The 62,005-nt window shown below is 43.0% G+C and overlaps 7 protein-coding genes across 8 annotated transcripts; 1 reads left to right on the plus strand and 6 right to left on the minus strand.

The window, feature by feature from the left end:
* Positions 1-6,386: 6,386 nt before the first annotated feature.
* exoc3l2a (exocyst complex component 3-like 2a) lies at positions 6,387-15,756 on the minus strand (the record flags this gene model as incomplete). The annotated part of the gene is made up of 12 exons (XM_083689356.1): positions 6,387-7,485; positions 8,472-8,593; positions 10,467-10,622; positions 10,852-10,974; positions 11,275-11,410; positions 11,611-11,721; positions 11,880-11,980; positions 12,198-12,308; positions 12,745-12,859; positions 13,056-13,776; positions 14,445-14,662; positions 15,284-15,756. 12 exons carry the CDS (start codon positions 15,754-15,756, stop codon positions 7,188-7,190), a joined length of 2,685 nt encoding a protein of 894 aa, XP_083545482.1. The 3' UTR covers positions 6,387-7,187.
* A 4,151-nt stretch (positions 15,757-19,907) lies between these two features.
* On the minus strand, positions 19,908-24,377 carry ppp1r14aa (protein phosphatase 1, regulatory (inhibitor) subunit 14Aa). The gene is made up of 4 exons (XM_083689055.1): positions 23,823-24,377; positions 21,918-21,998; positions 21,483-21,515; positions 19,908-20,588 (listed from the first exon to the last, which is right to left on the minus strand). Exons 1-4 carry the CDS (start codon positions 24,018-24,020, stop codon positions 20,421-20,423), a joined length of 480 nt encoding a protein of 159 aa, XP_083545181.1. The 5' UTR covers positions 24,021-24,377; the 3' UTR covers positions 19,908-20,420.
* Positions 24,378-25,684: 1,307 nt separating this feature from the next.
* dlb (deltaB) lies at positions 25,685-29,475 on the minus strand (the record flags this gene model as incomplete). Its single annotated transcript, XM_083693399.1, has 7 exons — positions 25,685-26,549; positions 26,947-27,163; positions 27,498-27,859; positions 28,586-28,843; positions 28,933-28,990; positions 29,097-29,336; positions 29,425-29,475. 7 exons carry the CDS (start codon positions 29,473-29,475, stop codon positions 25,810-25,812), a joined length of 1,926 nt encoding a protein of 641 aa, XP_083549525.1. The 3' UTR covers positions 25,685-25,809.
* An 8,989-nt stretch (positions 29,476-38,464) lies between these two features.
* Positions 38,465-43,605, plus strand: adad2 (adenosine deaminase domain containing 2). The gene is made up of 7 exons (XM_083664849.1): positions 38,465-38,589; positions 38,965-39,115; positions 39,256-39,423; positions 39,641-39,855; positions 42,312-42,546; positions 42,998-43,130; positions 43,323-43,605. The coding sequence occupies exons 1-7, from the start codon at positions 38,490-38,492 to the stop codon at positions 43,431-43,433; spliced, it is 1,113 nt and encodes a 370-aa protein (XP_083520975.1). The 5' UTR covers positions 38,465-38,489; the 3' UTR covers positions 43,434-43,605.
* A 100-nt stretch (positions 43,606-43,705) lies between these two features.
* Positions 43,706-47,734, minus strand: LOC310800950 (uncharacterized protein). Of its 2 annotated transcripts, XM_083664846.1 has the most exons (5): positions 47,650-47,734; positions 46,544-46,732; positions 45,349-45,891; positions 45,177-45,230; positions 43,706-45,079 (listed from the first exon to the last, which is right to left on the minus strand). In XM_083664846.1, exons 2-5 carry the CDS (start codon positions 46,668-46,670, stop codon positions 44,634-44,636), a joined length of 1,170 nt encoding a protein of 389 aa, XP_083520972.1. In that variant the 5' UTR covers positions 46,671-46,732; positions 47,650-47,734; the 3' UTR covers positions 43,706-44,633. The 2 variants fall into 2 exon arrangements, with proteins under 2 accessions (XP_083520972.1, XP_083520971.1); XM_083664845.1 differs by lacking the exon at positions 47,650-47,734 and having other exon boundaries at positions 46,544-47,238.
* Positions 47,735-48,185: 451 nt separating this feature from the next.
* capns1a (calpain, small subunit 1 a) lies at positions 48,186-51,939 on the minus strand. Its single transcript, XM_083687882.1, has 11 exons — positions 51,863-51,939; positions 51,024-51,099; positions 50,812-50,848; positions 50,539-50,631; positions 50,330-50,387; positions 50,153-50,217; positions 49,899-49,967; positions 49,709-49,787; positions 49,392-49,508; positions 49,028-49,086; positions 48,186-48,862 (listed from the first exon to the last, which is right to left on the minus strand). The coding sequence occupies exons 2-11, from the start codon at positions 51,068-51,070 to the stop codon at positions 48,836-48,838; spliced, it is 651 nt and encodes a 216-aa protein (XP_083544008.1). The 5' UTR covers positions 51,071-51,099; positions 51,863-51,939; the 3' UTR covers positions 48,186-48,835.
* A 569-nt stretch (positions 51,940-52,508) lies between these two features.
* On the minus strand, positions 52,509-54,990 carry alkbh6 (alkB homolog 6). The gene is made up of 6 exons (XM_083665418.1): positions 54,765-54,990; positions 54,415-54,483; positions 54,030-54,090; positions 53,789-53,940; positions 53,463-53,561; positions 52,509-53,209 (listed from the first exon to the last, which is right to left on the minus strand). The coding sequence occupies exons 1-6, from the start codon at positions 54,816-54,818 to the stop codon at positions 52,940-52,942; spliced, it is 705 nt and encodes a 234-aa protein (XP_083521544.1). The 5' UTR covers positions 54,819-54,990; the 3' UTR covers positions 52,509-52,939.
* Positions 54,991-62,005: the final 7,015 nt, after the last annotated feature.

Raw genomic sequence — 62,005 nt, forward strand, 5'->3', positions numbered from 1 at the left:
AAAAAAGAAACACACACATATACAAAAAACATAACAGTGTTTTCAATGGAATGGAGTGAGATGCCCAATGAGACAAGAGCGGACACTTTCTGGCCCATCATGATTTGTGTGTGAAGCCATGACTTGGTTTCAGAATCAGTTAACTGCATGATCATTATTGACAGGAAACGACAGTGTTGGATCCTCATAGACATTCTTGGGCCATTGCCTCTCCTGTTAAGAAAGAGAGGTGTGGAGTTGTCCTGTGTGATGAGTGTGGACAGTGCCCTGTATGGCAGCCAGGTCTCTGAAGCCAGCGGATGTGGTCACGTAAATAAAGACAGGCCTCTACGCACGCACAACCAATGAAGCATCCCCTGGTTTTTTCTCACTATTATTCAAACGTCAAAACAATTTACACAAAGGAAAACAAATATCCCCACAGGTCTGGATGTTTATAGTGTCAGTGCATCGCCCAAGCGCCGTCTGCACCAAATATTTACACTGACACATACTTTTAATTCAGACTTGTGTTTAAGGGCATTTTAGGAATGGGGCAATATTACACACTTCATTGGAATTATGAAGTGCCCTCAAGCCAGAATTAATATTCTGTGGGAAAAAGGTTTATCACTTTATCTAAGGAAGCAAAGTAGTCATTGCTAAGCATTGAACTAATTTTGAGTGGAAATGTGATATAATATTGCTTTGTTGTGTACTATCCCATCCCATGTATTTTTGTGCATGAAATGACACATGACAGCCACAGAACCACATCATGAAGAATCCAACAGGGCAGCTTCTTACAACGTACATTTACATTTATGACATTTAGACACCTTTATGCAAAGCGACTTACAACAAATACATTGTGACATTGGTACAGTATATAGGCTTAAGTTTCAGAGAGAAAACCTGCATAAAACATGCGCATCTAGATCAGATTTTAGCAAGTTTATTTTATGTTGTCCCTGAAGAAAGGACCACCACTCCTCCCTATAGTTAAGGCTAATGATTTAATGTGGACATTGACACTAACACAAACATGGGGGGTGGCCCATCTGGGGAAAACAGCAGTCTTAATCTCAGTTCCGAGGGCCTTATGTATCCCACATGCTAAATAAAGAGTCACCTGATGGATACACTCTGATAACATAAATCAGGATATCCCATCAGGTTTGACAAAGTGCACCATTGTTTTGGTTCAAGTGGGCAGCCATCCTGACAGACATACTGTAGAGCATACGTGGTCTGTATACAGTATTGGAGAGGACATGGGGTTCTGTTGAGCCTTCCTCTGTTGGGCTGTGTGGCGTAGCGGACTGCGTGGTGATGGGAGTCTACAGGGACATTGTTATTGAACCTATAGGCAGAGAAGGCCACACCTCTGCTCTGCTTGGCCCACAGGAGAGAGAGAGGGGCGAGGGGTCTCCTATTTAAAACAAATGTAAATAGAGGGATCTACTCTAGGCTAGGCCGAGCCGGATCGAACCAGCCCTGAGAGCAACCCCTCCCCCCTGTCCCTCCCCCGTCCCTCCCCCATCCCCCTTGATACAGCCAGGGCCCCCCAGAGCAAACAAGCAAACAAAAAAATAGAAGAACCATGAAAAATTGAATCGATCGAGCGAACAAAGACAGGGTTCGGCGAGCCTTGCTTCCGAAAACAAACAGTGGATTGTTGATGATTAACGTCAGATGTGTTTTCCAGTACCGGGTCCGTGTTAATTAGAGGAAGCTGGGTAGTGCTTCCCAGGGACTTCATTGTGATGTTCTGTACTGTTCCGCCATTAAAGGCCTGATCAGGGGAACCTCCGTGAGTGTTTGGCTCCTGCCCATACCTGCCTGCCTCTGCCAGAAAGGTTGGTCCCTGCCTGGAATACCTGGAATACGTCTGTCTGGCATCCGTGTTCAGTCCTCTCTATGAAAGGATGTCTGATAATACCGTTAGATATGAATATCCATATGAATGACAGTCACACAGCCAAACTCAACATTCAACTCAATGCCAAATATCACATGATGTTCTTCCTGTCCTCTACTATGGGTTCGTGGTAATTGAGAAAAAGGTGTACCCTTCTATGTCAAAGATAGTTTGTGAATTTAATTTGAATACAGGTTAAACATCCCAAAATGATGATTACAGAATATAACTACTGATCACAGGAAGAGGCAAGATGCAAGAAACATTAGCTAAAGATGCAGTATGACAAGTCCTAATAGTTTCCCTGTATAACAACGCATAAAAGGGTGAGTCAGAGAGAGGGAACGACAAAGGGGAGATTTTTGAGTGATGACAACCCAACAGAGAGAGTGACTGAGAGGAGATATGGCAGACCTGACAGACAAAGGGAGCTGACTGAGGAGAGAGGAACTTGCTTTAGAACAGGATAGCCGTCCTGTCTAGGACTCCAGCAGTAATGTTAAGGGGGGACTCTGGCATCAGGGACCACCAGGGACAGCCAAGGCCCATCCTGACAACAGTTGGCTGCTATGACCTCTGACCTGACTATTGTTTCTTGACTCTATTGCTCTGCTGCACCAGTCTACAGTTGGCTGTCTGGTGTGGGTGTGTCATGAGGACTCACTGTAGGAAGTCTTGTGTTATCATTGAAAACTCATCAGGTAACAGAAGTCAACCCCCTGCTCAGCATACTCACAAGGACCTTTTGACTAGTTGGCTACTACTGTACAGTGCATTCGGAAAGTGTTCAGACCCCTTCACTTTTTCCACATTTTGTTATGTTACAGCCTTATTCTAAAATGGATTAAATAAAAAAAATTCCTCATCAATCTAAACACAATACCCCATAATGACAAAGCGAAAACATGTCTTTAGAAATGTTTGCTAATTTATCAAAAATAAAATAAAATATCACATTTACATAAGTTTACAGACCCTTTGCTATGACACCCGAAATTGAGCTCAGGTGCATCCTGTTTCCATTGATCATCCTTGATATGTTTCTATGACTTGATTGGAGTCCACCTGTGGTAAATTCAATTGATTGGACATGATTTGGAACAGCACACACCTGTCTATATAAGGTCCCACTGTTGACACAGTGCATGTCAGAGCCAAAGCCAGGCCATGAGGTCGAAGGAATTGTCCGTAGACCTCCGAGACAGGATTGTGTCAAGGCACAGATCTGGGGAAGGTACAAAAAACCTTCTGCAGTATTGAAGGTCCCCAAGAACACAGTAGCCTCCATCATTCTTAAATGGAAGAATTTTGGAACCACCAAGACTATTCCTAGAGCTGGCCGCCCGGCCAAATTGAGCAATAGGGGGAGAAAGACCATTGTCAGGGAGGTGACCAAGAACCCAATGGTCACTCTGACAGAGCTCCAGAGTTCCTCTGTGGAGATGAGAGAAACTTCCAGAAGGACAACCATCTCTGCAGCACTCCACCAATCAGGCCTTTATGGTAGAGTGGCCAGACGGCAGCCACTCCTCAGGAAAAAGCACATGACAGCCCGCTTGGAGTTTGCCAAAAGGCACCTAAAGGACTCTCAGACCATGAAAAACAAGATTCTCTGGTCTGATGAAACCAAGATTGAACTCTTTGGCCTGAATGCCAAGTGTCACGTCTGGAGGAAACCAGGCACCGCTCATCACCTGGCCAATACCATCCCTACGGTGAAGCATGGTGGTGGCAGCATCATGCTGTGGGGAAGTTTTTCAGCGGCAGGGACTGGGAGACTAGTCAGGATTGAGGGAAAGATGAACGGAGCAAAGTACAGAGAGATCCTTGATGAAAACCTGCTCCAGAGCGCTCAGGACCTCAGACTGGGGCGAAGGTTTACCTTCCAACAGGACAACAACCCTAAGCACATAGCCAAGACAACGCAGGAGTGGCTTCGGGACAAGTCTCTGAATGTCCTTGTGTGGCCCAGCCAGAGCCCGGTCTTGAACCCTGAAAATAACTATGCACTGACACAGAGAAGAATGGGAGAAACTCCCCAAATACAGGTGTGCCAAGCTTGTAGTGTCATACCCAAGAAGACTTGAGGCTGTAATCACTGCCAAGGGTGCTTCAACAAAGTACTTAGTAAAGAGTCTGAATACTTATGTAAATGTGATATTTCAGTTTTTTATTTTTAATAAATTAGCAAACATGTCTAAAAACCTGTCTTGGCACTGTCATTATGGGGTATTGTGTGTAGATTGATTTGAATTTAATCCATTTTAGAATAAGGCTGTAACATAACAAAATGTGGAAAAAGTGAAGGGGTCTGAATACTTTCCGAATGCACTGTATGTGATGTTATTTCCACATTGGAAATGATCAGAACGCAACTGGGTTGAGGTGGCAAACACACAGTTGAAATACTCCCACCCAGGCCATCGAATTGCTAGCTTTTTGGTGGTGTAGCTGGTTAATATCGGATATTTTGGTGACGGTAACATTCGTTGACATTACAGAGGACGCTGGCTTGAGTCTGTTAGGGTAATATTTTCACTGTATTTTCACTTATAGTTCTCTTTAAAATAACTAAACTCAGTCATGTTTAAGAGTATTTTCACACCACATTTTTGTTAATTTTGTGAGCAGTTCGCCAACCTTGTTATAAATACTTTATGTGAATGCTACAAATGCTATTTTCACATTTTGCTTTCACAGTGCCATTTTCCATTGGAACTCAGACCAATAACATACTGTGCATCTTGGGTAATTGCACACTGACCAGCACCGCAAATCTATAGTGAACCGAACACAGACCACCTCCTGAGATGAGGGTCTGAGTTCAATTGGAGTTCACAAAACTTGGCTCAAAGGGACGAAAGTCTGAAAATACTCCCTGAAATTTCCCTGAAATGGACAGCAAGAGAGTCCTCATTCAAGGGCAGCATGAATACAAAAATGTGTTAATTTAATTTTTTCACCTCTGAGTTTGGTTCTTTTAGAAGACTATATATGAAATTTCCCTTAGACCCAAGATAGTCTCAGTTAGGTTCGCTTCAAAGGGTGGTTTGGATCATTCACATATGCATAAAAATTCTATCCAACCGCTCTGAGTCCACCAAATTGGCTGGAAGGGACCGAGTGTGAAAATATTCTTGGTTCATTCAAAGAGGACTGAGTTCAGTTCTTTTAAAGTGAAAATACTCTGAATCACATGTGGGATGTGAGGGTTTTAGAGATAAAGGCCATAGACTGACAGTATGGAGTGTGTGAACACACAGAGCCCTGCTGGGGTGGGTCAGCTGACTTTGTTCTTAACAGCGTTTATCAAACATGAAAAAGATCCGCCGTGGCTGAACCCTCGCCCGAAAAAAGCAATGTGGAAGTTCCCTCCTAGTGCGTGGCGTAAACTTGGCTCCAATAAAAGCATCCGTTTGCCACCTTGATGGACAACAGGAAGCCTTTGTTTACAGAAAAACATCCCCTTGGTCGAGGCTGGGGCGGGGTGCGACCCCGCTGTTTCCACGGCAGCCAGGCCCCATACAGCAGCCACGGTGGGGCCCCGTCCTTCAACATCTCGGCACAGTGAACAAAGCTGCCAAAGCACAAAGCCGGGCAGAGACAAACAACAGAGACGTAAAGACCCTTAAATATGTTCTGCGTCAGATCCTACAGTATATCAGCTTGACTGACTGGTATGTATTGTTTAAAGCTGCTGTTTACTGGGTGCCTGACATTAGTCTCATGGTCAGGGAACCACCTCTACTTCAAAAGAGAAGTGCAGCACAGTCGGGACGGAAACCAACAAATTATAGACAACATATACTGGGTGAAATGAGGGACAAGGAGACATAAAATATTTTGGATATTTGAGTTTTACCTTATCTTGTAACAACTAGTCAACTGCTTGCAGCTAAGCATGACAACAAATTAGCTCCAGAAGAAATGCCTTGGTAACGGTCCAGCTGTGTGACTGGATGATAGCATTCCATTACAGTTAACCCTGACCCCGTTTCACACTGGCTAGTTTTGGTACCCTGTTTGGGATATTTCTTGGGGAAACCCCCAAAAGTCGGTGCTAACCCTGCTCCAGAGCAGGGCCAGCTGGCCCTGAGCTAAAGTCGATGCTAGCCCACTTAAGAAAGTACAAGTCTAAACAGTTGCTTAGCCTCATGCTAGAAGCTGTCTTAGCCTGGGGCTAAGTGAGCTCTTAGCCCTAGGCTAAGCGTAGTGTGAAAAGGCCTTGTATATACTTCATCAAAAATATGTGCGTCCCCCTGCCCCAATAAATGAGAAGTTGAACAGGTGCAATACACCCAGTCAATGGGTTTTTATTTACTCTGTCACAACGGATCAGATTCACAGTGAAAACATTTACAATTCATGTCAAATACGGTATATTCTCATCCATATCAAGATAGCAAAACATTACAAAATTTGCAAAGAAAGACTGTGCAGTATCCACAACACCCAATAAGAAATGACCAGGTTACATGACCTACAGAATAAAGAGGTATTAAACAGCATGTCTAGCTATAGATCATACTTTGCATTGAAATCTACAGAACAGTGAATTGCACAATAATTTGTTATATTATATGATGACAACAGCTTGAGAAGTTTAATTTTTTGTCAACATTAACATCAAGGTATCAATTTCAACTGAAAGGTTTAATAAATTCATATTTATGTAGGCTATAGCTTATTACAGTATGTTTATTTATCAATATACAAGAAAATCTATATTTCAACATACATTTTATGTATAAAGATATTAATCAATCAAGTATGGTCTTACTGTTGATATCTGTATCACAGCTAACACTTGAAAACTGCTTGAAAAAAAAGCCTTTGATACCTTCATAGATAATCAAATATGATTCACATAAAACCAATCAGAGAAATGCATCTGCATACTGGTACATACAGGTACAATGAAACATGAAGAGTTATTTGAGCTTTACGTTTCTGAGCATGTACAGTATATGCAGTACCTGAGGTCAAGTGTTGTCATTGCATTCTCTTGAAAAGTATTTCTTATCTTTATTTGTGTAGCATAAACTGCATTTGTATTAATTCTCAGTCATTACACAGTATTTCTGTGATTATGCCCCATTGTAGAAAAAACTCCTCAGCTGAAATTCAGGCTTTTTTAAAGATTTAGAGTACTCGTTAAATTGTCTGCAACAACAAACTTCTGCCTCTCTGTTTTACAGCAGAAAGTTAAGCAATTTGGTCATCCAAGCTCCATCAATAATAATAAGTCTAGACATAAAACAGAACACACAGATTTGATTCCTTTAAGTTATTCATCCTCTTTAGTTTGGGGTTCTGATGGTGGTTGTGTGGCAATTCTCCTGCGGTGCCGCTGGGGCCTGGTCTCTGCGAACCAGTTCGAGAGGGTCATGGTAAGGCGCAGGATGCCCAGGTTGAGGCAGTGCACCTCCGATGTGACGGGGATGTCCGAGAAGAGGGCGTGGTCCCGGCACATCAGGGCGGAGCTGTCGCTGCTCTCAAAGTCTCTGACGATGTTGAGGATCTCCTGCCGCTCCGCCTGCCGCATCATCCCCCGCACATTGAGCAGGGTGGAGACGTGCCTCCTCCTGTTGGGGGAGGGGGGGGGGGGGGGACAAGTGAGAGACAAGTGTCAGAACATTTCTGTGATTCTGAGACAGTTTGAATGAGTTTCTCCCAGATGATGGTTCAGCCAGGACCGACTGGTAGATCCCAGCTGAGTCCTTTTGGGCCGCTGCTTTCAGACTATTTTTTTACTTATCGTGTCACAAGAAAACTCCAAAAGTTTTGGAACCACAGGCTTAAATCGTCATAGGAGCAAGGGTTTGTCAGCAGAAAGTAGTTTGAAGGTGTGGTTTGGCAAAGCCGGGAAACAATGGTGACAAACAGTCACTGGGTGGACCAGGAGGCTGACGCAGACAGGAGAGTGACACAGAATGCTCAGCACAGGCCGACAGTCTTTGATCTCTTAAAATACCAGCAGCGAGGGCTAAGCAGTAAACAATAAGACACGCAGCTCCTCGTGCCTGAGTGAGTTAACATGTGTCCAGGTCTGATCGACCGTGCTGCTCCACTGCCCCTTTGATTCTGCGTGTGGCACCAGACTGTCTCCCGCAGGGTGGCAGGAATAGGAAGTACTCCGCAGCAGTTTCCTGTCTGCCCCGCCACGGGTCATGCGTCACACACTGTGGTATGCTGTCAGCCAGCGCCTGACCCCATGAAGCACACAAATAGAGAGGGGCCCCTTGAGACCCCCAGGTACTGCTACTCTCAAAACAGCCACTCTGCCCTCTCCAAAAATAACTGGGTTAATGTAGATTTGTTTCGGTAATTCTTTTCCTTGTTTTGACCCATTGTGTAAAAAAATAAAAAAAAGTCTATACGCTTACGTAAATGTTCCTACCTATCTCAAAAACAGCACTTTGAGAATGTGCAGTAAAGACAATGTAGGCCTTTTGGGGGCACTGTGGCATGGCGTAGAACATGTTAACCCCTAGAACGATACAGTACTTGCCAGAGTTGTACTCAGATACAATACAGTATTACTGTATATACTGTATACTATAAGCCTTACCGTATATCTGGAAACTCCTTCACCAGAACTGCAACCTCCATCTGAATAGATGGGGTGTCCTCCAGGAGAATGATGTCAGCCAGGTGAGAGATCACACTGTCCAGCCAAGATGATCCTGACTCCTAAGATGGAGAGAGACACTAGAGATCAGCCTTAACAACATTAACATGGATCAGAAACTCTAAAATCAACGATTGCATTGATTGAATAGATCAGCACTCCTACTACTGAGATAAACATTGTTAAAGGTAGACCTCGATATGATGTAGCCACGAAATAGCGGGGCGACTACTGGCAGAGATAGTTTGTGTAAAGAAAGACAATTCACTCAGCAGCCTTTCTGTCACGGAGTTATTGTGGTGTTATTGTGGTGTTATTGTGGTGTTATTGTGGTGTTATTGTGGTGCACGCAGTGCTTTTACGCTGACAGAACCGCTAGCCGGTGAAACGTCTTGCTTGGGTGAACCTGAAACATCTCTAAAATCATCCAACATTTATGGTGACTTCATATCGTGTCTACCTTTAACATACAGTAAATGCAGATATTATGATACATACAGTAAATCATCACCACTATAATCAACACAGATTAGCATCATGTACTTAAGTACGGACAAATAAAGTCATCACTGACACTCATATACCGTTATCACTGACATAGACATAACTGCAAACATAATGCTTTTCACAGCCAAAATCATTTTCAGATTGATCTATTTTTTCCCAAGCTGTGAACTACTTTCTCAGGGAAAACAGACCGCAGCACGGAAAGTGAAACTTAACGTCTGCATTCACTAAAAATACCCTCTTCTTTTTTAGACAGCAATTAAAAACTCATTTTCCCCCAGCTTCCACAGACACCTTGTACAGATTCTCCATGAAAAGGCCATCAAGGCCGTTTCCAAACACATCAAAGCCAGCCAGCTGACAGGAACAGGAAGTTCCTCAGAACACAGAGACTTCCTGTTGTCAGCCGAGGTGACGGACGGTTGTTTGAACTGGCACAAGGAGAGGGGCAAATGCCACGCTGGCAGACCTAGTTCCTCGGACCCTCTTCCCCTCTAGTGTATGCTAACACTCATCCATCTCCATCTCGCTGACGGCGGCCATTATTCCAGCCTTCTGCCCCGTATCAACATTGTCTGAGTTATTCCTGACCTGGCGACCCCCGGGGTCATGGCACCATCCATAACAGACAGGTCCTGCATTCCTCACTTTTAACCCCTTTGTTTCCTTTTTTATGAATCAGCTTCTGAGCCTCTGCTGGTTTAAGTGCCTTTTCAGTGCAAGGTCACTGAAGCTATGGGAGAAATCTGTTATAGGTTTGTTTTTTGATAACGGTTTCCATAGTGTGACGTTATAGAACGTCATGCAGCTTTTATAAGAATGTCTACATGAAAGCCAATAGAATTGTCTATAGTGATTATAAGGAATGTTGTGTTCTGGGGAGTTAGGATCAGGGTAATTTTGCGTAGCCATACCTCCAAATCATGTTGTCCTCATGCCTCCTTTGGGGGTCTGGAGAAATTGTTTTATATTCGATTCGGTTTGAATGGAGCGCTGGCTGCGAGAGGTCACATTTTGATTGGCTTTGAAAAGAAGTGATGTTTCGAAAACAACAGCCCCTCCCCTCGTTACTCTAGAAAAGAGTAAATAACTCAGTCATAGCTGACATTGCTAGCAAGCTATATTTTTGATACCACTGAAGTGGTTTTATTTTTCTTGGAATTATAATTCGGTTGTTGGGGCACTACACACGTGGGGATCAATGAACATTATTGGCTGTTCCATTTTGAGCTGCCTATTGACTGGTTGGCAGTGTGGCAACCACATTACAGGTCTACACCCCTCGCTAACCCTCTTGAGGTGAGAAGAAAGACTGGGAGCCTAGGTTAGGGTCAGGGCTAAAGACTGGGAGCCTAGGTTAGGGTCAGGGCTAAAGACTGGGAGCCTAGGTTAGGGTCAGGGCTAAAAGATAGTTTTCGGTGGACTTACCAGGTCTTTGAAGAGTCCTTTGAGCTGCTTGGCTTCATCCTGCAGACGGAAAGCCATCCTCTTCCTCATTTTCAGAGATGTGCAGATGACCCGCCCTCGCATGATGGCACGAACATACTCCACCAGGACACGCCTGTGCACCTCTCCCACCAGTATCTGTCAATCAATCAATCAATCAATCAACTAATCTATAATCCACCAATCAATCAAGTGCAATACAACTCTATATACAAACTCAAAATAATAGGGTCACAATATAATAATAATAATAATAATAATAATAATAATAATAATAATAATAATATCACAAGTCCAAATATAGCTTTTGTATAAAGTGCAGTGTCATAGTATAATGTGTGTCAATGGTAATGTGTGTCAATGATACCTGATAAGGTGGGCAGTCCATCCTTCTGAACTTCTTGAAGTGTTGCTTGATGCTGGCTTCAATGGCCTCAAAGGCCTCGGTGTTGTTCAGCCATTTCCTCTTCACCAACTTGTCAAAGAAAGGCTGGAACAGGAAGAAAAGCTTTAACTTGATGGCAAAATGATGAGCAATATTTCAGATTAAATGTGAGCATATGAGTTTGTGATGGATTAATTACATAGAGACTGTATATGTGTTGATTAAATATAGATATATACATATACAGTAAATTGACAGACATTTTGGGAATCATTTTTGAAGGCCGATGGGAATATGATATACCACATCGGCAATGGCGCATGTGTCTAATTGTGTTTTTTTTATATTGAGTGGATGGGTCAGTCAGTGTAATAGATGTAATGTTTGTGTATAACATTCTCTCACCCTGATGTGCTCAAACAGTCTGTCAGTTAGGACCCTCACTGACTGGTTGATGATCCTATCCAGGGAGGAATTTGCTCTCTGAGTGGACTCCTCACTGCCCTGTGGGTCACACTGCCTGCAGCGCTGCACAAAGGATCTGCACACGCGCACACACACACACACACACACACACACACACACACACACACACACACACACACACACACACACACACACACACACACACACACACAAATACGTCCATAAATAAATAAATTATTACACTTAGCCTACACTAGAAAATACACACTGACACTCTGAATATTGTCCCAGAAGATCCTCCCTGTAGACACACACCTGAGGGGAGGGCAGCAGTTGACCAGAGCGATGGTCCTGGAGACATATCCATCCCCTCGGTCCCCAAACTCAGCCTGGGTCTCATGGAACATCTCCACCTTTCTCTGGAAACTGGACACACAGCACCGTATATATAAAAATAGATATCAATACAGCACAAATACAGTGCACCCTGCTATGCCTCTCTGAAAGTTGACATTCAGTAAAGCATACAGGTATTATGCATTATAACTGATTATATGAATTATGTATGATGCCTCTCTCTTTACCTGTACAGGAAATCAGCCAGTCCATTCAGGCTGCAGCGAGCGACTCTAGCCCCCAAAAACTGGCTCACAGCTGTGGATCTATCCAGGTCCATCTTCAGTCTCTGGAACATCCAGACACACACACACATAAACAGAGATCAGGATAGGACATTCAAAACACAGCTAACCAAAATAAAAGATATACTCACACTAAATATGTTTTAGGAAATGTAGAAATGCCTAATACTGTACAATTTTGGTGACATTCCTGGTATAGGATATGGGAACAAACAGACAAACAGATTTTGGGGACTGGTAATGTTCAAGAGTGTGACAGACCTGGATGACGGAGCGGGCCAGAGAGGACTGGTACTCCTCTATGTGCAGCGTCTGAGCCCAGCGCCTCTCCTCCTCATCCAGAACCTGAGTCAGCTCTGTTGTCACTTTCTCCTGAGAACACAACACAATATTACCATCCGTCGCTCCTCTGAGAGAAAATCGGGGCAGTCGGTGTAACAACAACCTCTGTATGTGAGCAGTTTGTACAAATAAGACAATGGGAGTGATAGGGGTTCAAAACTAAGTTTGAAAGTTGTGGCCAAATCACCTCAAATGGTTGGAAGATACTTTGAGGTGATTTGGTAACACTTTTTTTTCAACCCGTATGACTCCATAGTTTTTTGTTAGCGGTGGCTAAAGTTAGCTGAAGTTGGTAGTGGCTATTTACACAAATCGGGACCATGGATTACAGTTTCTCCTGTCCCATAGGCTACTTTCAAAGTAAGGAACTATCTGACTATGAGTTGGAAAATAGCAAACCATCTCTTTAATAGACTCTATTTCAACACAAGCAAACATGATTTAGGTTCAAGCAGTGTATTTTTACCCCGACAGTGTTGAGGCAGTCCTGCTCCAGTCGGTCCACTGTGTCTTGGGGCAGTAGGGGCTCCAGTGGGGAGTAGTTAATGGGTGTGGTCGTGCTAATGGTGCCCAGCACATCCCTTAGAGATTGAATGAGAGGGAGGGTGAGGTAGAGTGTAGTTGTTGTGCATGGCTTTTCATCTAACCCTGACATCTCCGGTCTGTTTGAATTGCTGTAAGTTCATATTCACACTTTTCCTTGATGTGATAATGTTGTCAGACTGATGGGTTTTTGACATCATATATGTGTTTATATCATTCAGTTCTGTGACTGACCTGTTGTATATGTTGTAGAACCAGTCCAGTAGGGAGTAGACATCAGTGATCTGAAGTGGCGAACCAGTGATGGTGTGCAGTCGTCGGGACACCGCCCGGTGGTAGCTCTGCACATACACCTGGAAGGCAGCAAACTCCTCCGGGTAGATGGACACCGCATTCCTCCGTGCCGCGTCCAGATCATCCACCATGCGGCCCCTCAGGCGCTCCAGGTAGGAGGCTAGCTGCCCTGCCGGGGTGTCTACCTGCTGGGGCAAGCTCCAGTCTGCAGCCTGCCCCACCGCCTGCCTCCACTTCAGCTTCAGCTTGCGGGGCCTCTGGCTGGGCTTTGGCTGGGGCTGGGAGCTCTCTCTCTGGGGTTGGGTCTCCTCTCTCTGGGCCCAGCAGGCGGCATCAGCCTGCTCCTCCTGCTGGATGACCAGCACCACCAGGCCCAGGTTGGGCCCGGCGCTGGGCTGGCGAAGGGACTCCCTCACTACGTCCCACATCTCCTTCTGCAGGGCCTCGTACAGCAGCTCCACATCCTTGGCCTTCCGCCGGGCTGCGTCCCGAGATGCGTTGGGGCTGGAGAGATCGTCCAGGGGTGTAGGGGTCACTCCAGGAATGGTGGCGGGCGTGGGGGGCAGCAGGGACAGCAGCTCACACTCACGCTCCAGCTCCTGGATGTGTGTGTCGGCTAGGAGAAGGTCCCTGTGGTTCACTAGCTGTAGGATCTCCAACACTGAGGGGACATAGAGAGAGAGAGGGAGAGGAAGAGAGAGGGAGAGAGAGAGAGAGAGAGAGAAAGAGAGGGAGAGGGAGAGAGAGAGAGTTAGGTCTCATATAAAGAAAGAGGGCTATGGATGCTATAACATAGAGAAAGAGAAAGACATGGAGAAGTGGAAGAAAGGAGAGGAGCATGAGGGTAAGACGAAAGGGTTAGGATAACATTTTTCCTTAGGGTTTTTCAGTGTGTATTGCACACTGAAATCCTTGTGGAGCTCTGTGAAGAGTAGCCTGGTTGAAGTTCTACAGTATCTGATGGATTCTGCAGCAAGAGGAAATGTGGTAATTTCCCTGCTTTCACAGTCTGGTGCTGATTGAACTCAATGACTCAGGGAGTCTGGGGACCTTCCACAGCTCATCAGAGACCAGAGTGGGATTGGGAGGAAGTACTGCCGGAGGTGACCAGGAAGTGCCTAAGGTCTTGGAGTTGATAGACTTCAGTGACCACTGAGCAGAACTCAGATGTGAACACTGGAAGTTGTTGCAGGTATTCACTGTTGTAACTCTTAGCCTTGGAGGTCAACTGCAGTTAAGGTCTTTGATTGGCTGGTTTAGTAGAAAGCGTATCTTTTACCTCATCTTATCCCACTCTGATTGGCTTGTTGTTTGGAGTGACACTCTTACCTGAGAGAGGCTCTCTTGGTTTGACTACTGGCTCCTCCTCCACCTTCTCCTCCTCGGCCTCCTGGGAAATGCGGTCCGACAGCGATTCCATTTTCAGCTTGCCCAGACTGACCATCCTGAGGAAGGAGGGGCGTCTGCGTGACTCTGCCTCTGTGTCTGTGCTCAGGTCCCCACAGGGCAGGCTCTCTCTGCGGAACTCCTTATGTCGCCCTGCCAGTCTACAACCAGAGTAAAACCATCAGAAGACAAACTACTAACACTTTTTAAGGATTCAACAAAAAGATCTGAGCTATCTCTCCTTGATCCAAGAACAACTCCTTCCACTACAACCAGTTTTACTGCTTTTACTGTCACCACATAACGGCAATGAAGAGAGACGGGTTCTGTGCGGAGATATTGCTACAGTAAAATGTTACAGGTGACTACCAAGTCTAGACCAAACGCTGTTAATATTTAGAACAAGAGGGAAGCACCCTGGATTGTAATGTTTGATACCCTCAGGTGTTAAACCTGGCTGTCGTGGTCACAGTGAAAACAATGTCCAAGTTATAAATAGTCCCATTCACTCAGTGTTTAAGTATACAAAATAGCATTGGCAAACAAAAGGGGTTCCGTACATAAACAGGTTGCTATACTGTATTACATAAGCCATTAGGAAATAATTACACTTTGTGTATGACAATGTATTGAGCATTTCCACCATATTGTTGTAGCTTGGTGGTAGGTCTGTCTACCACAATACTGTAGCTACAGGGGAACTGTGACCTATTATGGGCATGACTGTGCTGCTATCTCTAGCTGATGTAACTGTAACATAATTAAAGGTCTCAACCCCTCACCGGAGCAGGGTCATGAGCTCCTCTGAGCTCCTGCGGAGCCCCTTCCTCTTCTCCTTCTCTGGCGGTGGTGAGTGGGGGTCCGTGGGGCTGCGCAGGGAAGGGCTGGTCCCCCACACGCTGCGTCCAGACATACGAAGGCCCTTCCCCAGCTTCCCCAGGGTCTTCAGAGGTGATGAGCCGCAGATCCGCTCCAGGGTTCCCCTCAGTGGCCTTCCTCCTTTAGGGTTCCCGGCCCCATGCCTCTCTGCGTTCACCTCATTCTCCTCGTCCTCCCCGTCGCGAGAGGTCCTGCATTGGGGCTTTCCCCCACCGCCCCCTAGAACATGATCACTGTCCCCCTCATTGTGCTCCTCCTCTTCCAGGTCCACCTCCTCAAAGGGGTTCAAGTCCAAGTCCAACCTGGGCAGGATCAGCTCCCCGTTCCCAGTGACCTCTCTCTTGGACATCCCTGGGAGTTTCTTAAGGATGGGCATGCTTGCACTCAGGGATCAAATACTGAAATATAGAAGACAGCTCAGTTAGAACAGAAACCGATTAGTGACTGTTTAAAGAATACCAAGACAGTAGGAGTGCAGGCTGAAAAAGGTTGAATGAATCAGAATAAAAATTAATAAAAATTAATGAAAGGGAGAAAAAAAGAGTTACCCATGGGGACCTACAGACTAATAAGCCCACTGAATAACCACTCGGTCAACTTTACTCAAGGTTAAAATACAGACACAAATTACATTACATTATCTAACCGCTCTTTGAAGCTACCTACAACATGTGTTATAATGATGTTCAGTAGAATACATAATCTGTTGCATATTGACTTATTCAATAGAAGAAAATGAAACATCTGTTAATTAATGGCCACCTGTTTAACACATTAATGTTATTAGGTTGGAGCAAATGCTCTGAATTCTGAGGTTCTATTGTTTTAGCTTTGTGTAGGGTTAGGGTTAGGGTTAGGGTTAGGGTTAGGGTTTGTGTACTGTATGCCTACAGTATACATCCATAGCATTTTCATTGTGTTTCCCATACAGGTCAATCATCGCAATCAAAGTGGCTGAACTCACATACCCTCCACCTATACACATGAGCACAGGGCATGCTGTAGCATCATAAGCCTTGTATATTGTTGAGATAGGCTTCATGCAGCTATTCATAGTTTTCTTGAATATTACTAATATTAATTGTATCTTAGGCAACATGGTATAGAGATTGATATCAATCTTTATAGGGTTGTTGTCAGCTCATTTGGTCAATTGGTCACAATTTCAATGAGAATCATGACAGTTTCTGGGCATTGGTAGCAAATAGCCTGAAACAGCTCAGTGGATTGAGTGAGTATGAGAGGGTTTGAGTTTGGTTGATAGTAGAGTGGATATATAACACTTATTTCACAATTACAAAAGCTAATGGACGTGTTTATATGAATGATTCCTTTTTGTTCCATAACACTTAACTCAAATCGAAACGAAAATGACTGTGGTAAAAATATTGATGTGTCTAGTGGAACGCTGTGTGTATATTTGTTTTACAATATTTGTGTATTAAACAGCTAAACGACTACAAATATCTCCCTTCAGGAACGCATGCACATTTATGTATGTTGAATTGTGTTCAGGTCAGCTGGTGTAGACACATTGGGATGCCAACACTAGCACTAGCAGGAGGTTCGTACATAAACAAAAGCTGAACGCTTACGTCCTGGCAGGCTTTTAGGAAATATCCAGTGTCTGTCTGCATTCTTTTGTTTCACTACAACACTTAACATCAACTTAATACATTCCTTTGGTTTCCACTCAGACACTAAAGAGTTTGATATAACATCCAGCAATTGATTAAATCACTTAAAATTTCACATTAAGTTCTCAGCAAAACAATGAGTTGGGTGAAGTGGCTCAGCACCTGGCTGGAACACAAGCCTGCGTCTGCAGCTCTCGAAGGATTAAGGCTAATGCCTGGTCTCACTTGTCATTGTTCTTCCTGCATCTCCCTTTCTTGAAGATAGACAAGTGAATGTGACCTAACCCCTTAGACATCACATCATATTTAAGTTGATATTAGCTAGTATAAATGTCAAATTATGTAAATAAATGTCTAATGTCACTGTCAAATTATGATTTTTCCAACATGGGTCTCGCTGAAGAAATTCTATCCCAGATTATTCCGATTCAAGATTAGCCTACCTTCCTTTTATCCTTCTCTAAAAAAGAAAATTCCATCATCAATGTTTGTCCTTCAATGATGATTCAGTCTTGAGAGATGGTTACATGAAAGGTAATGTCGGATAATGATTCTGGTTTCTTGGAAATTAATGTGCATATTCAGATGAAGAAGCACATCAAGTACTGAGTGCTGTAATGGTGCCGAACTAAACTTAAAAAAAAAAATGTTTGTAAAAGAACTGGAAAACAATCACAACACAACATATTGTTGTAGTCAACCAGGTATCGAAGTAATGCTGAAAATAGAGAAGGTCCTTGCCTTGTATTGAACTCAGAGAAGGAGAAGCCTTGTATTGAACTCAGAGAAGGAGAAGGTCCTTGCCTTGTATTGAACTCATGCATGGTTATTTTCATGATGACCTGATTGCATTGACTCCAAGGTTAATGAGATAGTGCTACAGTATATTGTATGAAGGTTCCATGCAACGTGAAAAGATCATGACCAAAAAGAATCTAACAATCCAGCGGATTTACACCATTGTTTTAAATGAGAACTGTGTGTTCTGCGAACCTTTAAGGAGTAGTGCATGGGGATGTTATTATTTCCTTTCCAACAAAAGAGACTATGGGGACTGAAATGTCAAAAACTTCCTGAAGATACAAGGTCAGATACAAAATCAGACTATGACTTGGTCAGACTAAAGTAATATCCTTATCAACTGAAAAAGGTATATTGTGAACTCAAGAACTGCCTACAAAAATGACAAACACAGTATCCAGTCATAAGATCATTTGGTAACACTTTACAATGGATATATTCATGTTAAGTATTATCAGATATTCTGCTCATACACTACTATAGCAGGTATTGCTGAAAAGTAATGGACAAAAACCTCTGTTAACCTCAAATTCCATCGGCTGATGTCCAACAACTGCATTTCAGGGCAAACCTGAACCAAAACATCACAGACCAAACATAGGCTAAAAAAGGCTTTATAGAAGATAGACAGAAGAAAAGGGGGAGCAGAAGAGGGAGAAGAGGGAGCAGAATGAGGAAGATTACCGACAGCTACAGGAATCCAGGTACAGTAAGATAAAACCACAACACTGTAACACAATAAGTGTAGATATTCTAGATTCTTCTTACCTTGTGTGGATAGAGTGCAGTGTTTCAGTGCTGTTTCATCCCGGTGTGTGTTGTATGTATGTGTGGCAGAGTTTATGTGTGTGTGTGTGTGTGTGTGTGTGTGTGTGTGTGTGTATCTCCTCTGTGGCTCAGGAGAACACTGTGGTCTGCCTGCTTCCTGACTCGGCTGTATTGTAGCAGAAGATGATGTGTCTTCCTGAGGAAACGTCCGTCCCCTCTCCGCTCCTTCACTCCTCCACAGGGATAGTCAATTATACTAATTGCATGAGTGGAGGTGGACATGGTTTTACTGCGCATTCTTCTCCATATGGCTATACACGTGTGTGTGTGTGTGTGTGTGTGTGTGTGTGTGTGTGTGTGTGTGTGTGTGTGTGTGTGTGTGTGTGTGGACTGATTGGATTAAAGTCTGGTCTGAAGAGTCAGTTGCTTTGTGTGTGTATTATGATTCAGCATTCTGAGTTGACCTGACTAACAAAGAATAACATGGCACTAGTCTCTGATTGCTTCCAGTCAAATTTGAACTATGAAGCAATGAATTAAACAATGGTTTTGCCTGCACTACTTTAACAAACATTTAATAAAAAAAAATCATTATCAGATGCCTGTGAGTTTGATATTCTACATGACTTGACTAAATCAAACATCATCAACAAATCAATTAAATAAATGTACTTTGAGACCAGCAGCATTGTTAAGAATCAGACAGTTGGAGAAATTATATGGTCTTTGTTGTTTGTTCACACTAAAACGTGCTGGTCAATCAATAAGATTCTTGTTTTGCTTAAACTAAAAAGGGTGAAAAGAAGGTTACTCTTAAACATCTTCTCTGACTGAATTTACCATGACAACATATAACAGATTCCATGCCAACCTGAATACAACACTTCTAGTTTAAGGATCTCCTGTGGTTTTGTGGTCCTGTGGTCCTATGCCCTCTAGTGTAGAATGCTGTGAAAGACAAAATATTCCATTTTGCACTGTGACTCCTCCCACAACACAGCTCTTTCTCAGCTCTGTATGGCAGTCCTACAATGTTTGAAGTGCTTGTTTGACTGGGAAATGCTGATGACAAAAATGCCATTCCTCCCACCCTGCCCTAGCCCGTCATCTAGTCAAACCTGTGTGATGATGTCACCTACATTGCCACAGTATAATGTTTCCTCTCAACTGGTATCAGAGATCAGCTGCTGAGAACTGGCAAGGCTAGAGTGTATTCATACAAAAATATTAAACTTATCTACCCATATCTAGCGCTGGGGAGACAGGTGGCCTGCTTAAGTGTCGTAATAAACACGTAATAAAATGAAAATAATGGGCCTAAAGTGATTGACATGTTTTATTTACTTCCACAGTTTCCTTTTTAATATGATGAATTAATTTAAAATCACTCAAACAAGTTGGCAGGATAAAACAAGAATAAACACTCCAGGTATTAGAGGAAGAACTGACCATTCTTCATGCTGTTGTGAGTATTACACACTGAATAATATTTAGACTAAAAAAGGAACTGATAAACAAACTTGACAGTGTTATACAGACAACTATGCAACTTGGATGATCTCCATGTTACACCGAACACAATATGTCAGCCTCTCCTTATTCCCTGTAATAACCCCAATAAATACATATAGTACCCCCCAAAAAATCTATTTCATTGATTTGATTGGATGCCTCCAGAGAGTTGTGGCGTGACCCAGGTGTTTGTGTTCAGGTGCTTGTTGAGTCGGGTTCAGGTAAGTGTGAGTACAGTCTGTACAGGGGGCTAACCGTGGCCAAGGTGGAGTCATGGGGTGACTGAGGTGAGTCCTGTGATGAGGTCAGGTCAGAGGTCAGGTCAGAGGGTCTGGTTGGGGCTCCGGTGGTGTTGAGGGTTGTTGAAGTGGTAGGGCTCGTGGCGGTGGTGCGGGTGGCTGTGGAGGTTGGGGTGCTCGATGCCCTCGCTCTGGAGCTCCTCCTGCTTCTGGAGGCCTTCCAGCTTCCCTACCAGCTCACTGATGAAGGCCTGTGGGGGGTTCACCAGGGTTACACTACAGGCTTTCAGACGTGAATATGTTTTAGAGCAAATGCTTTAGATTTAGATTAGATTAGATTCAACTTTATTGTCATTGTGCAGAGTACAAGTACAGAGATAACGAAATGCAGTTAGCGTCTAACCAGAAGTGCAAAATAGCAGAAAGTGCAATGAACAGTAATATGTCATATACAAATGAACGTCACATATGACTAAATGTGTCTGTGGAACTCTTGAATGGAGACATTTTTTTCCAGGTCGGCTGAGTAGCAACAACAAAAGTTGTCCATGATGACTCAGCACTTTCACAGAGGGCAGATGAGGCTAGTCATGAAGGACATAAACATAAATAAACAGTTCTTCAATCTCGGTATTGTTTTGTAAGCAACATCTCCCTCTCCTAGCCCCAGTCAGGGTTGCTGGAGCTGGGCGTGGCGGAGGAGACCGAGCAGACACATACTTTCTGAGCAGGCCTCAGTGGGGCCCAGGCCGATATCAAAAGAGGGCCTTTGTTACAGGGAACAGGGAGAGAGAGGGGGCCAGAACAGACAGCCATTGTGAGACCCTTGGACTGGCTGTGGTAGGAGGTGTCAGACACTGCTGCCTCCATCTGAGAGTATGCAATTCAGCGTGTGTGTGTGTGTGTGTGTGTGTGTGTGTGTGTGTGTGTGTGTGTGTGTGTGTGTGTGTGTGTATGTGTGTGTGTGTGTGTATGTGCGTGTGCGTGTGCGTGTGTGTGCGTGTGTGTGTGTGTGTGTGTGTTTTCGAATCAAGGTAACCAGTATACAAACAGAATGACACATTTCTAACAGATTAGAAAATTCTTCATTGATCTTCATTGATTACCCCTGTAAAGTAAACTAAGGAATTTTGCTCAAAGCGTACCTCTGTGTTGTTGCTGCAGTTCTGGAGGATCTCCTGGATAACAACAGAGAATAAGCAGCAAAGCATTGTTTTAGAAGCACAGTCTGGTTTGGACATGGTCACAACAAAAACATACAGGCGGTTGAAAGGTATAATGACACAAAGCACAACATGAAACCGTGCAGAGAGTGCGGAGGTGAAAACAGGATGCGTTCACCGTCATGTTGTGACTCCTAGTATGGCCTGTGTCTTGCTAATGTAAAAGGGGTCATGGTTCTTGTTGTGATTCCTAGTATGGCCTGTGTCTTGCTAATGTAAAAGGGGTCATGGTTCTTGTTGTGATTCCTAGTATGGCCTGTGTCTTGCTAATGTAAAAGGGGTCAGGGTTCTTGTTGTGACTCCTAGTATGGCCTGTGTCTTGCTAATGTAAAAGGGGTCATAGTTCTTCAACTGTACCTGCAACTTTTTCACTCGGTCCTCATCACTGGTCAGGTCTAGCAGGTCATCAATGTTCACCTCATCCGGCATCTCCTCCTCCTACAAGCACACACACACACACACACACACACACACACACACACACACACACACACACACACACACACGCACACACACACACACACACACACGCACACACACACACACAATCAAACTTGGCCGACGTAATTTAACTTGAGACTCACACCTGTACATACGCCCACATCTCCTTTTGATATCAATATCCATAGAAGTTTGAGATGCATAATATGCGCTTATCCCAAGTTGGTATTTGATTAAAAGCTGTTTTAATGGCCACTATTCATGGGGCTAAAAGTCAGAGGGCTGAGGGTTAGATAATAAGAATGCTCATGTAAAACTGTATCACTGGCCTGGTCAGAATTAACAAAGGTCCATTGTGCATGGTCAGTGTAGCCTCGCCAGACGAGCCTCGTCCAGCCAGCCCCCATACACACAACCCCACTCTCTGAATAATTACACTGCCTGTCTGGCACAGGCTCCAGTTCCGGGTGGCAGGTTTTCATTTCAATAGATAAAGGGATCTATGGGAAATCTAGGGAAATATGATGATTTTGTCCTCAATGCATTTTCTGACTGAATCAAATCAAATCAATGTTTATTTATCATATACAAAGAATACAGACGTAAATGATACAATGAAATGTGTAGGGAAAGCTGGCTCTTCAACAATGCAGCAAAAGCAAACCGTAAAAAAATGGGTTGAGAAGTCTTATGGAATGTGAGTAGAACCTGTTGGTCCGGGTCTGGATACTGGACCCCTGGTTGGCAACTCTTATGGTAATGCTCAGCTGATGAAATCAGTTGAGTACATTGAGAATCTGGGGTTGAGAGCCCTGCCCTACTCTCCATCAACTCAGCAGTAAGGAGTCAGAGCAGTATCCCCAATCTCTCAGCACCCCCTGAGAGCAGCTAGGCCTAAACCTCCAGGCAGTGATGTCACAGGGCCAGCTGTAGGGCCTCCCCCTCCAGGGAGCCTTAACACCCACCACCCACAGGAGCAAACATCCCCTCCTTCCACAACTTTGCTCTCTTACTGTTTCTCATCTCTCATCCCTCTCTCCTGCTCCAGGCACTGCCCATGTAAGGCAGTTAGCATCATCCCAACCACGTGTACTGTATGTGTGTGTGTGTGAGGAGAAGACTGCCCAGACTGACTGCAGATGTACCTCAGTCCATGACTGATGTACCTCAGTCCTCCTGGGCTCATAGCCTTTTATGGACACTATGCCCTCTCCATATCCATACTGTATACATATCGTTCATCATCACAACAACCACCTGCAAGTTTGTGGCTCTGTGCCTGCTGGAAATAAACCCATGCTCTTGGGATTGGAATGTTACATCAATAAAAGAGTGAAATATACTATAATAGTTTTTTATACATTGTTTATGGACCCCAGGGGTGGCCATGTGTCTTGCAACATTCCCATTGTAGCTTAAATGAGACAGTTTGTGTCAGTTTTACCTGTATATTTGATGCTCTGCTGTCCACATCCACATTAAACTTGAATATTTCAGTATTTTCTCCATAAAAGGATCTATGAGCATGGTATCTGAAAACCATTTTTAACATGAAAGGAAATTGTAAATCCCTTATGAGTCTTTCCAAAATTCTACGAATGAAGGCAAAGGAGAAAAAGCTACGTGTGGTGTAAATTAGAGAGTGCAACCACATTCTTAGAGGGGACATGTTTGCCTGGCAAAATTAACTTCCTTATATCAAATAACATTTTGTGTTTTTCTACAAACTAAAACCTTGGAGGCCTACTACTCCTGAGGGCAGGGACAACTGCTGGTTTGGACCTGGGTGGCCCCAGTGAGCCGAGACAGAACAGTACTCACCTTTCCCGTGTAAAGCTGGTCCACGCACTCATCGATCCATTTCTCCACATCTAGTCGCCTCTGAAGCTCTTTCCTGTTATATTTCACAGTCACACGAGCTTGTCTCTTTTGAAGATTGGCCCCATGTTCCCGCGACACTCCAAAATCTGTTGAATCGGCTTCATGTTCGTGCGTCCTCCCGATCCGGCCGGCTGCCATGGCTAGTCTGACTGGTTCTCAAGTGAAGTGGAATTTTGCGCGCTGTGTGAGCTGTAGTGAGAATGTCAAGCCTGACAGTTGATGTGTACGAAGAGGAACGAGGCTTCTTCCCTGGGTCCTAGATTCATCAGCACCGTGTGGCGTGGCGCGTGGAGAAACGTGCGCAGTTTAGATACCCAACTGCAGGAATTTCACACTTGGGAAATAAGATGTCTTGCAGTTCCAAAAAGCGTTTAGTCAAGTAACAAGTATGTTGTCCAAGCTAAATATTATTGTACACAGTCCAAATACAATGACATGTTTGAGAGACACAAACTCCTCAACAGTGCAACAACGTAGTAATAATTAAAACAACAACAGAAGGTAGCAATAGTCGTATGTAATAGTGTGCGTGTGTGTGTGAGTGCATGTACGTATGTGTATGTGTGTGAGTGCGTGTGTGTGTGTGTGTGTGTGAGAGAGAGAGAGAGAGAGAGAGAGAGAGAGAGAGAGAGAGAGAGAGCAAATGTGCTATGTCATTGGATTATGTCACTGGTGCAGGTGCGCAGGTAGTGCAGGTGGGGAACTGGGGCCTGAGGTGGTGTTCAATTCAGCAATCTAATGGCCTGCGGATAGAAGATGTCCCGAAACCTGTTGATCCAGGTCCAGATACTACAGTACCGTTTCCCAGAAGGTAACAGATAGAACAGGGCGTGGCTGGGGTGGCTACGGTCCTTGACGATCTTCCCGGTCTTCCTCTTGCACCTCCCGGAGTAGATGTCCTGCTGGGAGCTCACGGCCCGTGATGAACTGGACCGTTTTGTCCAACTTGTATGCTGACAATGAATAAATGGAAACAATACTTCTATATCTGGTAATATACTTTTTTTCTTTATTCCACATCAAAAACACTACAAAATAAATATGACAGCAAATGCTTGACAAAACACAAACTTTGGCATGAACACAAAATTACACTGACTGTTTATCAGAAACAGCAACGATTTCAGGTAAAAAATCTATTTTCTGTTCCTCCCCAGTGTATCCTTGGTGCGTTTGAACACACAGAGAAATACAGATGTATAACAGTTACAGTCGTTTATTAAGGATAATATAAATATATATATGAATATGTGACAACAAAGGCAAAGATATGTCAAAACAATTGTTAAATAAATAAATCATATAAACAATAAAATGAATCGTGTTTGAAGAAATGATCTAATGTATAACAATATAACATCATTTTCAATCGATAGTATTGGAGGTCTGATGAAAAAGTTCAAATAACAGCATAGGTAAATACAGCAAAAGCATTCATCCCATAAGGGCTTATAATAATACACTTTCTTTATTATGGGCTGGTCTTCCACGGGTACAGGTCAGAGTATTGGAACTTGCTGTATTTGGTTTAAACGGTTCCTCCAGTATCATTTGTTGTAGAGGGCTGTGTTGCAGGCTAGTGTCCTATATACAGTCAGTCATGTGGTAACGGTTGTCTCTTTGGATTATTTAACATGGAAGACCTTTTCTGAGGACATTTCCCCATACTTAAAGAGAGGTTTACAAATGTTGTATGTAAAATCTTTATCATAATAAGTAGTTCATTTTCCAACACTTTCTTTGTTTACATTTGCAACATAGTCTTCAAAATGAGCAGAATCATTTCCAACTCATGTGATTTTCTTCCTTTCCTTTATTCATTTTACATTTTAAAAAGAGAGAAAGAAGAAGTGCTAACATTCCCATGATCCTCCCTGTCCCTGTCCCCTCCTATCCAGGTATCTAAGTGTCCATCTCCTCCAGCATCTCATCTCAGCCCAACCCCAGTACCCAGGCCATTCTCCCCCCTCCACAGGTAGTCTTGTCCAGGGGGGAGAGAGTGGCGCTCCCCCTGCCCATGGCCGCTTTCCACAGAGCTGTGCCTGTATCCAGACCTGTCCTCTGGGCTGAGAGAGAGGCTGAGGCGTGTGTCGCTGTTGCTGATCTTAAAGAAGCCACTGCTTCCCAGGAAGACCTCTCTCTCGTTGGGAAAGAGAGTTCCCAGGTTGTTGACCGCCTCCAGGTCATTGAACACGGCGGTGTCGCTCAACTGCTTCCTGCCGTTCAGGCGCCTTCGTCGGAGCACCACGATGCCTGCTGCCAGGGCCAACGCCAGGAGGGCCAGGATGCAGGAGGCTGTGAGGGCCGCAGAGGAGGGCCGCTGGGTCTGCCAGGGGGCCGGCTTGAAGCTGGGCTGGAGGGTGAACTCACAGCTGGGCCCCATGAAGCCTGAGGGGCACTGACATACGGGCCCTGAGAAGTGGGTGAAGCAGGTGCCCCCATTCTGGCAGGGGTATACGCCACAGGCGTCGGAGCGCACACTGCAGTTCTTGCCCGTGTAGCCCAGAGTGCAGGAGCAGGTATAGTCATCCACGCGGTCTTGGCAGGTGCCTGCGTTCTGACAGGGGATCTGGGCACAGTCGTCAATGTTGACCTGGCAGTTGGCGCCGGTGAAGCCTGAGCGACATCGGCACAGCACACTCTCACCCAGGTCCAGACACTGCCCACCTACGAGAGAGAGAAGCACAGGGCTCAGTTTAACATCCTACAGCACAAGGCCATCTGCCGGGGTATCAATAGGTTTTTTGCAGAATCTTCCTTTAGCTTCTTTTTTTTTTGTCAACAACTCATATTTCAAGTGGTTGAACACAGTGGTTTCAACTGCTGCTACTGCTCATGAAACATGACACCTTTCATAATGAAATGTCATGTTTACCCAAATTATATTTGATGTTTTCAAATTGAAAACATGTGCTCAAAATTAATATTCCCTCTTCAAACAGGTAGTCATCGCCACACCGACTTTTTACTGCCAGTAAGTGCAGATTACTATTTTAACCACCAGATGGCGCCAGTAGCAAGACTGCACTTCATCCATGTTCATTGCACTTGCTGCCAGACTCACCATTCAGACATGGGCTGTTGCTGCAGCGGTCCAGTTTCTTCTCACAGTTGGAGCCAGTGTATCCTGGGGGGCAGCTGCAGGTGTAGCCCCCCCCCACAGTCTCCACACAGGTGCCCCCGTTGAAACAGGGTCCATCGGCACAGGTCATAGCGATGATCTCACAGTTCTTCCCATAGAAGCCCTGAGGGCAGGTGCATGAATAGTCATTCTCCAGATCCTAGAGGGGAGAGAGCAAATTGTTAGAGAGAAACCTTGATAAAGCGTTGCTGTAGATTGATGGTTGCTAATCAAGTCTCTGATATATAATGTCTTTTAAAAAATATATATATATTAGTGTTATAATAAAAGCCTGTGTAATTGAAACTAAAGACTAAATACACGTTTACACTTTTTTGTCCATGAAGTTTGACTTCAAACTTAAACTTCAAGGAACAAAAAACATGCTATAAGTCTTTCAAAATGTTATAACTAACACTTTTACACGAGACCGTTAAAAGTCATGATAACTGCTAAGACCCCCCTTTTCCTCCTGAAACTTCGTTATCACTCACATTGCAGCTGCCTCCGTTCTTGCAGGGGTTACTGTCACACTCGTTGGTCTCCAGCTCACAGTTGGTGCCTCCGTAGCCCGGCCGGCAGGTACAGGTGTAGCTGCCCTGGCCTGTGTTGGTGCAGGTGGCTTCGTTGGCACAGGGCCTGTGGTTGGTGCAGTAGTTGAGGTCCTGGTTACAGAAGAGGCCTCCCCAGCCCTCCTTGCAGGTGCACTGCCACGGCTGGCTGCAGGTCCCGTGGAGGCAGCCTGGGTAGCGCACACAGTCGCTGCAAGAGGGGCCCTGCCAGCCCATCCGGCACTTACAGTCCCCAGGGGCTTCGCAGTAGCCGTGCTTCTCGCTGCAGGCCGCCGAGCAGATGGCTAGAGGTGAGAGGGAGGGGAGAGTGTGTGATTACAATGATCACGCCCTCTCATACATCACACACACACACACACACACACACACACACACACACACGCACAGCACCCTGTCTGACCCCACCCCCCCATCTCAGACTTCAGTGTTTGTTAAGTATTAAACCAAGCAGCTGGTGAGCACACCACGGTAACAAACGCATGGTCTTTCTTTTATCCCCTCTCTCCCTCGCTCATTGTAACACACACACACATGCACACACACACACACACACACGCACACACACACACACACACACACACACACACACACACACACACACAGACCACCTCCAACATGCGTCTCTGGTGAGTCACGGCTCTTTCTCCCATTGTTACAGGGAACAAAAGGCATATTGGACTCCAAAAGCTTTCTTGCTATGGGCTATAAAGGAACGCTACAGGAGCTTTTTGAGATAAAAGTAGACCATCTTAGACTGCTGCAAAGCTGCATGTCTAATGGCTGGTTAAGGGATTATAGTTAAACCATTGGGGGAGAGAGTGGTACTTTATAAATAATTTCACACAAAAACAAACATATTTGTGTGATATATTGCTACTTATGATTTAGGCAACACAAACACTATCACGCTCTTGTGATATTTCTGAATAAGGAAAATGGCAAGTATTGAGAAGAACATTGGCAGGCTACACTGTAAAGTCTGACATTTACAAATGAGATGTCCTACTTACCATCAGAACAGTAGTTGCCCTTCCATCCCTCCAGGCAGTTTCGGTTCCCCTCCTCATCACAGGTGTAGTGGCCCAGGGTGTCGTCACGGGGTCTGCAGTAGTCAGCGCAGCTGTCGCCAAAGTAATATTCATCACAGAACACGTGATATGAGTAACGGAGCTCGCTCTGTTCCCCGAAGTGGACGTCTTGAGACCAGTCCTCGCCAATGGCTAGCCTTCTTCTAGTTGCCAAACGACTGATGAGGTTGTTTTGGTTGTCTGGAAGGACGGGAAAGTTTGTAAGACTGGTACTTTGAATTTATGAAGGTCATAACTAGATAGGCTATATACAGTACCGAGACACCTACCTGTGTATTCTGTAGGGGTTTCTGCGTTCCAAGCTTCAATGATCAATGAAAATGTTCCCTAAACAAAGGTAAATCCAGGATTAGATTTCATCCAAGACTAATCCAATATAATAACTTTTTAATGTCCATGTCAAACGTTCTGTATAAATTTAAATTATATTTACCGGCCACTTGAAATGGAATGGAATTCGGATCGCAGCGCTGCTTGAAATTGAGGTCTGGTCTGCACGGATGACGTTCGTGTGTCCAGTTCCAAAAGTGCAAGGTGGCTCAGCCGAAATAACATCCTCCGAGTGTTTGAGACAAATTCGGAAAAATATGTGGCAATCTCTATGCCGTCTGCATATGCGGTGGGCAGTGTTAAACGAATGAACCTTCAACTCAAACACTCCCGATGACGATACCTGCAACGATAAACACTTATTAGACAAGCTGCGTAAAGTAGCCAAGGCGCAGTATCGAATGGTTCCTTCATCAATTTTTCGTACTTACCACTTCCAACAAGGCTAAAGCCAAGATACATCTAAGTGTTAGGCATGCCATTTTTGTCAAGAGTTTGGTCTGTAGCCGTTCAACAGTCAGCAGGTGGATGCATTCGTTGTGTCCAATCTGGATTTGACGCGCGCGTATTCCCCAAAAAACTCAAGTGAAGATGGAAGAAATGCTAAACATATCCTTGCAATCGCACAATTGATTGCTACAAAAAAAGATGAGTGAAAAAAGGTTCCAAAAGTCCCCGCTCCTGCTTCTGTCCTGTCCGCCGGTTTCCACGTTGTTTTGGTTCTGATGCGTAATGCGAGAGAGTGGTTTTATACTCCTGATGCGCCCCCGTCAGCCAGGAGGCGGGACAGGATAAGGCCCAGGGGACAAGCTAGGGACATATGTGGAACCTGGGTGTGTATTTGGAAATGATTACATTTGGGAGGTAAATGTTAAAGCAGAAGGAGTATGGTATTGGTATCAGGGTATGGTATTCTTACATGTGTGATTGGCACGCCGCATTTAAATATATTTTAGGGTTAGGGTTCGAGAAAAAGTATATTCAGGCCTACAAAAAATGTGCAGAATAAAAATGCACTACTTAGTATAGGTCTAATAATGACAACAATTCAAATACACTAATTAATATAATCTGTGGGCCTAATATCACAGCAATAGTGATTGGAAGCTATATGGTTTGTCAAAGGAAAGTTTTGAAAGTGTTACAATTTATAAACTCAATCAATTAAATGATTAAGCCTTATCAATTCATTATTCGTTATACATAGTGGCAGACAAACAACCAAATAAAATGCAGGTGTGTTTTTCATGTTCATTTCAGAATTAAAATAGGCTCAAATTAAACAGAATGCATTTCATTCTATAGGCTACTTGAATAACAAGACTAGACAAGGAGATGATTTTAAGAATTTGAAGAACTATGTACTCAGGCTATGGCTAGCTAGGCTATGTGTTGTCGAAATATGCATGCAGGGTCCATAACATGTAGGGTGTGAAGGCTAGATTTGGCAATAGAAAGCAGGTGCACCCGATAACGTCTCTGGTGTATAGGCCGATTTCCAATGTGTTTAGCTCATGTACACTATACCTTCCAAATAGTTAGGCCTATTTCCATAAACTTTTAGTTTAACATCCGTCATTGGTAGCCTAAATCCTTGCCCTTTTGTTATAACTAAATATCGATCAGAGGGAAGTAGGGAAGAATGGCGTGTTCCGCCCTTTCTTTCTTCAGTCCAGAAATTGTAATTGCTCAGACGCGTGCGAGTCAACAAAAGCAGGCAAGACCTTTCATTGTGCGCCTCGGATATTGGGGGGGTCTTTTGTTGAGTGACTGGGGGATGGGGCGGTCTTGCAGGACTAGCGACTCGCAGCTTACTAGAGTTTGGGATATCATGGCAGTTGCCTTTGTGTGAACTTCATTCTAACAGCTGTATGGTAATGAATGGCACATGGCCTGCCGTGCGGTGTTCCACACGATCTATTGTCTTCTCGAACCGTCCTTCCCAACTGCGCATATTGATTTAGGGGGGAACCAATAGTGACGATTTTCAGCATCTGTCGTGACTCCTGGTCCTATATTGTTTTATAGCTTACATATCAGTCTTTCATACAAATATAAATAATTAATTAGATATGTTCATATATGCTACTTAACTGATGATTTATGTGGCGAATATCCACGCAAGGCTTGAGCGAATACGTTGTGTAGGCCTGCTCCTTTTGAATTGTCTCTGTGAACACTTCCGATCTGCTCGCAGACAAAGTGTACTGGAAACATTTTCTATACTATTCAACGTGATATATGGATATGATATATTGGTGTGGCTATCGGGCGCGCAACAACTAACTAGGCTAGGCCTATCCAATGATCCAAACGTCTTGGGCTATAGTCTAATGTTCAGAGATGTTGTTTTAAAACCTTGTTTCAGCGTGCACTTGAAAGAAGTGCTTCACTTGAAAGCGTGTGTGTGCTTTGAGTGAGAGGGGGAGGGCTGATGTTCGCTCGTAGATTTAAATATTGTAATGAGGAAGGGACGCGTGCCGTCACTGACCCACACATCATCCATGGCACGCTTCTTGCTACGCTATAATTCACGTCACCCCAATGACGCACACATAACTAATATAAACAGATGTAACTCACAGACACTGACAACGAATTTCAACAGAACAGCGTTTAGTATTGTCTGCAAATATAGCTCTGGTCTGGATATATCATTTGGAGTAAGCACTATAATCAAGTATAGTGTTAGGGGCATTTTCATTGTTAAGGCCAGTTGTGTTCAAATGTGGACATATTTTGTCTATGACATTGAAGTATTTTGTAACGAAACTGAAATGAAAGTAGGCCTACACATATTTTAATTAACCTTTATTTTAGCAAGCAGTCCCATTGAGGCCACAGTCTCTTTTGCAAGGGAGCCCTGCATACACACAGTTTACAATAATACATAATAGACATACAAAAAGATTACAACATAACAAAACCCAATCAAGAAAAACAAACACATTTTTCAACAAGGAGGTCCTCAATCAAAACTTTAAAATGCCCTAGCAGCATCGGAGCAACCAACTGAAATGTTCTCTGCAGATTGTTCCAGCAGTGAGGTGCACCACAATTAAAAGCAGATTTACCCAATTCAGTGGAGACCCGAGGAACCTCAAGAGCTTTATACACAAAAAGGGAGTAATGAAGAGATCTATGGGACTTTAACAATGTCCAGCCAACTTTTTGATAAAGTATGTAATGATGAGTATTACAACTATCACCTGTGATAAAGCGAAGGGCACTATGGTAGATGGCATCCAAAGGTTTAAGAGTAGAGGCTGCTACACTTTGGTAGATGACATCACCATAATCAAGCACTGGCTTGAAGGTTGATTGTACAATCTGCTGTCTGCTGTTCAGGGAAAAACAAGATCTATTCCTATAAAATAAGCCCATGTTAAATCTTAGCTTTTTAAGGTCCTCTGTATGTTTTCTGAACATCAAGTCTTTGTCAAACCAAATGCCCAGGTATTCATAAGCGGGGAGACGCTCAATGGGGGCACCACCTAAAGTACATGTATAGATCAGATACATTTTTCTGTGATTTGGTAAACAACATAGATTTTGTTTTTCCAGAATCAAGCACCAACCTCAGCCCAAAAAATTATCTTTGCAGGACAGCGAATGCAGACTGTAGCTCAGAAAGAGCCTGATCAATTGTGGGGGCAATAGCATATACAACAAGTGTCATTGGCATATAGATGCAGGTTACAATTATTTACTGATAATCAAATATTGTTGATGTAAATAGTAAAAAATAATCGGACCAAGAATTGATCCTTGTGGAACACCCTTTGTTATGTCCAGAAAACATAACACCATAAGATTTACACCATCAGTTAAGACACACTGCGTTCTGTCCATTAAATAATTTTCAAACCATCTACATGAAGCCTGATCCAGGTCTATTTCAGACAACCTCTGAATGAGTAGGTGATGGTCGACCGTATCGAATGCCTTGGTGAGATCTATAAATAAGGCAGCACAATGTTTTTTTGTGATCTAGGCAATTTAACACATCGTCTAAGACAAGTGTAGCAGCTGAGACTGTGCCATGACCAGGTCTAAACCCAGATTGGTGCATATTTAGAATAGAATGGAATAGAATTTTAAATTAAAGAAAAGATTCGCTAGTAGTTGACTGATCTCCCATTGAGCCAAGTGGGGGCTGGAGGACGACCGTCTGACCTGGGTCAGCCAAACCACCATTTCTGTCAAATAAAAAGCCTGCAGAGATAAAATGCTGGTTAAAGGCATTGCTTATCTTACTTAGGGATGAAGAGGAATGTCCATGCTTCAGGGCGTGTTTGGGGCATGTTTGTCTGCCAGATATGTAAATATAGATGAGAAATGTTCTAGAACCAAATCGGGGTCAGGTACGCAGCTGATAAGGGAAAGATTCGACCAATAAAGATCATGTAAAAAACCTTGCTCGATAAAACGTTCAAAATTTATTTTTGTAAGGAAGCGTGGAGCAGATTTTTTTTATCCTTTCATCTAGGCCTATTTGTTAGGATGATGTCTAGCAGGGTGGATTTATCTGGATTCTTCAAGTTAGGCCGTGTTGGTTTTGAGATTAACTGTGATAGTTATAAACCATCGCACAAGTGTTTGATTTTATCTGAGGTTTGAGACAACCAGTCTATATTAAAATCGCCTATTATTACTACTTCAGAATGTACATAGGAGGATAGAAGTGCAACCAAGTTATCAAGGGTACTATGATGAGCAGATGGTGGAATCAGAATCAGAATCAGAATCAGAATTCTTTTATTTGGCCAAGTATACATACACATACAGGAAATTGAGTTGGTGAGGTTGGTGTGTGGACATAAAAAACAAATAGCAAATATTGACAAGAAATGTACAAAATAGCTAAGTATTAACAAAAATAACTAATTTACTAATTTACAAAAAAAAGCAGCAGAACAATATATCTTGTAGGCACAAGAGGCACTCCTATCACAGATAGGAGTTATCTTAGAGTTATTTCCAAAACACACACTTAGGACTAAACATTCATATTGATTTGGTACAGTAGAAGCCAAAAAAAACTGATGACAATATTGTCATCAAATCATATCACTATGGTAATTTAAAATTATTGTAGACAATGTTGCACAGGCCAAGAGATCATGCAGGCCATACTTTTACATTACTTAATTAATACAACATCCTTACCATATTACAACTCATGATCTACACAATAGGAGCCAGATATAGATGTATAGACAGATATACAGTCCATATGTTGATGTCTTCTGATTCTAGTAATAATACATGAACTAGACCTAGATTTTAATTACATATGTATACTACCAATAACTGTCTTCCCAGATTATTATTCTCATTGAGTACATGAGTGTTTATTTTACTTTCTATCTTTTATAGTCTCCCTGTTCATCATATGCAACTTCACTAAGGTTGTCACTGAGAGGGGGATTCTTATCTCTCTGTACCTTAGTGAATAAGCATACCTGCACCTAGTGTCTTTGTGTATGTGCTACATATCTATGGTACATCTGAGTGTCTTTGTGTCAGAGAGCAGATGGACAGTGGGTGCCTGATGATCCCTCTCTGCTGTGTCATCTGTATCCCCTCGAGGGAAGTGACACAAGCGTGCCACAGGGCATGGGAACCTGAGAGAGAAGTCACATCGTCACCCCGGCCCTCCCATTAAAAATGACCAGCATCTGCCTCACTTACAATACAGACGCTCAGACCCTTCTCCCCAAGGGGAGTGGGAGCTGGTGCAAATCAGGCCCAGACCCTCAGGGGAGAAGCCAGGCTGCTCCGGCCTCCGCTCCAGCCTCCCAACCCCAGCCTGCAGTCTGACTCTGGGACAGGACAAAAGGAGTGTAGGGGGGGTTGTGCTGGGGCATGTGGCTGTGTTGTGTGTATGTGTAGGGGGGTGTTCATTGATATGCTGCACATGTGCATGTGTGAGCGTTTAAGGGTAAGTGTGTCTGAGTTTCTTAATGACATAATACCTATATCTGTGTGTTCATTTGGGGACATGAGCGAGCATGGATTAAGACAGGTGTTTTGTGTAATGTGTAACATGGATATCACAGTCTTTGGTCTAATTTTGCAGCTGCCATGATCAGGAAAACGATGGCTTAAAAACCATAGATAAGGAGTTGGTAACCACAGACTGCCAATGCTCGCATACAATAAAAGACTCCTACAAACAAACAGACTCATGTGCATTATTACTGCATTATTACTTCATCATTATTTAATTATCAAGACAACAAAATATTTTCGCTGGAGCAGAAGACATAACATTGGGCAAATGTTAAAAGTCCTTTGTTTGGTAACGTGGTGGCATGATGATAATTGAATACAGACCAAGTCGAGGGACAGATCTGCCTGTCTTCACTCCCTCTACCTCTTCCCCTGTGCCTCACTCCCCCCACCCCTCTCTCTCCTCCTGGAGCTACCCTGACAGTGGCAGATGGGTGATGAAAGAAGGAGCAGGAGGGACGAAGGAACAAGAACAGGTGGGGGTGAAAACAGAATAAAGGAGGAGGGCACAAAGGTCAGCAGGGGCTATAGAAAGGGGGAGGAAAAGGGGGAGGAATCCCCAACTTGTACTTGCAGAGGAGAGATCGATGGATTGATTTTTTCCTTTTCTTTCTGCTTCTCCGAATCCATGTCTCTTTTCACCAGATGTCAGACAACTCCATAGCACAGTGGCAGGCTTCTTCTGGAGGGGTCGACTGGAAATCAAGAAAAAAACTAAAACATGAGACAAAAGGCACAAACAAAGCTTACAGTAAATACTACATACATTGAAATCCTTGTAAATCACTAAACGTTGTGGATTCTTCCTGAGTATACTCCACTGAGTATTTAACCTAAAAGCACTGAGTATTTAATACATCAGTTTGTACGAGACCAGCGCAGACGCAACTGCCTGCAGCATGTTTGAGTTTGCTGAATAGGACATAATTAAATCCCTTCATTTAAATGGTTGGGTACCTAATGCGATGTATCAGCTGGATCAGTGCCATGAAATGTTTTCAGAGGAATATAAAGGAATTAAAAAAACGTCTCATTCCTTAGAAGAAAGTGTCAATCCTGAGCAGATAACATGCGCAAAGGAAATGGATATTAAAAATGTTTTCTCTCCCTCTTTCCGCTCTATTTAATTCAAGATATGAATAGGAGGGCAGATATAAAATAACTTAAGTCTCTGTCTAAAGAATAATAAACCTGTAGCACAGACACTTTTACCACTTTAACTTGAGTGCTCTAACTAAAGGTAAGAGAAGAGCTCCAACAGTGAATACAGCTGCCTATTCAGGGGCCCCACCCCCATCAAACCCCCTGCCTTCCAGCTACATTCAGACTGCCCACCGTCCATACTGTTCCCCCCCCTCCCCATAAGCCAACCCCAGCAGCTGTTTAACCAGCCCACGGAGACAGAAAGGACTGTAGAACAATGCATGATGGTTAACGACCACTCTTAGTGTGTGTCCATGTGTGTCCGTGTGTGTGTGTATGGGTGTGTATGTAATAGGTTTAGGTCTAGGGGTGTAGGGCAGGGTGCAGTTGCTACACAAGAGATCTTTATCCCTAAAAGTGGTGTGGCGGTGCACCGTCATGTTGTTTTTAGGTTACTTGACTGACTCTATTTCCACCTCCCATCTCCTCTGGAATAATGTGGCTTGGTCTTGATTAGTCTCTGTGGGACTTACAGTATAAACTTCAATCAACCCATAAAGCAATTGATGTGCAAATTAACACTTCATGGCAGCATCTCTCCTGGGTCGCTCTTAGGGCCAATTTGTTTCCAAACTCAGTTAGGCATAGTAGGCTGTTTAAAGGGGGCTTGATTAAGGCTTTAATAGTCTAATAAGTGGATTGCTTTGGAGGAAAACCTGCAGTCTTGAAAAGCAGACTGACACCCAGCTCAATGAGCCGCGGAGCATCCGACGTCCTCAGACCAGGCCAACCAGTCCCATTCATTTGATTTGCTGACCTCTAGTGGTCAACATGTGTTATATTCAGTCACATCCCTGCATGCACAGATGAGCCCTTAACAAGCCAGGTAAGATAAAACATGAAGATAAAGTGATAGAATTTCTAAATTCTCATACCAAACAATGTCGGCCGTTTCACAGAGATAATTCTTACCACACAGAGTAACGTTATATTAGCTACTTAACTTCATACAGTAATTGAATAAACTTCACTCATGCAGTAATTAAATCTGCAAAGCACCACTTACCTGCTAGCTTAGCTACCTATAACTTTAGCTAAACTTGAAATATCGACCAGGTCTCTCTTGAAAATGAGATTTTATCTCAACGAGACTAACCGGCATAAATAAAGGTCGAATAGAATAAAATAAATCTAAAATAACAATTGAAATTCATTATATTTCAACTAAAAATCCGGACCTGGCTGAGGAGGATAGCTAGCTACTCAGTTTGCTAGTCAGACCAGTTTCACTACACGTGCCTATTTCTTCTCTCCACCACACTTCACCACTGACGTGGTTCGGGATGCCAGCATTTTAATGTGAGGGAGACATTTGCTATTCATACACACGATTTTCGTGTTTTAAAAATGTTTCAGAAAATATTTTTGATGCAAAATTCCACGAAAGCATCTCATAATTTGACAGCCCAGTGGTACTAAAATTATAGGCCTGAACATGGACTACCACCACCATGGCCTACCGTTCAAATTTATCACAGCGACTGGTGTGCTCCTTTAGTTTACATCTCTTTCTCACAACTGATGCATGTGTGAAATGAATTCCCATGCACTCAGTGTTTACTGCAGGTAATAATGGTGGACCAAGAGGTTGTAACGAAGCGGCTGCCGAGAATGGCGGCCTCTTTCCTTAGGCGCTTCCCCTCAGAGCGCGATCCCAGCCTGAGGATACATAAGGGCAACAGCGGGCCTTTTGGACGAGATTTCTGTGGCGGCAACACTGATTCCAGGAACCCAGACTTGCTTGGGCCTGTGCTATCAGAGGACTGCAGGCCCATGAGGTCTTCCCCCACCAAACCCCTGCAGAGCCACATGCTGCCAGACCCCATGCTGGAGGAGGACTCTGATGATGACAGTGATGGCTTCTCCCTCCCTGGCACAACTCCACCCAAGTTGGACAGCAGCTTCCTAAAACTCGGGCTCCAGGACCAGTCAGACAACCTGGAGAGCAGCCCCAAGAGGGGAAAAAGGATTGGAGGTTAGGGGCCAGGTGTTCTCAATTGATGATCAAACTGATATTGAATTCATATTGAATAACTTGTGGGTGCATTTAGAGGGAAAAGCTCATTTTGTGATGGAAGTCAGTGCAAACATTCACAGTTAGGCTTGAGGATTATAACATGGGGCATAAACCTGTTTGCCTTTTATAATAGTTTGATTATACAGTCTTATATAGTACATACTGCATGATCTGCCAAGACTCAGGGTTAGTACATCTCTTCTTCTGACTCTGAAAACGTCTGTTTTTCTAGTGGGTTATACAGACTGGCACAAGCATCGGATGGCAGCAGTGTCCAGTGAGATATTTGAGCACCTCCTGAGGGAGTGTCCTGAGTTCCACAGCTGCAAGAGCGGCCTGGCTGCCTTTGTCCTGGAGAGAGGTGAGGTGTTCTCTCTGCTCACTGGGGAATCTCAGGGATGCAAACTGGTCATCTTTAAAAATAGGTCACCTATTTTTTTTAAATGCCCCCTGACCCCCCCCTGAGCAGGTCTGTTTCTCCAGCTCACGTATCCTTCTCACCTTTTCCACCCCTAACCAGTTTGCATCCCTGGAATCTACACTGCACAAAGAAAATATGTTAATGACTATAAATGACACCTATTTTTGATGAGCATGTCTAATGTACACACACACACACACACACACACACACACACACACAGTTTCTATGTGTTGTCCATGTGTGTTTACCAGTCTATAGATTGTGAATAGTTTGTGTGTACGGATGTGATTCTCCCCCATTACTCCCTCACCAGAGGTGTGTGACACCGGGGGCCAGTCCTGTGAGCGCTACAACGTTGTGGCCTTGGGCACGGGCGAGTCAAGCTGCAGCGGCTGGCTCTGCTTCAGCGGCACCATGGTGCACGACTGCCACGCTGTCGTCACCGCCAGGCGGGCTCTCCAAAGGTACCTCAGCCTCAACAGGAGTTTTGATGGAGCTTCTAGACTTTTATTGCTTACTCACTCACTCACTTTTTTTCACCTTTGTTTAGCTATTAATACTGGAGACGCGCAAATGATGTGTCCCATCCTGTCTTTCTATTCAGGTTCTTGTACAAGCAGCTTCTGCTGTTCTTCAGCCATGACCCAAAGGTCAAGGAGCGCTCCATCTATGAGAGAAAGTCAGACAGCCACCTGCTCCAGCTCAAGCCCAAAACCTACCTTCACCTCTACACCAACCAGACCCCAAGAGGGGCAGCACAGTGCATTCCCATGTGAGTGTGTGAATTTTCATACAGGCTGCTGTTGGCTGTATGGCTGCTGTTGGTGAGTGTCCATGCGGAAATGTAAGTGTTTGCGTCCACTCAGAAGTGTACGAATTGGATGAGAATTCAATTTTGGGACAGTTTACATTTGTTTACATTTGACTAATTTAGTAAACTAATTGAGAGACCCAGTGAGAGTGATTGTGTGCATCCTCTATCCCCATAGGAAGTCCCTGAGCAGTAGCTACAGTTCCCTGAAGCTGCAGTGCCATGCTAAGTGCTCTCTGATCCCTGTGGCTTTCCTCCACCCCAGTGTGTGGGGCGCCCGGGTCTGCTGCATGTCCAACAGTGACAAGCTCTGCCGCTGGGCCGTCACCGGGGTCCAGGGGGCGCTGCTGAGCCACTTCGTTGAGCCACTCTACATCATCAGCGCGGTCCTAGGTAAGTAACCAGGAATGCATTACAATCACAAGGCCGCCCCCCCTTGTAGGACTGAGGAACAGCGCTCTAGTGACGCGGGGTGCCATACAAATAAAAAGGGATTAACCCTCTAGATCCCCTCTAGATCCCCCCGCCGCCGTGAATGGCTGTGTTCTACTGTAGCAGTCGTTGACTGCTTGGGTTTTCTAACCACAATACGTGTCAATATTGCAAAATAAACTTGCCCACCAATTATTGTATAAGTGACTGTTTTCCGCGATCTGGAAGCGGAAACGGTAAAAGTTGTAATAATGACGTTTTGTCGTATTTTTTTCACTTGAAACACTTCACTGCTAAAAAATGTCTGCGCCAAAGCAGACGCGGCTGTAGGAGGCTGTCCAGATACGCTGTGATTCAGATCCCGATCGCTCCTTTGTCATTGATAAAGAGTTAGAGTAGATAGCCGTTATACGTCCTGTTCTCGGTGGTCACGACCAGCAAGTTCCCTTTCAGACGAGAGCCACGGTGAAGCTCCAGCATGGTAAACACTCAGTAGTGGCAGCGATGTCTTTACACTTTTGACACATGAAGTAACATGTTGCTTGTTTGGTTTGGTCAATTTGGTCCATGTCATCTTAAATAGCTGATATCTCCATCTGCTAGTGAACACATCTGGCAAGTAGCGGAATTTTCTGCTGCACACAAGAGGCTGTCACTCACTCATCTCCATCACACCGCTGTGCACCATAGTACTGTAGTAGCAGGCTACTAGCTACAGGCTACTAGCTACAGGCTACTAGCTACAGGCTACTAGCTACAGGCTACTAGCTACAGGCTACTAGCTACAGCCGCAATTATTCATGATGTATTTGAGAAGGCTAGCTAGAATATTTATAACATGTTGGCCGTTCAAAACAAGCACTCTTGCAAGTGTTTTCGCTTTCACTTGTTTCGGTCTATTCCTGTTACAGGGTTGTATTTCCATTGCAGCTTAATAGCCATATTGAGTATCAGTAAGCTGGCAATGCTTTTGTAAGACAGCTGGCAATGTTTTGATTTATGGTTTCTTGAATCTGTAAGCATGTGGAACAAATGTGAATGAAGTGCTATACAGCATAATGATGGTATATAATCAGTGAGTGTGTTTCATATATACAGAATATATACATATATATTTCATATATACAGAACCTAGATTTAACTTTTTAACATGTTATCAAGTTGTCATCCTATTTACAGTACCAGTCAAAAGTTTGGACACACCTCATTCAATGGTTTTTCTTCATTTTTATTATTTTCTACATTGTAGATTAATATTGAAGACATCAAAACTATGAATGAACACATATGGAATTATGTGTAAACACATAAAGAAAAATTGTTAAACAAACCAGAATATGGTTTATATTTTAGATTCTTCAAAGTAGCCACCTTTTGCTTTGATGACAGCTTTGCACACTCTTGGCAAGTTGTGTCCAAACTTTTGACTGGTTCTGTACATCTGGAGTAAATCATGACCCCCCCCCAATCTATCCTAGAGACAGGGGTGAGGTCACTAACAGACCTAAGTCAATAAATAAACAAACATTATCTTCTTGTGTAGGTTAATCAGATGCCGGCTGTGGCCATCCAGGACTATTTTATTTTATTTTATTATTTATCTGGGTTCTCCCCAAAGAATGTAAGAGGGCTGCTGTGCCACCGTATCAACTTGTTGACTCTGCCACGACGTTAACATTTCGGAGAAAATGAAACTAATATTTAGTATGATAGAGTAATTGTCTTTGATCGCCAATGACATTGTTGTTGAAAGCGAAAGTAAAAAAACAATTGTAGGGAGCACAGACAGGAAGTGCTGTAAGCCCTCCCACAACAACCGCAAACCCTTTTTCCTCAAGGCTTTCAAACTCAGACTTGTGCACAAAGAGTGGCAGAACGCTGGGTACAAAGAGTGGCAGAAAGCGGGGTACAAAGAGTGGCAGAAAGCGGGGTACAAAGAGTGGCACGCAGTTAAATGGACTGGGTGGTGTCAGAACATCTCAAGGCTGGCCACTCTGGAGTGAAGTAGTAAATAATAATAAAAACTAAATGTAAAAATTCCTTCTTCTAGCATTGTGATTGCCCCTAATTTCTGAATCTGCTTTGTTGAAACACATTTTTAAATAGTTTGCTACAGTATTGCATTTTTAAATCGCTGACTTTGTGCATTTTTAAATCGTTTCACTCATCTATTTTAGAATAGTGTCTATAGTGAATATTTACTATCATATACGTGCTCTTTGAAACTAAAATTACTTGTAATTTCCCTGTCTTATTTGATCTCAAACTATGCCCGCCTGTTTCAAATGTGTGTTGAAAATTGAGCTTTATCTTGACAATTCTCAGCAATCTACAGCAGTGTTCTAGAATTCTATTGGGGTCTAACGGGTTAACAAGGAACTTGGAGAACTTTTACTGGTTTACTGGTCTCTGTTCAGGTGACTCCAGCCATTACTCTGAGAAAGTGTCGGACGCAATCAACAATCGCCTGGGCGATGACTGGGAGGAGCAGCTGGTCCCACCCTTTAGGAAAAAGAGGATCTTCTTCCTCAGTGGTGACGGGGTGGAGCCTCCGCTCAGCACTCCCCTCTGCAAAGACCTCAGCATCAACTGGTGCCTCGGGGACCCGAGCATCGAGGTGCTGGACAGCACAACCGGCTTTGTTGTCGATGGGTAAGTCAGAGGTGGTAGTGGTAGACGATGCTTGTAACATTGGAACAGTGCAAAACTATTTTGGTAAAACATACAGATTATCGTACTTACTTGGTATAATACCATTACAATGAAGTCTGATGGGTAATGAAGACCCATCTCTTCAGGCTACATCTTGACTGTCCCTCCTAAAGACCTCTTCACCCCCCACTACAGTATCTCTAGTGTATAAAAAAAAAAAGTAATCCTTCCTTCTTCTAGCATTGTGACTGCCAATGGCACCTGGTCCTAGCATATTTTTTTCTTATGACTGATGTGATTCACGTACTTTAAAGAAATGTACTTGTAAGTCGCTTTGGATAAAAGCGTCTGCTAAATGTCAAAAATGTAAAATAAATAAATAATGTAAATGTACAACTTCATTGTGGAGGGAGCTTTCTATGTAGGGATAATGCTCTCTCTGGCCCCTTAGCTCCCCGTCTATGAGTGGGCCTGGCTTCTCCAGCAGACTGTGCAAGAGAGCCCTCTACTGCAACTTCCGCAAAATTGCAAAGCTGGGTGGGCATCGTTACCTACTGGATCTCCAAACGTATCGCAGGGCCAAGGTGAGTTTGTGAACCATGAATCAGTGAAGATATCCTGGTGCCCTTGGATCTGAATTTGTCTGCACTGTATATAGGCCACATGGTAGCCATCCCATGTGCTACGGTATATCATCTGACTAAGATTGCTTTTTTTGACAGGATGAATGTGAATTTTGTGACAGGTTGTGTGATCTGTGTTCCTTCTTGTTTCAGTTGGAAGCCTGTCTCTATCAGAATGCCAAGACGGTTGTCAACCACCAGTTCCTCTCCAACAACGCAGGTCCCTGGAACTCTAAACACCTGGTAGACAGCTTCAGCCACTGAGTCCTCTCGGGTGTAGGTGTACAGTTAGTATTTGATTGTTTCAAAGAGGGGTTTGAATTTGTGACAAAATGGGCTGCCCCCCCCCTCCTAATTTGACCATTAATGCATGAATAATGCTCTTTGGTTTGAAGACAATTTCTATGTTTGGTTTCATATTCAAGTGTTCAATAATGTTCAAAATAAAACCAGAAAAGTCTGAAGATGTTTAGATTGAAGTATTGCATTAGAAGGGAAAACAAACAAGTATATCTGGCCCAAGAATAGGACCTAAATCCCCAAAGGTAATCAATCTAATTTATTTACATGTACAACACCATCTCCGAAATCTCCTTACATTAGTACACAGGGACAGTAAATACAAGTTAATTTAAAATGTATTTTTGAATAAAAAAGGGAGAACATATTGAAATCATTCCATAGATATCATCAATAAATTATGCACACCTCAACAAATGGAGTATCATCTGTCAGAAACAGGCTTATCATATTTTCACATCATACAACAGGCCACTTAAAGAACAAACAAAAAAACTCACTTAAAATGTTGGCAAAGTGTGCCTTAAAATTTAAGCAGCTCTGTCCCAAACTACACCCCATTAACCATCTGACATCAGATGAAACAAATAGAAGCATACGTTTTGCAAGCCTAAGTCGGGAATCTTTCTAGAAACAGTAAACCCCAACTTCATTTTCCTACGTGGAAGGCTATGTGACAGTTCATTATTTGGACTGGTTAGGGTGACAGGAAGATGACTCCTACGAATACAGTAATTCAGAACACAAACCCCTGGAAATACCTAAAGTGAAGTACTCGACCCAGCATCAATCTTGTGCCCAGTGTAAAGGATTATAGAAGTCCAGCACCACGGGGGGGGGGGGGGCAGAAGTCTTTGGAGGTGACAAGTCAAGATAGTGCCTGGTATCTGATGTAAACTGATCAGATTTGGCCTGATTATGACAAACACAATTAGTGATTAAGGAAGCAATGTAACTATAAGTTACAATTTTCAAATATGTTGTTGTAGAGACAACGGTCAATTAAATCGTTTGTTATACTTGGGGACATTTTCGATCAAAGCATTGAGAATCTTAATTCACATCACTAAATGCATTTGTCCTGAAGGGGACCTCTGATACCAGGCGCCATCTTGACTTCGGCTGCCTATTACGCCGTCACTTCAGCCTGATCCCCCTCTGTTGCTATAGCGCCGGCCGTCCGTTGAGCTTGTCGTGCATGAGGTTCAGGGCTCCGCTGGCAAAGTCTCTGAGCACGTTCACAGTCTCCCTCTGGAGCTGCAGCGACTCACGCACAAACTCCTGCTGCGTCTCGGCCAGCTGCTGCACCGACTCGGACAGAAGCTCCAGGGAGCGCGACACCGTCTCCATCAGCACGTTGGTGGCGTGCTGCTCCTGCACACTCAGAGAGGCGCTCTGCAGCATACTGTCCCGTGCATTCTGAGCGTGCTGGCTCACCGGAGGGGGAGGACCAGAGGAGGATGGAGAGGGCGAGTGGTGGGTGGCCATGGAAGGGCGATGAACACTGCCGCTTCCCTGGTGATTCTCTGTGAGGCTGGACGACTGCTGAACAGGAGGGAGCAGGTCGTCCCCATGGTCGTCGTCCGAGGCTACAAATTGGGGTTCAGTGTCTAAGAAAGAGGAGGTAGTGGTCACTTTGTGTATATTATGTCCTTCACACTTTCACATCGAGTTAGTTACTTACAAAAACTTTTTTGATGTCCTTACCTTCAGTAGTGGGTATTTCATACTGCATTTCATAAGAGGGCTGTGACGAATCTCCTGCAACAAGTAGATACAAATATCAACGTAAGACCGGACAAATAAAGATTTATTACAACTGACGTTATATTTCTTTCAAGCCAGAGTTGTCCATTTCAAAGCACTTCAAAGAACTCACGAGATGCGCCACCATAGTTTGGCATTGAATGGTCATCTTTGTGTTGCGACGGGAGCGGGGGCATTTGTCCAGGGCCAGGTATAGGCATCCCCATGGGAACGGACATGGGCATGCCCATGGAATGTGGGGGCGGTGGTGGCATTGAGGCCATGTCCATCCCTCCATTGGGGGAGCCATGGATTCCAACCATGTCCTCCTCCTCCTCTTCTTCCTCCTCCTCCTCATCCGGCCCGTCATCGTCGTCTCCCAGCGGGCGATAAGCCTCACCGGGCGGCTGCCCTCGCTTGTTGTCCAGCTCCAGGATCTGGTGCACAATGTTCTCTGTGGGGCTGAGGTCTCGTGACAGCCGCTGGACCCCCTTGTAGGCCGGCACCCCAGACCGCATGGCCGCCACCTTCCGCTTAGTGTCACACTTGAGGTCGGACCACTTCTTGATGATCTCGATGACCTCACGCTGGCACTCGCCAATCTCATTCACACGTGCGGTGATCTCCGCCCACTTGCGCTTCTTTATGTCCGTTGGCACGCCGCGGTTAAACTTGCCTGTGGGAATCAGAGACAAACATGACTGCTGAGAAACTGCCTGGTTCAGGTGGCAATAATACATCCAATACCACAAGTGGCACACTGGATATCATAAACAAATTCAATTTGTTTTCGCTCTACTTGGCTCAATTCTGACATTATAAAACTTGCATGAGCCTAGAATGACAACTAAACAGTGACGAGGTTGAAAAGTGGATAGTAAAAATGTTTTACTTTAATCATCAATAACCCCATTTATACCTGGGGTTCGGCAACATCTCAGATCTGGGGACCTGGCATCTACACCTGGCATTTAAATGCATGCCATGTCTCCTGTGTCTGCATTTAATCATATTTTGATAGTGTTTCATGTTACAGCCAGTCACAAGCCAAATCCAAATATAGCTGATGTGACAAGGCTTTGGTTACCATTCTGTGTACCCAATGTGTTTAAATTTGGCTGCAACAAACGAGGCCAAAGGCATCCTCATCCACCTCTGGAGGTGGTTTCGCAGACCAGATCAAGATCGGATAATAATGCTTGTTTTGTTTGGTTACCCCTGTCCAATAATATCTGATCTTGACATACAAATAGGGATGGATCTTAGTGCAAGGCATAACAGAGCAAGTGTCAGTATGGCACAGAGGGCTACGTGGCATAGGTACATACCAACAACAATATGGCGGTTCTTCCTGACTTCATCCAAAAGGATATGGACCTCACTGAAGGTGAAGCGGGCTTTTCTCTTTTTGAAGCGTGTGACACTGTCTTGGTTGAAAAGGTATGGGGTAGACATCTTCCACTCACTACACCTTTCTCTGGTTACAGTCTGCTTCTGCCTCCTGGGGGCTGGAAGTTCTGTCAGAAATATTGTAATCACCATAGCCAAGTATACAGTGCAATAATTTACATACACACTTTAGAGGATCTACGCTATCAAATACATCAAAATAAGATTACATATGTTTGACAGACTGAAACCAATTTGTATTATCTCAAATATAATTTGAAAATGTGTATCGTGTAGGCAATTGACAGTTTGCAAGGACATGATGGGGGAAATGAGCAGGTGGATGTAAGCGTACGGCGAGTGAGACGTTTCAGGCGCGAACATAAGTTCATAAGCACAGCACGCCCAGGAACAAGCATGCACGGCTCTACTCATTAGCTAATTGAAATCAATTTGGTACCGAATACATCATTGCATATTAAGCATGCATGCACGCCTAGCGCGCAGCTCTGGGAGATGAGCTCCTGGGTCTGTAGCATCCTCCAACACTCATCTTTACTCTTTACTCGATCAGTCGTCATCAGCCTGTGCAGTCAGCTGAGAGCCAATTTACCTTGGCTTACTGACTAGAGCAGGTACGCCAGCTAGTAAACCAACCACTAGAGAAAAATGATTGACTAGCCGCTAGTTAACGTCAGCGCTAGCTAACTAACAAAGACATGCTGTAGTATTCCATGTAGCCGAAGACATCTCCACAGGCTTTTGTAACACAGACATTTTCACTTTTAAAAAGTGCAATGTCGTGAGTAAAAACAATCATACGGTTTCGTATGCAGGTTTGGGCGTATGTTTATTCGTACATAATGACAACGTGAGCTAGCTAGCTAACGTTAGCTTTCCAGTCACGTCTACAGTCATTGGAAGGATCTGCAAAATTGTAACATTTGTTCACGTAGCTATCGTATCTTCAATCCTTCAAAGGGACAAATAAATACTACGACCATTGTCTCAACCTTAAAAATATGATTGTGCAGAGTGAATTTACCTTTCCGATCAATAAAGGTTGCGTTATCTCTCTGAGACGAGTCCAGAAACTTCGTAGCTGACTAGCTAGCTAGGCACAGTCGGACGTCTCGACGCTAGCTACGCAAATTCAATGACGGTGGTTCCTTTTTCTCTTCAGCCCGGGCCTCGGGGAGCAGTACCCAGAGTAACCACAGTGTGCAGCCCGGGCGCTGTTCAAATCATACGTTCAATGATAAAGTAAAGTACACAAAAGAACGGGAATCTCTTTGGAGTGGCTGATGAGCAAAACCGTTGCGTTGTAAAAGTTTTGCAAGTAATTAGCATGCCATCATCATAATCAAGGAACTTAGTAGTTGTGCAAGCAAGGCCACTGGGATTCAACAACTGTCTGGCAACAACTGTTTGCATATCTGAGAAGATTGTCATCCCAGCAACATCGAATTAGCATTTTAATTAAATGCATCAAGCGAACTTTCTCAGCACTTGGGACACAAAGTACTTACAACATGATTGATAGAAGATCATTAGGGTGTTGGAATAACAGCATACATGATATTAGTGTTAAGATAACTTTAATTCCATACAAAATGACACTGGGCATTTCAAAGACACGAACAGTTCAATGACTATGGCAACAATAACCCATTCTTCAAATCCTAATTAAATGGCATCTGTTCGCTTCATGCAGCTATGGCACAAACATCTATATTTTGTTGTTGTTAGACACGAGAAAAACTAACACTGTGCTGGCATTATTGTATGTGAATGCATCATAGGTAATACAGTTATAGTTCAGAACTGGTGAAGAATGATTGTCAAATGATTACCATTTGAAAGCTATTGGTGAGGTGTTGTGTCCAATAGTAGGCATCTCAAATTCAAAGTTAAACAGGCAGAGGGCTATCGTGTGCAAGACCAGCATTGGCATTACGTGAACCAGAGGTGTTCGATGTTACCCCAAAGAGGCTCTCTGTGTGTGCAGGTTTATGATTCAGGGATTTCCAACATTAGTCTAAAACACCCCTTTTGTTTCACTATTGCAAGCTGAGGGAATAATGTCTCGTTCACATAATTGCTTAGATTGGAAATAAGGGAAACCTGCATACACAGGGAACTGGTTGACTGACATAGGGAGTCCTGGGAATGGTCCAAAGCTCAGCGTAGAGTAGATAGACATGTTTTGTAAGTGCATAGAGGCACTGTGCTCAGGAGTACATGGTCAACTGAAGCCACTGCAGGGAAAAGAGAGTTTTGTTCGTCAATCCTATACAGTGATGGGGTTTTACCACTGACTGTTCCTGCTGAATTATGTCTATCTAGACATTATTACTTAAAACAAACTATGAACAAGACCATTGTAAAACAATCTGTAACTGGTGCAGCTGTGGCAAGTTTACCTCTTGAATGTTGACCTTGATGGTCCCGTTGTCATCCTTGTCTAAGGTTTTGAAGGCACCTGAATCAGAAGAAACATTATAAGAGTGGTGTTGCAGTGAATAAAGGTGATGCTGTCCAACTTTCCTTCCAGTTGAGACGGAAGAAAAAAAACGTAGGAATAGGCAATCCATTCTTTACAATTTAACAAACATAATTCCAACAGTTGCCACAGTTTCTTGGTAAATACTGGGTACATAGCAGCTGAAACAGGGCTGTAAATAATGTGTGATCTGATTTCCAGACTCTGTGTTTGCATGTATATAATACAGCATCAATGACATCCATTAACATTATGACCTTAAGAGGAGGAACTCTGAAACTTACGGCACATAGCATCCAGTCTGACAAGACAGCCAATGTAGTTGTCAAAATCCATGTTCCCACACTCATCGCTGTATCTGCGGATGATCATCTGGAACAACTGGTCATTGAGGGGGAAGCCTGTGTCGATAACAGACAACAGATGAAAAGCTGGAATGTTTCTATTATATGATTTCTTTCATATGAACACAGTACAGCTCACTCAAACACCAATTTGCTTGAATGTATTCAAATTCTGATTTAAATCATATTCAAAGCACGTTTAAAATACCTGTTGAATATTTTCAATTGTTATGTTCTAACATGGTATTAGCTCTTACCTGCAGCCCTGAAAGCGTTGGGCAGCTCATCTGCACCAATGAGCCCGGAGCCATCAGCGTCATACGTCTTATACACGCCCTAACAGAAAACATTTAAAGTCAATGGTTTAATGTCATCATCCTAAGTGGCAATAAATTAGGCATTCTAAAATTACATTTTCCCTTGGGCACTGGTGGAAAAGTAACTCGCCTGCCATTTCTTGATATTGTTCCAGAGGTGTTTGAACTCATGGAATCCCAGCTTCCCAGTGCTGTCACTCTGCACATAGTTAAGGATGACCCAAAACCTCATACTGTACTTCTAGAGAGCCTCACACCACAGTTCACAACTATAGAAAGGTCCAACAAGGGGGACGAGATTATATACCATAATACAAAAGTAATTTTCAGCACACTGGTACCACACCACACCACTAACACAGTAGATCATGATAGGAAGGATACATCCATGACTGCCACCATACTCCTGCAGGATTCGATGCTGAACCCATCTGTCTTCAGGTCCGCATCTAAGGTTCAAAAGCAGTCAGTCAATGTGCCGTGCCCTTCCTGAGTCACCAAGACAAACAGCCACATACACATAGCCACACATACACAAACACTGATAGAAGCATGTCTTACGTTTTCCAATGATTCTGTTCAGGATGTTCATCAGCTCATTGGCGCTCACCTCCATGTCCTAAGGGACGAATCAGCTTCAGTTAAATAATTCTGTCATCGAGGCAGAAAGTGGATATTGGGGGACTGATTACTTGTTTGTGAAAAGGGAGCAAAGGAATGTTGTGGGGAGGTAGTGGTAGGGACATATTACAGTACGAGTATGTACTCACATCTCCTGCCAACTGCTGGAAGACTTTGCGAAACTGTCTCTCTTCATCACTCTCATTCTGCTCTGCATACGCAAGTGGCCTTCGTGGTGGGGGCTGCAGAATATTTTTTTAGGATTTTATAGGATATTTAGTTTGGTTACCCTGTCAATTATCAAAAACATCATACCATTTCTAGTTAATATCCAGATGATCAATATAGACAGATAGCAAGCAAAAAAATATAACTCAAATTATTTCCTGATAATTATTAAAAGAGAGAGAGCTGTCACTCACAGGGTCAGAGGGCACAAACTGGGCTGGATCAATATTGCTGCAGAAGAGGCAAGATAAGAACCGGTTTGACGTTGGGTAGCAGCATTCCTTCCTCTTAACAATGCATTCACATAGTAATAGATGTTCTAGGCAACAGTGAGAGACCTCAGATGCTTTTGTTTGTGGTGAATATAAATACAGTCCAATCAAGAGTCCACAACACTGGTCCTTACCTCACAACATCGATGATACCACCGATCAGTCTTTTGGCCAAAAACATCTTTGATCGGTTAAATTGGATGTGTTAAACTGTGGATGAAGGGAAATGTATATTAAATAGCCCTAGACTCTACATTGGCGTTTAACCAAGACCTCGGCCCCAGATTATGGTTGAGAAAGAACACCAATTATTTGCATATAATAAGAAAATGTAAAGCTTGGAAAAATGCTGTTCCTGTATAACAATAGTCAGAGTTGACATAAATGGGAGACGCCCACGCAAATATTTCATGCTACGACCTGCAGGTTGGATACGCCCTCCGGATCATTAGTAAGTTAACAAGGAAGCTGCCCTGCCCCAAAATCAATATATAATCACCCTCTTCTCTGTATCATTTATGTTGGTAGTTTTTATCGCAGGTTTGCCAATAATTAATAGCTATTTACGAAAAATAGCTGACATAGATGGCTAATTAGCCAACGTTGGACGTCCAGAATGTATAGTCAGCACAACGAGCGACGGAAGCAATTATGAGTGACTAGTAGTAGTGTCGTGCACATCTTGTAAAACAAAAAGGAATTCAGGCCATGGGGTTGGAATAATATTCCTATTTAACATTTTACGGGCTTTCTTTGCCAAAAGTTGCAAACCAGCTATTTACGAGCTAACCAGCTACCCCGAGTCAGGAAGCTGCTGCTAGCTAGCGAAGCTAAATTAGCATGTTTGCTTGGAATAGTAATACTGACAGCAAAGCTAATGTTACTGCTAAGAAGTTAATGTTAGCATACACTTACGCTATAGCTGGCTAACTCCATCGATTAAATAAGGAATGTTCGGAAATTAGCTACTTACCAGACTTGGTGAAGTTGCTCTACTGAGGCTGACCTGAGCTAGACTGTAAAAAATGCAGTTCTGTAAACACACCTCCCACTGACACTGTCAATCAAACCCGCTGGTTGTCCTCCTCGAACTTGACGCTCTTGGCCACACCAGAATTATAAGAATACCAAAACCATGTAACTCAGTATTTTACTTATCATAAAGTAGGGTGAAACAGACAACCTATATACAAAAGGCTGTGGAAGAGAACTACATCACTAAATTTTCATTTAATTCCATTGAGTTTCTTGAATAAAAATGGCTTAATTCCTCATGATTTCACACTGCAGTGCATTTTCTTTCACAGTCATTGTTGCATATAAATGGGGCATTTTGACTCCTGACTTATCTGCTACTTCGAGTCACATTAGTTGTTTGCTGCATGACATTTAAATCCAGATTAGTATTAATTACTTTCTAGTATAAGTAAAGTAGTGAGCTACTTGGGTAGTGTCTGTAGTGTAGTGTCATTCATTTGAGAGGTCATTAGCAGTAGTTTAATTTCAAAGAGGAATAGCTTGCAGCTTAGTTGACTACATTTCAGAGTAGTTTCCCACACTGCAGTTTGATGGTGTGGGTGGAGAAAAAGGCAAATGATTATTGACGTGAGACATGAGAGTTGAAAATAGCTGTGCAGTGTGCAAAGTGAATTGAAAACGGCACTTTATTGACAGTTTGAGTACATACTGTAAGTGATACAAGTGATAACTCTAACTACTACAGTATCCTTATAGCCATCATGGTAATGTTGAGATTCCTGAGGTGGGACACTGAGGAATCATTCATTTTAAGACAAAAAAATGGGCCACATCACATGAAGCCTCATGGATAACACCTACCTCGATTCATTTTAAGATCATATTAAGTTATCACACAAAAAAACAAATTAATTACAAATTGCACTTGAGCACTTGTGTACAATTCATACTTTCAGAGAAGATCCAGGCAATCAATAAAGCCATCATCAAGTCAGTTGAATAACATGAAGTAATTAAGTAATTCTGTATTATTTTGTACAGAAGCCCATGTTTTCAAAAGTCTCTTTCTCTGTCATTTCCTCCCAAGGAGCAGGTTGGCCCTCATGACTTTGGGCACATGGCGTATGGTGAGGGACACCCTGGTGCCTCGGGTCAGTGTGTCCCCTGGCAAGGCCCCAGCGGTGGGCAGGTTGGCCACCCTGTCAGTGAGTGTGTCCTGGGCCGAGTCCTGGATGCCATGGAGGAGGTGCTGGTACATGTCATCCTGTAGGATGAGGAGGCTCCGTGGTCTAACCAGCAGAGACAGGACGTAGCGGCTCTCCTCTGTCTGTGGGACCTCTGGCTGGGGGCATAGTGAGTGAGACATAACATTTACATGGCTATTTTGTATGTATGTATGTATGTATGTATGTATGTATGTATGTATGTATCTCTCTCTCATCAGAATCTTACAGAATCAAGCTAGTTGAACTTATGAAGATAGTGTGTCACAAGTTTGATACTTTCAACCTGGCACCTACTTGATACTGAAGTTAACTTAAACGGTAACCATTTTGTTAGCATGGGTAGAAATGCATGTTTGTGTTAATGCACACCTCCTGGGCACTGACGGGTCTGTAGAAGTCCAGCAGTGTGTGTGAGCCCAGGCTGATGGTGGTCACAGTGGGGTGGTAGAGGGGCCCGTCTTCATGAGGCTGTGACAGAGGGTGAAGGGTTAGTTCAGCAACCCACTCATCTACCTCTTGAAGGAGTGTGAGTCATAATACAAAATCGATACAATGCAGAAAAGGCTTACCGAAGCGGTACCGTACTGTACAACAACATGAACACTTTGGGGGTGGGAGCCTTGGGCTCTTTTTAGAAGGAATCTCAACATTTTGATTTTCATATGAATAAATGGAAATGATGTTGTTGGCAGTACCATTATCCCCTCTCCCTGCTTGTACTCATTCACCAGTACATGGTTGGCAACCTTCCCAGCAAATGCGTCAAGAGCAGAGATTCTCTCGCAGTACTCCAGCAGCCAGTCAGGAAGTTTTTCTGCTAGCATCCCTTTCGGACGAGGTAACCCACCTAGATCAAATAAGCAATCAGATACCGTTGTCATTCAGCTACAATTTGATTTCCCACACTGTTCATTACATTTCACTAATGTTACACACCCCAGTTCTGGAGCCTTCTGCAAGATAGTTGGGTCCATTTTGTTTTTGGTGCCTTATACACCTGCAACAATGCGGGGATGAAGAGGGGAAGGGTAGCCACAACAAACACAACATTGTCATTTGGTAGATGAAACAATATCATTTCAGTATTCATAAATATTGATGTAATTCTTAGTAATAGCCCACTTAAGCCAAACACTTGAGGCTGGTTTCACAGACATGGTTTAAGCCTAGTCCTAGACGAAAAAGCATCCTCAGTGGCAATTTGCCATTGAAAGTGTGAATTAGTCCAGGACTAGGCTTAAACCTTGTCTGTGAAACCGGCCCTTGATATGCGTAAAGTTAGTCATCCTGTCACCCCGTTCACAGGCTGTCATTCACTTACCTGTTGTAAAAGATAGGTCTCCTCATCTTCTGTTATGAAATCTGGAATGTAGTAAACCGTAGGTGGAGCCTAGACATAGAAATACCCATTGTCAGATACAGCTATCGTTATACATAGCATGTCTAGTGAGGAGAGGAGAGGAGAGGAGAGGAGCATAAAAGAGGATGCTATGTATCCTCTTACTAGCATCCTATTTGGTAACGTGTAGTAGCTAGCTAGCTAGCTAGCTAGGCTACTTAAAAGCTCCCAGCATCCTACATGGATTTAGTGATTGTGATCAACATAGGCTATGTCTGGAGGAAATATATAGGACAAGAGATAGAAAAAAAAAGAGAAAGAAACCAGTTTACATCTTTCACGATGTATCCTTCCAGATTCTTCGAAATATTGCACGGGGGTTCCATATCTAAACAAGCTGTGAGGCTAGCTATCTAGTACCTGAAGTCATTATCTCCCAACTCACTCTTAACCGTTGTTGCGACAATAAGCGTTAACGTTGTCATATTAGTCGTTGAGCGTTTAGAGAACATAAAAGAGAAGCATTTCTAGAGATGATTCTCCTGATTTTAACTTTCTTCTTCTAAACATTATTCCAATATTTAGGTCGCTAACAAATGCTGCCTCCTACTGCACTGGAGTAGATTGCAAACGAGGCATGGACTATCAGTGTGATCAGTCAGATCTTTGTAGTACAGCAGTCTGTGTGGTCTGCCACTGAAATTGTGTTTTACACACACACACACACACACACACACACACACACACACACACACACACACACACACACACACACACACACACACACACACACACACACATACCAGGGAGGTATTTGCTGTCTGAGTAGACTCATCACTGCCTTCATGTTAGATAGCATTTTACAGTTCTACTCTGGGTGGATTATTTAAGAGATTAAGTATGGTGGTATTTCCATATATGGATCTGCACTGTAGTTAATAGAATGGAATATCATTGGTGAATAAAGACCCAATAATGTAAGACAAGGGCTCCACAGAGTGAGAGAGATATCTACTCTTCAAATCTCACTCCAGCAAGAATCACTCCAACCATGAAATAGAGGTTTCCATGGTTACATCAGGAGCCATGTTAAGGGGTGCCTCTTGATTCTGCAGTAGTCTCCACCTCTATTTCACATTCATCATAAGTCACAGTGCCAGGAATTTGGCTGCTGTGATTTGGTATGTGAAAGGAGACTCCCTATGAATCATTGCAGCAGGGATTACCTGAGTAACCTTATAGCTTTAAAATATTTTTGATTTATTGAATCAAGATTATCACACTCGCACTTACCCAGTTGTCCTGTTGGGGGTGCATTGCAGATCTTGAGTTGCTTAGAGCTACCGAGGCTACAGGTTCAATCCTTCCAGGAGCATCCCCAGTGTGACATATTTGCAGTTCTCAGTACAACCTGTTACCTTGACAACATGATTTTATCATTCAAGCCACCGCTACCTTCTCCCACAGTTGGAATAAAATGTGCTTCGAAAGAGCACGATGAGACACAATGCTGGTGTTTGCCTGAAATGTCTTAAAACGTTTGGTGCCAAACATTTCCTATTTTGCTTTAACATTGTGGGTTTGAGCATAAGAGTTCAAGCTGGCAAGACTTTGTTCACATAAAACCCAAAGCACAGATGACCTTGGCAATCCTTTTCCAAGGTCTTGCACATGTAGATTAAATTATTGTTGTATGTATCCACTCAGTTAGTTATTGCTGTTGTTGTTAGTTATTGCTGTAGTTTTGCCAGCTATTTGCTAGCTTCACACACAGTGAACCCATCTGTTGTAGCATCTGTTTTTGAGTTTTATGAGATTGAATTCAATGATGACTTTCCAATAACCTCCTAATCAAATGCTTAATTTACTTAGGGAAAACCATAACTGTATTTGTACTGGATGAAACACAAGTTATACAAAGTCACCTGAGTGGCCAATGTCCCTCTGACTATATGCGCTAACTTTGAGAAACCATACACATGATACTGTGGATGCATTGCAGTGTTTTCATGGTATAGGTCTAGACTGTATTCAACTGTCATATTTCAGATCGACATATTCTATCTTTCTCAGCTGTTGAGACTGGGTGCGCATCCTGTGTTCTGGTATTACAGCTCCTTGGTAATGGAGGATGTCACATGGTGTAGGAATGATTGTGCACTGGATGGCTCAGGAATGCCAGTACATAAGAAGAGATGAGAGGGATTGTGGGCATTTCTTATGAAGGTCACTTCAGCAGGTTCTATTAACCAGTCGGAACTCACAGGTTCAGGTACAGAACACTGGAACTTCCCAACCACATGCTTACAGTACCACTAATTTGCTACGTTTAGACATTTAGGTTTAAATCTCAAGATCCTGAGCAATGAATAGGGAAGCACTCAGGCCTCTCATAGAGCATGCACAATAAGCAAAATGAATTATATGATTTGGAGAGTGCTGTCCTATTTATTGTTCATGGACTGTCTGTGCTGGGATTCGGATTTGGTGTGTATGTTTGCTTGCAAATTATGTAAACTCAAGACCTTTTACTCAAATGAGACAGAGTAGAGGGAGGTGGAAGAGAATAAAGGAACAGAAGACAAGTGATGCTAAAATGAACATTTATAATGACTCTTTGTTGCTGTTGCCGTCGCAAAAATAATCTTTAAAAAACAATTCAATATATTAACACTGAAATGCTGACTTCACTGGTAGTCCACGAGTCATAAAACACAACTCACTGATTTTTTTTTACAAACACAATACTACAGTTACATTAAATAGTCATTACCCTTAAATCTATTAATGAATGATGTTCAGAAACTGATAATTAAAAAATAACTTCACAAAAATGACACTTTTAAAATTCTTTCATTCCCTCTCCATAGTTGCTGTTTATCAACAGTGTATTGTTAAAAAAAGGAACTGCTTCTGAGATGTTTCACTGAGGAAAGCAGTAAATAGACTGTCAGCATAACAGTAGTGTTACATTAAGTCAAAAGGTCAAACAATTACTGTAGGTATCTGGGGGTAAATGGGAAGGGGACCATTCCAGTACTCCAACATCATCAGTATGTAGGCTAGCTCTTTTGGCTCAGTAGGGATTGCATTTGGCACTCTTAATGGCAAATATAGTAATAAAAAGCTTTCACCCACTTTTTACTGAAGGGGCACAAAATGAGACAGCTTTATCCTCCTCTTTTAGATTGAGAGGACTGTGTCATTTTAAAAGGCATCCAAATGCTTAAATCAGAAGTTAAATAATCCCTAAGAGCAGTACAAACTGTGGACTTTCAAATGGTACAGTATCTTCCCTGTTTCAACATAGAGACACTACAGTGTCTTTAACATGGACACATTTTTCCAATCAACAAAGTTCATCGTAGTTTTAGTTCTTATGCTGTCAGTCCATTTTTTGATGGAAAAACAAAGGTTTACAAAATCAAAAACCTAACCCAGACAAATAATTAAAATGGCGTGAAGAAGTTTGCAGGGTATTGTCATGCTTTTTTCAGTCTACATTTTTGTTAGCTTTCAACCCTGCAAAAGTATCTGGATGACAAGAAAATCAAACAAACAAACAGTCAAATTAAATACAGTTGTTGTGTCTGCAGGATTTGGTGATAAACCTAGGGTAAAATATCCAAACAGGCAGATGAGTGTGTGAAAAAGGTCAACTTAGTTCATGGGAGGGTCAAATGCCAAAGATAAGAGATGGCCTCATGGTTCGTTGGTAAAAATCCTGTATTTCTCCCACTATTCAGAGGAATAGGCTCAGAATATCTTTATCCATTCAAAGGGTGAATACAGTGACAGGTGCCCAACACTACGGCACGTACACCGTAATATCATGTAGGCTGAAAAAGATGGAGAGAGTTGAGTAGAAGAGGTAAAGAGGGACAAGCAGCCTTAGCCAGCCTGTACTGTCTAAATCCAGTCCTGTGTCGGATAATTATGGAGGGGTTTCCGAGGGGTTCGATGAATGTCCAGATTACATTTGGAGAAAAGCAAACAAAAACAAAAATGTTTGGAATGGTATTGTTTTTGTTTGGTACTCAGTAGTGGAGGGGTTGTGGAGGAGTATGAGCAGTGTTAGGGTTAGTAGCACTGCATGGCAGAGGGATGACAAAGTCAGATATAATGCATGCCATTAAATTATGCGATTTTAAGTTGAACAGGACTCTACAAGTTGTCTAATTTTGCTGGTGCTGTATTTGTCTCAGATCTGAAAATTATATCAGCGAGACCTTGGGATTGCATTCTGTAATGTAACAAGCACAAGCTCTCTGATAAAGCACAGATACATGGTATGAGGTTTACAGTGCTTCAATGCCAAATTGTTGAATAAAAAAAAAAAATCTTGCCCTCTCTATACCGATATTTCAAGACAGCAGAATGCAGCATGACAAGATGGAACAGTTCCACTCTAAATTCCCTCAGTGACTCCAGCACCTGCACATGTTCAAGAGTGATTCACTCAGAGTGATTGACACAAACCTCTGCTAAAGGGAATGTGAAGGAGAGGTCATGGAGTGAGGACACAGGTGCCACTTTTTCCACAAAATTCTGATACACATACCATTCCCATCATTCATGAGAGACCCAAACAGTTAAGAAAAAAAATAAACAAACAATAACATCAGAGCAACAGCAAAGAATGACAAAAGCAGCTGAAAGTTAACATGGTTTGCTTTGTTTCACATCCACTAATAGGAGATGTCATTTGTAAAAAGATATGACCCATTGATCAGTAAAGTGCATTTATGCAACACCAAACAAACAGGATAATGTTGACAGCGAATCCGAAGTTGTTAAAACATATCTGGGTATGGATTATGGCCATGTCCGGCCTACCTGACTATAGCTGAAATTGGTTATTGACATATATGTTAACTCTACATGTATTTGACATTCCAGCCCTGAATTCACATTAAAAGACTGATAACATTCAACAGAAAAAAATGATCAAATGGGAGTACATTCATAGATTAGATCTGGGCTTTCAAGCTGTGGTATAAAAAATCTTTAAAAAATATTACGCAGGTTTTGTGAGGTTCAACCTGATCTTAAAAAATGCATGCCTGGTATTCTATAAAGCAAAACACAAGGAGCCAATGTACTGAATAACATTTTCACGTTTGCTTGTTTCACATTTGTAATACTCCTCACTGTACCTAAAAAACAAAACCTTGTCTGTGATAATATAAAGAGAGGTGGACAAATGAGAATTTGATCTAACGTGTTGTTTTGGGCCAACATGACGATAATGGGCTCCCTCCCAACTTACGACAAGAAAAAACGTTTTAAATATGAGGCGAATTAACTTAACTTTGCTCTACAACTGACTGCATGCAACATTATGTCTTTGAATGTTGCGAGACAACTCGCTTTTTTTCTGTTAATTTTTTCCTCCATAATTCACTTTGATACCATGCAATAGAAGACGTGCAAAAAGATAACACCTAACTCCACAAAACACATTTTTTTGATCGTTAATGGCTATGTTATGAATGCTTATAACATGTTATGCTTAGTCCATGCTGGCCTATAGAGACATTTGTGAAAAAACAGCAGTGCTTAAGCCACAGGTCAAACGAACACACAGGGGATGCATGGAGTGTAAAACAACATGGATCCATAAAAATCACAATCTTTAGCTCTTACTCTATGTAGCTATGGGGTAAAACAATGCACAAAATAGTTTTTTGTCCTTTGTTTTCTTAATGTATTTGATTATCTTTTCTTAACTTAAAAGACATGTTTGATTGGCACTTCATCAGCACTTCTAAACAAGTTATTGATATCTAACATTTGATCGCACATCTACAATTTCAGAAGCTGCAGAGGTCTAGTTTGGCACAGGTTGTACTATAGAGTCTATTATTACTGTTACTATCTTATCAATACTGTATAGTATTCTATACACCTCGTTTAATGCTCCTGTCTTTAAGAGCATGTTTCTAATCAACAGACCAGACATCTTTTCAACTAAAATATTTTTGTATATTTTACTTATCAAATAGCAGCATTTTCATAACTTACAAAAAGTACATGTAAACCTATTCATTCAAAATCTTAGTAATTTGAAAGGTTCATACAACAGACATAACAAAAACACAAAACAGGACAACATGCTACTATATTGCTTCCAATATTCATTACATTTTCTTACTGTCAAACTAAATCATCAATGACAGAAATATGGACGCCACCTGTCGATGATGAGTCATCATAATGCACAAACAAATCGCGAAGCTAATCTTAATCAGGCTTAGTTGGCACTCTCATCATCCACACAAATATAACATAGTTCACATTGTATCGACAACGCTGGACTGCATTTGGACTACAAACTAGAATAGCTACAATAAAGTACATATAGATCATGTGACATGACATATTCCACAGAAATTAATTCTAGTCATTTTCAGATATGAGGATATGCATAAAGGATGTCATTGTTTCAGCTTGAGGTCACAAACGAGTTCCCCACCTTTCCTCTCTCTCTTGTACTTCTCATCTCCTACTTTATTTTGTTTAGAGGCTGGGATATAAGCTATGTTTGTTCAACCAACAGACATTTGCTCACTCAACCAAGATTCACCATATTTTGTTTTCTAATAGAAAAAACCCGAACCCCTCTCTGCTCCCATAAAAGGTCATAGTTCACGATGTAAGCCTTTCTAAATCCTACTTGTTCCTCTTATAGGGGGAATTTGATAGCGTAGTTTGAGCCAATGTTGCTGGTTAGTCTTGTGGGTGTCACAGTTTGGAGGCAGGTGTTATCTGTGCATTTTAGCCTTGTGAACTCTACGGCCTGTGTCAATATTTGCATACCCTTATGACCTATAGTGCATAACTCCCATCAATCACTTCGACCCACCCTGCAACACCACACTTCACCACCTATGAGTAGACAAGACAGGAGGATGGAGAGAGAGGGGGAGCAGAGTGTAGGAGGAAAGAGAGACAGGGATCTGGATAGAGGTTAAAAAGAGCATATCTAAGGGAATCAAATGTTGATGGAGAGGAAAAGGGATGACGGATGGAGAAAGAGAGGATTTGGCACAATGTATAGATCAGACAGCTCTACAGTAGGATTCTCTCTGAGCCAAGCAGTCCATTTGCATTGATAAATCACCTTGATTTGTGCTTGTATTTAAAATCAGCGCTAAAATATCTGGTGGTTAGGGCTAAAATATGACGGTGTCTTAACCCTAGGTGTGGAAGTTACTTTTTTTAGCTGGAGTGATCAAATTTCAGTTCAGTGAGTACGATCATAAATCATGGTACATCTTTCCAGAAATACAGTGAAAGGAAAGATAATGTGTATTCACTGAGTCAGGGTAATGGGCTTGCCGGTGCAATGCCATGCAGAAAGTTCAAAAACAGAGTTGATGAAGGGGTAAAAGTCTGCCGATATGCCTTATAACTATTGAATAATGTATAGAGGAGGGGCCACGGTGTAATTTCACTTCTCATAAAAGGAGAGTGTTTTTGTTCCTTTGATGTTTCTCGGTCGCTAACCCTCACAGCCCCATAGTCTAAAAGCTGATCACAGAGCTCTGGTTGAAGGCCATTGATAAATGTC

The sequence above is a fragment of the Argentina silus genome, assembly GCF_951799395.1.
Source record: "Argentina silus genome assembly, chromosome: 2".
Taxonomy (NCBI): domain Eukaryota; kingdom Metazoa; phylum Chordata; class Actinopteri; order Argentiniformes; family Argentinidae; genus Argentina; species Argentina silus.

Excerpts from the sequence above, each read along its gene's own strand:
- adad2 (XM_083664849.1), top strand. The coding sequence starts at position 38,490 with ATGGCAGCAGTGTCCAGTGAGATATTTGAGCACCTCCTGAGGGAGTGT. Across the intron at positions 38,590-38,964 it reads TGCCTTTGTCCTGGAGAGAG|AGGTGTGTGACACCGGGGGC; the intron begins GTGAGGTGTTCT and ends CTCCCTCACCAG. Across the intron at positions 42,547-42,997 it reads ACCGGCTTTGTTGTCGATGG|CTCCCCGTCTATGAGTGGGC; the intron begins GTAAGTCAGAGG and ends CTGGCCCCTTAG.
- alkbh6 (XM_083665418.1), bottom strand. The coding sequence starts at position 54,818 with ATGGAACCCCCGTGCAATATTTCGAAGAATCTGGAAGGATACATCGTG. Across the intron at positions 54,484-54,764 it reads AAGGATACATCGTGAAAGAT|GCTCCACCTACGGTTTACTA; the intron begins GTAAACTGGTTT and ends TTCTATGTCTAG. Across the intron at positions 53,562-53,788 it reads AGCAGGGAGAGGGGATAATG|CCTCATGAAGACGGGCCCCT; the intron begins GTACTGCCAACA and ends CCTCTGTCACAG.
- capns1a (XM_083687882.1), bottom strand. The coding sequence starts at position 51,070 with ATGTTTTTGGCCAAAAGACTGATCGGTGGTATCATCGATGTTGTGAG. Across the intron at positions 50,388-50,538 it reads TCCAGCAGTTGGCAGGAGAT|GACATGGAGGTGAGCGCCAA; the intron begins GTGAGTACATAC and ends TTCGTCCCTTAG. Across the intron at positions 49,087-49,391 it reads CAGACTGGATGCTATGTGCC|GTGCCTTCAAAACCTTAGAC; the intron begins GTAAGTTTCAGA and ends CTTCTGATTCAG.
- ppp1r14aa (XM_083689055.1), bottom strand. The coding sequence starts at position 24,020 with ATGGCAGCCGGCCGGATCGGGAGGACGCACGAACATGAAGCCGATTCA. Across the intron at positions 21,516-21,917 it reads ACCGAGTGAAAAAGTTGCAG|GAGATCCTCCAGAACTGCAG; the intron begins GTACAGTTGAAG and ends GTTGTTATCCAG. Across the intron at positions 20,589-21,482 it reads ACTGCAGCAACAACACAGAG|GCCTTCATCAGTGAGCTGGT; the intron begins GTACGCTTTGAG and ends AACCCCCCACAG.
- LOC310800950 (XM_083664845.1), bottom strand. The coding sequence starts at position 46,757 with ATGGTGATTACAATATTTCTGACAGAACTTCCAGCCCCCAGGAGGCAG. Across the intron at positions 45,892-46,543 it reads GAACCGCCATATTGTTGTTG|GCAAGTTTAACCGCGGCGTG; the intron begins GTATGTACCTAT and ends TGATTCCCACAG. Across the intron at positions 45,080-45,176 it reads TGAAATACCCACTACTGAAG|ACACTGAACCCCAATTTGTA; the intron begins GTAAGGACATCA and ends CCTCTTTCTTAG.